General features: G+C 45.4%; 1 protein-coding gene across 1 annotated transcript; it reads right to left on the bottom strand.

Annotated features, from left to right (window-relative positions):
• Positions 1 to 13,837: 13,837 nt before the first annotated feature.
• LOC149449520 (sphingomyelin phosphodiesterase 5-like) lies at positions 13,838 to 52,701 on the bottom strand. Its single transcript, XM_089693144.1, has 9 exons — positions 52,674 to 52,701; positions 47,050 to 47,079; positions 33,632 to 34,506; positions 31,743 to 31,818; positions 30,166 to 30,306; positions 23,048 to 23,137; positions 20,465 to 20,528; positions 20,246 to 20,384; positions 13,838 to 14,134 (listed from the first exon to the last, which is right to left on the bottom strand). Exons 3-9 carry the CDS (start codon positions 34,484 to 34,486, stop codon positions 14,030 to 14,032), a joined length of 1,470 nt encoding a protein of 489 aa, XP_089549270.1. The 5' UTR covers positions 34,487 to 34,506; positions 47,050 to 47,079; positions 52,674 to 52,701; the 3' UTR covers positions 13,838 to 14,029.
• Positions 52,702 to 55,613: the final 2,912 nt, after the last annotated feature.

Raw genomic sequence — 55,613 nt, 5'->3', positions numbered from 1 at the left:
TGAAATCGATTCATTCAGCTTTTTTTTTTTTTTTTGTGCTTAGCTGTGATTTGGTCACAGCTAATCACATGACATGTGCATGTGATTAGCTGTGACCATTCACAGCTAGGCACTAGTATACAATGGATGGCATCATGAATGAAGCCATCCATTGTATACAACTGTCATGTGACCTGCTGTGATTGGTCACAGCAGGTCACATGGTACCAGCAACGGGAGCCGGTACTCGGATCTGTCATCGGCCGTGTCCGAGGTGCACGGCCGGTGACAGATCGCACTGCTGCGCCGCTCTGCATTAGCGCAAACTGCGCATGTGCGGGAGCACGCCAAATGGCGTGCACCCGGAGTGCAGAGGCACATTTGAAGCCGCCAAACGGCCATTGGCTGGGCGGCTAATGGTTAAACAAATCTGTTTTCATTACATATTATATTTTTAATCCAGTGGCATCATCACTGAGTTCTCTATGCAATGCAAGCAGATTATGGCTGATGGGAGGGATGGGGCTGGCAGAGTACATCATTTCCTGAAAACATCACAGCACTCTGCTTCAGTACTCCTCTCAAGAGCTCTCAGCCCCAATGCAAGCAATGGGTGGGGTTTTGGGAGTGGTTTAGCAAATATCAAATTGCCTTGATGGAAAGATGTTAGTGTTGAAGATTTTGGGTTCCTAGGCAAACGTCTTTACATGCAGACCCCAGATAATGACCATATGTGTTGTTGAGTCTGTATAATTGAAAAAACTTAAAACCAATGAATGGAAGGGGAGGGCCGGGGACAGGGGCGGACTGACAACTTATGGGGCCCCCGGGCAATAGGGCAACACTCAAAGCACACCCAAAAAAGCCTATAAAAAGGTACCAGGGGCATTTCATGGGGCCCCCTACTGACCCTGGGCCCTCGGGCAGTGCCCGAGTGCTCGAATGGTCAGTCCGCCCCTGGCTGGGGATCATCAGGCTGGGGAGGAGAAAGCTAGATGATGCTGGATGTTCTGTAGCCAGAAAATGAGGTGAGCGCTAAGTGTACAGCAGAGGAGCTTGTGCAGGACTCCAAGGAAGGCTGGAGTTCAACTTTAACAATCAGCTTAGTGGCACCGCTCAGTGCAATGCCACGAGGCAATAGCCAAAGCAAACAATATCTTGGGGTGTATAAAAAGGGAGGTAAAAACATGCGATGTCAAGATAGTATTCCATTTGTATCAATCACCAGTAAGGACATATGATTTCTGATGAAGGTTGACCATCAGGTAAATTAGAGCCCAATTCCTGCTCTATGTTCCCCCCAAATCAATCCCCTAACCTGTTCTGATGCATGAATTGGTGACATCATGATGATGTCAGCACTGTTCTCTGCACTATTACAGTGTGAATAAAGGATTGCCTCTGCAGGGGGCGGGACCATGACACCTTGTGTTCACAGTCCATGTTCTGTCTCTCCAATCTAAGCATTGATAGTGTGATCTCTGTAACTTACAGTTGTGATGAGATAGTGATAACTCCAATCTTAGTTAAATAACATAAGCAGTGACTCAATCAGATGACCCCTTGTAGATCTTGTGAAGTTTATTCCATAAACTGAGAGAATCTTACAACAATGAACATCAGATTGGTCAAAAGATCATAATGTGATCTGCTTCATGACATGAGGCTAGAAGCTGAAATGCATTACTGGGAAAGGGTGGAGCTATCTATACAGCATGAACTAAACCAGAGGAAAGGGAGGAGCAGAGACAAAATACAAAGAACACTTAAAGGCATATGACAGTCATGTGAAACATGACAGTCCTTTAGCCAGACTTCCATGTTAGATGACGATAGTCTTCATTCAACCTGGAAGACTCAGGGCATCTTGTGCCATAGAAGAGGTACTGTGGGGGGTTGCAGATCCAGACTGATGATGAGTAGACCAGCACGAGTTGCTGTTTTATTATTTCACTTGCTTAACTTTGCGAAAAATTGGAAAACTCTGTTCCAAACATTTTTTAACCCCTTGACACCGACGTCACAAGAATATGTGGCTTCACAGAACTGGGCTTTTTTTCGTGGGGCTGCATATTTGTGTACCTGTCTTTTTGCTAGGAGCACGCAACACAGCGTGCTCCCAGCACAAAGACCGGGGTGTCACTGAGAGCCCCAGGTCCCGTTCTAATGATTGGCACCCGGGACTCCCGATTCTGGGTCTTGTGATTGCTGTGATAGCCTCTGATTGGCTATCACAGTGACCAGTCACTGTACAGCCTGGCCCCCTTGTTTTTTTCTCTCGCTATGAATGGAGGACATAGATACATTGTATCTCTCTAACTCCTGGCATAGAGGGAAGGGTACAGGACAGGGGCATGACTGGGATGAATGGCAACAGGATCTGGCAGCAGCGAAGCAAAACACTGCAGCAAAAAGACATTAAAAAGGAGGACCTAAATACCCTCCCAGCAGCCAGTATCAAGCAGAAACGGTTTACTGGGACCTGCTGACTACTGGGAGACACCAGTTGATGGACACTGGAATTAAAACCCTCTGCCCAGGGAACCACAGTGCCCCCAGCAGGTAATCCAGGTTCTGACAGATTTGTTGTCGGAATGGTGAGTTGGTGTTATAATGGACCAGTGAAATAGTGGTTTAGTAAGATAGTGGATGTTGGGTTGGCGTTTTGGAAGATTGGCGGGGTAGTTGATTGATGTGCTGCTACCTTGATAGGATGGAGATTTGGTGAAATAAAATATTGATGGGTTGGTTGAATAATCATTCAGTAAGATGGTGGGTTGGTTGGGTGCTAGGTTGGTGAGTTAAGCTGGCCATACACAGTATGATTTCTTTGCTTCAGCCTTGCAAAGTGGATGGATTAATTAATCCTGCTGGTTATTGTATTCTGACAGCTGGCGCCTATGGTTGCTAGAATATCTTAACAGTGGCTGCATCTGATTGAATGAAGCTGCTGTTCAGTTGACAATTTTCAATCTGGCTCCATAGATTCTCAGATCAAAAGGATGTTGGGCAAGTAGGTGCTGACAGAGACACCCACAGGTTTACTTTAGTATGGTCAGCTGAATGTTGGGTTGTGACATGATGAATCAGTAGCTTGGTTGTTGGTGGATTGACAGGTTTCTTGTTTCGTGGGATGAAATGTTGATGGTTCTCTGAGTTGCTGGGATGATGAGTTGGTGGATGGATGTGTTACTGGGATGGTAAGATGGTGGGTTGGTGGGATGGCGAGATGGTGGGTTGGTGGGATGGTGCTTTAGTAAGGTGGTGGGATGAAAGTTAGGGGGATGGTTATCCAGTGGGATAGCAAGTTTCTAGGTTGCTAGGATGATGGATTGATAGATGGGTGTGTTGGTAGGATGGTGAGATGATGGGTTGGTGGGATGGAGGTTTAGTAAAGTGGTGGGATGGAAGTTTGGGTCGATGGTGGATTAGTGGGATAACAGGTTGTTAGGCTGGTGGGATGATGATCTGGTAGGTTGGTACATTGTTGGGTTGGTGAAACAGAGATTTGGTAGATTGGTGGGTTGGTATGTTGGTGAATTGGCATGTGGGATGGTGAGATGATGGGTTGGTGGACACTTATTGAGCTATAAATTGCAGAAAAAGCAAAGCTCCATTCATGCATTTTTTTTCCCTCCTACTCATAAACCATACCTTGAAAAGCACAAAGCCACCTCTGTACCCCTTCACAACAATACATTTCTAATGTGTTGCTCTTCTCTAACACCACTCAATGAAAAAACCAATATATACTGTACCACTACCCCCTTAGGAGTTACTGATGAATTGGGTCCCCCTATAGTCCTGCACAGCCAGGCATCACACATCTTCACACAGACTTACATACAGAGTCGGAGATCAGTCCTTGAGCTTTGGTTTTGTTGTTTTTTGAGGGGGTTTTGAACTGGGATAGGGCTAGAGGTGTACAGGATGCCCACGGGTACCAATGAACTGAGGACAAGAACTATTTACAAGTCTTCCCTGCAATGTAGTCTTTGCTGGAGAGCTTAGCCAGCATCTCCTTAGTGTACCACCCCAGACCCCAGAAGAACTTCTCCTCTTCACTCAGCAATCTGGAGGTAATCCTGAGCAGGAGATCCGGTTCCCATCCCTTTAAAGACAGTGAAGGAAATAAGTATTTGATCCCCTGCTGATTTAGAATGTTTGCCCACTCACAAATAAGTGATCAGTCTAAAAATCGAATGTTCGGTGTATTGTAACACAGAGACAGAATAGCAATAACAAATTCAGCAGAAATGCATGTCTAACCAGTGATGACTGATTTGCATGTTCATGAGGGAATTAAGTATTTGATCCCCTATCATTCAGCAGGATTTCTGGCTACCAGGTGTCTTTCATACAGGTAACAAGCTGAGATTAGAAGCAGTCTCTTAAAGGGAGTGCTGCTAATCTCATTTTGTTACCTGTATAAAAGACACCTGTCCATAGGAGCAATCAAACAATTAGATTCCAAACTCTCCACCATGACAAAGACCAAAGAGCTGTCCAAGGATGTCAGGGACAAGACTGTAGACCTACACAAGGCTGGACTGGGCTACCAAACTATCGCCAAGCAGTTTGGTGAGAAGGTGACAACAGTTGGTGCAATCATGCGCAAATGGAAGAAACACAAAACAAGTGTCAGTCTCCCTAGGTATGGTTCACCATGCAAGATCTCACCTCGTGGAGTGTCAATGATCATGAGAACAGTGAGGAATCATCCCAGAACTACACGTGAGGATCTTGTCAATGATCTCCAGGCAGCTGGGACCACAGTCACCAAGAAAACAATTGGTAACACACTACGCCGACAAGGACTGAAATCCTGCAGATTCCTTCACTGTATATACCACCATCTGTAGACGCTATAACTTTCACGTAAACCAATTGATTCACATGTGCTGGGATTTTTTGTAGCAAAGACATGGAGCAGAATACATTTTGTCCTAAATTTATGATGAAATTTGCTTTTTAAATTTTTTTTACTGGACATGTTTAATGGCAAAAATAAAAAATATTGTTTTTTTCTCAAAATTGTCAGTCTTATTTTTATTTATAGCACAAAAAATTAAAAACGCACAGGCGATCAAATACCACCAAAAGAAAGCTCTCTAATTTTACAGAAGGGATGGTGATCCTGGGAGGTGATTTTAACCTCACACTTGACCCGTGTTTGGACGCCACTGATCCTTGTTCACCTCTATCCACGGCGGCTAGGAAGTGTATTAAGTGCTGCCTCCATTTGCATCAGCTTGCAGATATCTGGAGAATTCACCATTCCACGAATAAGGGTTTTTCCTTTTTCTCTCCAGAACGGACTTTTCACTTCCTTTTATTTATTTATTTTAGGTATTTATATAGCGCCGTCAATTTACGCAGTGCTTTACACTTATATTGTACATTCACATCAGTCCCTAACCCTCAAGGGGTGTTCAATCTAAGGTCTCTAACTCACATTCATACATATACTAGGGCCAATTTGGACAGGAGCCAATTAACCTCCCAGCATGTCTTTGGAGTGTGGTAGGAAACCCATGCAGGCACAGGGAGAACATGCAAACTCCAGACAGGTGGTGCTGTGGTTGGAATTCAAACTAATGATCCCTAGTACTGCCAGGTGGAAGTGCTAACCATTTAGCCACTGTGCTGCCCCAGGTCTTGTTGTGTAAAATAAAGTTTACTTTATTTTTATTGCTGTGTGTAATACTAGTACTACTATACTGAAGCTATGTGTAATATGTTACTGGTAACCCCAATGTTTTTATGTGAATGTCTATTTCACTGTGCTCTGTACAGTAATGTGCTAGTGGGGTGGAAAGCTACCCAGGGGTTACGTCTGCTAACTCCCAAATGTTCTTCCCACTTGTGGTGGGCTAAAAATTCCAGGAGAGGCAGCCTATTGGAGAGTTGGGCCTTCACATGGGAACAGACAGGAAGGAATTCAGTAGGGTGTAGCCCGATTCTGTGCACATAGCTTTGCTATTGGGGTACCAGAAGTCGGAGCATGGACCTTATTGAAGGGAATCTTCCAGTTTGAAAGGTATGAAATGGGCAGCCTGAGTTTGGAGGACTCTTTGGGGTTTATTTACTAAAGCTGGAGAGTCCAAAATCAGACTCCCTTCTGCATAGAAACCAATCAGCTTCCAGGTTTCATTGCCAAAGCTTCATTGAACAAGCTGATTGGTTTCTATGCAGAAGGGAGTCTGATTTTGGACTCTCCAGCTTTAGTAAATAAACCCCTTTGAGTCCATATTAACCATTTTCAGTCCAGGCCAACTTTGACATCTTCTACATCATTCAAAATCAGCATATTTTTTTTAGTTAAAAAACTACTTAGACCCCCAAACATTACATATTATATATATATATATATATATATATATATATATATATATATATATATATATATATATTTTTTTTTTTTTTTTTAAAGCAAAGGTCCTAAAGAAAAAAATGGTGGGTGTTGTATATTTGTCATACAATATTTGCACTGCACTTTTTCCAATGCAAATTTTTTTTGGGAAAACAATACACTAAATTTTATACTGCAAAAACACAATATAATAACCCAGTGTTTGGTAAAATATAAAAGATGATGTTACCCCCGAATAAAGAGGTACTGTACCCATCACACTTAAAATTGGAACAGTGTCAAACTACAACACCTAAAAATCTTCATAGGCGATGCTTTAAAAGGCTTTACAGGCTACCAATTTAGAGTTACACAGGAGATCTGGCACTAGAATTATTGTTCTTGCACCGGCATTTGCGGCGATACTTCACATGTGTGGTGCGATCGCTGTTTACATATGCATGCAAGACCTATGCATGAGCACGGGAGGGAAATATGGCACTTTAAAATCTTTATTTTTTTAAAAATACTGTACCTTAAAATTTTTGTATCAACTTTATTGAACAACATCCCATATGATATCATTGGCCGTGACAAGTCCTCTTTATGGAGAGATCTGGGGTCTCCTCTGGCTTCCAAAGCATGTAATCAAGCCAAGATCGGTAAAGGCAGCGGGAGGAGGGAGACCCCCTTTCGCCACCTGTAAAAATAATGTGTGAGGCTGTAAAGCCGCTTGGATCACTTTAACTAAAAAGAGAATCGCTTGCTGAAAAAAAATGATACCAAGATCATGCCTGTAGCTGCAGTCATGATCCCAGTATAACCACTTCAACCTTAGGCCATTTATATACGGCCTAAGGGACAGAAAATTATTATTATTATACAGGATTTATGGCACCAACAGTTTGCTCAGCACTTTACAACATAACGGGAGACAATACAGCAACAATACAGTTCAATACAAGAGGGACAGGAGGGCCCTGATCCTTGGAGCTTACAATCTAGGAGATCTGTAATGGCAAGACGTTCAAGCAAATGTGGCAAGAGGTTACAAAATGCCTGATCTGAAGTTCCTACAAAGAGGCACATGTAATGCATATAAAAGAACAGGGCTTACATCAGGGGATGAGCACTATCAAGAGTTAACGAGTGGAGAAATCTGCAAATGAAAGATCAGATTGCCATGGATATCCAGTGGAGTGTTGGCTGCTATAGCTGCCTGCGAGTGTAGGTTGTGGCTTGGCAGGGATGACGAAGTGCTCTGGTAGTGATGGAGTTTCAAAACACAACCCCCTACCAAACAATTGGTGCCCCATACCTGGTACCGGCATCGTGGCATGGTGCCCCCATCTATCAAGCCTGTATGTAATGGGGAAAAGTGAAAGAGAGAGGATCCTTAGAAGTACATCATTTCAGAAATTTTGTGTTTAATACTAATAAAAAGTCTCAAATAAGTCAATGGGAGTGAGGCGACATCAAATTGAAAGCAAGATACAGGCTCTGTGGTATCCCTTTAAAAGTACTGTACCATGTAAGGAAGGCCGAGTATAGTTACATCAGTGTGAAGTGAATGGAACACAAAGAGTTAATTGTGTCACAAAGTTGTGCTCTCTTCTAAGTTTGAGTGGTGTGTTAAAGTGGTAGTAAACTGCAGCAAAAAAAAAAAAATTGGGTCTCGTGCAGTTTAAGCCATAATGTGCTAGTATGCACCGCATAGGAGAACATTATAACAGACTTACCTGAAGTCAAATCTCTCCAGCAGCACGCTGTCACCGCTGTAGGTGCTTCCATCTTCATTGTCTTCCTTCCAGGTTTGCAGGCTTCAGCGGTATGAATAGCCAAGCCGCAATGACGTCACTCCCGCATATGTGCGTGGGAGTCCCTGCTTGCGGCACAGGGCTCTGAAGGAATGGCACGTGTATGCTTCAGAGTGCATGGCGACATCACCGGCTGCTTCTAAAGTAAATATCTCCAAAATGATGTACGCTTAGGAGATATTTACTGTACCTATAGGTTAGGCTTGCCTATAGGTAAAAATTAACCAAAGGAGTTTACTCCCACTTTAATGCACGTTTCTCATGACCTCCGCCTACTTAGTTGGACATTAGCGAGTTAAGTTTCTGGAGTTCCTCTGGTTAACCGCATGCAGCCCAGCCACTGTAGAAATACGGCGGCAGGGCGGCACGGGCAGGCAAAACCACGTTTTAAAACGTGTGTTTTGTAAACAGGTAGGGGGCGCGCGCGAGGCGCGCCGCCGCCCTACCTGTCCCGCCGATTACAGCGGATGTCAGTCGCTGGGTCACAGCCGGTCCTTACCGGCTATCTCCCGGCGTTTGGCGGCAATCAGTGACAGAGAGTACAGCTGCAGTAGCTGTGCTTCTGTCACTTCCCTGACAGCTCAAGAACAAGCTGATCGGGACAGAAGAGTTTCTCTCTCCCAATCAGCGGTGTCCCGTGCAGCACACGCCCCCTAGTAAAACACTCCCCCTCACACAGATAACCCTTCCCTGCAAAATAAAGTTAACCCCTTCCTCCCCAGTGCCATTAGTACAGTGTGTTTTTTTTTTTGCACTGATCACTATATTGGTGTCACTGGGGATGTCAGTGACCCCAAGTCAGTACCCCCCAATGTCAGAATGTCCTCCGCAGTCCCGCCATAAGTCACTGATCGCCGCCATAAGTCGCTGATTGACGCCATTATTAGTATGTTAAAAAAAAATTAAATCCCAGTATCTTTCCCGCCATTTGTAAACGCTATAACTTTCACGTAAACCAATTAATTTACACGTATTTTTTTTTTTTTTTTAGCAAAGACATGTCGCAGAATGCATTTTGGCAAAAATTTATGACTAAATTTGATTTTTAATTTTTTTTTTACTGGACATGTTTTATAATAAAAAGTCCAAAATATTGTTTTTTTTCCTCAAAATTGTCAGCCTTTTTTTTTATAGCGCAAAAAATAAAAACTGCACAGGCGATCAAATACCACCGAAAGAAAGCTCAATTTGTGGGAAAAAAAGGGATGTAAATTTCAAATTTTATTGCATGACCGCACAATTGTCCGTTAAACTAGTGCAGCGCTGTATACCAAAAAAATGGCGTAAATTGCAGTATCTATACCATAGTTTGTAGACGCTATAACTTTCACACAAAGCAATCAATATACACTTATTGGGATTTTTTTTACCAAAAACATGGAGCAGAATACATTTTGGCCTAAAGTTATAACCAACTTTGTGTTTACTATATATTTTTTATAGCTGAAAGTAAAAAATATTGTTTTTCTTCAAAATTTTTGGCCTTTCTTTGTTTATAGCGTGAAAAATAAAAAGCGCACAGGTGATCAAATACCACCAAAAGAAAGCTCTATTTGTGTGAAAAAAAGGACGTAAATTTTGTTTGGATGCAGCATTGCATGACCGCGCAATTATCAGTTGAATTAGTGCAGTGTCGAGTAGCAAAAAGAGGCCTGGTCATTAAGGGGGGTAAATCCTCTGGAGGTCAAGTGGTTTAAAGCACCTTAAGCTCCCCCCCCCCCCCCCCATGTTCATTGATGGACACAGCCTTTCTTGAGACAGATGGATTTGATATTGCCACCTACAGGAGCCAGATTCTAGGTGCAATTAAACTAAAAGCACATCCTGGGGGCTGTCCCTCTCGGGGGGTGATCAAACCCTGCATCTGCAGCAAGGAGATCACTTTTTTTTCTAGCATCCTTTCAGGAGCAGGACACACTATTTTTTCTCTTGTTTTTCTATTTCTCCTTTGGAATTTTTTATTCCAGTCAGCAAAGACTTTTCTTCAATCAACTATTGGGCGACAGACTGGGTATCATAGATTCAGGTAGTCTCCCCAGCAGTGCCATTGAGCGCATGCAGACCCCAATATAATGGGATTGGCTGCAACATCTCTGCCTTGCACAGAGTGGGCAAAAAGAGTATGACCCCCTGTGGCAGATGCATACGAGGCTTGGACTGGGCTCTTTCATTGCAACACCACATATTGGCCGACAAGACCCAGATCAATAAAGAGTCAGAGACATTTTGTCTCACCACCTGGATACACTTAACTGGAGCACTACAAGTCCCAGGTTTGACTCCCTTTGGACTCCATTATCATGTTGGGATTGGATGCATCTCTTCTCCTCACGAGGACTAGTTGCACAGAGGATCACTCCCTCCATTCTAGGCAGATCCCTACTCAGCCCAAGAGTGGCAGCAGTCTTCAAGTCTCCTTGCCTGTCTCCACCTGCAGTGTGCTAGACAGCTCCCTCTGCAATCAGGTGCCCATACTAGGTATGGTGAGTGTATCCCTAAGGTAGGAAAGGGCCCATTCCCTATCTGCAGCTCCCACTATGGCTGAGACATTGTGGGCTGTAAGAAAAAGGCACCCAAGGTCCCCAAAGCCAGGGATCCTCCTACTACTTATACCTCCTGTGGTGCAGAGTGTACTTTTTCCTCAGATTAAGCACACTGCCTAACCTGCCAGACTCCCCCAGTCTTAGAGGCCTCTGCTCCCTCTTCAGATAAATGTCAGGTGATATCGGGGTCCTCGGGGGGGCCCTTAACCCTTGACTCCTTTTCCTCCATAATGGAAGAATTTGTTTTGCATATGGAGCAGGCTCTGCTATGCAAATCTGCCACCAAGTATCCACTTCCTTCATCATCTGCATCCAGTGATTCGGATGCTGATCAGTCTCCTTCCCAGAATCCGGGAACTCTTGAGGTGGACACCTTCCCTCTTCCTTCTGATGAGGAAGAACTGCCAGCAGCATAACTGGCATGTGAGAAGGAGTTGGTCTCATATCTTATTATGGCGGTCAGAGAAACTTTAAAGATTTCTTTTTCCAGGCATCAGATTCTCGGGTTTCCTATGGGACTCACAGATGCAAAAAGTCTTCCAAAGTTTTTCCACAGGACCCCTTTTTTGACAATTTTATCTCCAAGTCTTGGCCAGGTCCGACTAAGTCATTCATGCTACCTACCTGTTATTCTGCACAATAAGCCCTTCATCTCCATCCTTCAATGGTGTGTGACCTGCACATCAGCCCCTTTTGCTCCATCCTCCAACCGTATGAGACCAGTACATTAACCCCTTTGTCTCCATCCTCCCTCTGTATGTGTCTTGTACATTAGCCAAGATCCAGGTTTTACCCCCTTCCCCCAATGCTAGCATTTCCAAAAAATTGTGGTAAAATATGAGGTCACCCTGTGATGGGAGTTACACTGTCCTGGTATTTTTACTTTAATGAAAGTTAGGGAAGTTTTTTTCCCAAAAAATGTGCAGTCTTTTTTCTTTGATATACCGTATTTGCCGGCGTATAAGACGACTTTTTACCCCTTGAAAATCTTCTCAAAAGTCGGGGGTCGTCTTATACGCCGGTATACGGCATACTGACACTTTTTAGGGGGGCGGCGGGTTGCCGCCGCCGCCCCCCCCCTTCCCCCAATGGAAGGGACACTAAGTACAGGGGTGGGCAGCGGCTGTTTCTTACCTGGTTCCGGTCCCACGACGATCCGGTCCAGGAAGCACGGCTGCGCCTTCAGTTCGGCCACTGGATGTTCGTGCGGCTGCTCGGCTCCGCCTCCTCACCAGTGATTGGCCGCCAGAACTGTAGCTCAGGAAAGGCACACAGGCGGCCAATCACCGGCGAGGGGGTGGAGCCGAGCGGCCCCGCGAAAATCGAGTGCAGGACCAGCAGGTAAGTGGTCAGTGTAGAGGTGCTGCTGCAACCACATATGCTGGCTGCAGCAGCACCATACGAGAACAGGGTCAGCAAGTGTCAGTGGGAGGAATAGTGCCCCATCATTGGTGTCACTGATACCAATGATGGAGCACTATTCCTCCCACTGATACCAATGATGGGGCACTATTCCTCCCACTGACACCAACGATGGGGCACTATTCCTCCCACTGACACCAATGATGGGGCACTATTCCTCCCCCCCACTGACACCAATGATGGGGCACTATTCCTCCCCCCCACTGACATCAACGATGGGGCACTATTCCCCCCCCCACTGACACCAACGATGGGGCACTATTCCACCCCCCACTGACACCAACGATGGGGCACTATTCCACCCCCCACTGACACCAATGTTGGGACACCATTCCTCCCACTGACACCAATGATGGGGCACTATTCCCCCCACTGATACCAATGATGGGGCACTATTCCCCCCACTGATACTAATGATGGGGCACTATTCCCCCCACTGACACCAATGATGGGGCACTATTCCCCCCACTGATACTAATGATGGGGCACTATTCCTCCCACTGACACCAATAATGGGGCACTATTCCTGCCACTGATACCAATGATGGGGCACTATTCCCCCCACTGATACTAATGATGGGGCACTATTCCTCCCACTGACACCAATGATGGGGCACTATTCCTCCCACTGATACTAATGATGGGGCACTATTCCTGCCACTAATGCCAATGATGGGGCACTATTCCTGTCACTGATACCAATGATGGGGCACTATTCCTGCCACTGATACCAATGATGGGGCACTATTCCCCCCACTGATACCAATGATGGGGCACTATTCCTGCCACTGATACCAATGATGGGGCACTATTCCTGCCACTGGTGTGCATTGGAAGAGGGGTAGTCTTATACGGCGAGTATAGCCCAAACACTAAATTTTAGCAGGAAAAGTAGGGGGGTCGTCTTATACGCCCAGTCGTCTTATACGCTGGCAAATACGGTAGTAAAAAACAAAAGCCAAGAGGTTATTAAAGTGATTCTAAAGGCTTTTTAAAAATTAAAATAAAAGCAGATGTTATACTTACCTGCTGTTTGGTTTTCCAAATAGCAGTCCCTTACCTCCTCTTCAGGAGTATCTACCAGCAATGGCTGTTTCTGATTTCCTGTGGTTACCCCCCTCAGCAAGCCGTGTGCTGAAGGTGCACCTGTACGGGCACACTCCCAAGGTAGTCTGTGTATGTCCATAGACACACACAGCATGGCTCAGTCATGCTCTCTGCTCCCTCTTCACATGATTTGACTGGCAGAGGCAGAAACCAATAGCTCCTGCTGCTATCAGAGTCTCCTGTGAGACTAGGAAGAGGGAGCAACAGTGCTGTAGATAGGACAGTACTGGATCGAGAGAGGAGACAGGTAAGTGTTTAGGGATGGAGGGGAACCAGTACTGGAGAGTTTTTTTTTACCTTAATGGGAAAATGCATTAAGATAAAAAACTATTTGACTTTAGAACCACTTTAAATAATACTAACAGAAAGCTATCTGTCTCAAAAATGAATTTGGTTACATTGTTGAATGACAGAGTCACTGTCAAAGAATCAAAGCACAGAAAACTGCAAAATATCTACTGCTGGATGCTTGTGAGCTGCAGTGTCTGATATGTGAGACACGAAGGAGGATTTGGCTCAGCCAAGGGCGTAAATGAAGTTTTTGTTTACTTTATGAGGTTTGTGTATGGGATAGTACCTGGATTTGGTCCTATAGATGTATTCATTCCACAGACAACTTGCAAACAAAATATTTAATTGTGCTGTGTCTGAACATGGCTCAATAAAATGACAAAATTAATATTTTACATCCCGGTAAGAAAATAGCAATCTTTCCATAAACAAGATATTTACAAAATTTAGGATTAGTAAACCCATCACATGTAGTACATTAGATCGGACGTGTCAGTGAGGTATAGTTGTGTCATTCTTCATAGGGAGGAGCCCTCTGGCAGTGAGACGGAGAAGTGCATCGAGACCGGAACGTGATCTGACAGTCCGGCCAATTGTGTGATAAACTGGAACTTGTTCACAGCCTTGAAAAGGAAAGTAAAACAATGAGGAATGGTGAGGAGTGTGGAGACAGGGAAACAGATCTTACAAAATAATTATCAACTCCCCACTGTTCATAACAAAAACAGGGTAAAGTACGGATATACTGTATATATGAAAATAAAGATGCTGTTTCTCATGTTAAAGCTCTGTGAATTGAGCCCTCTATGCACTACTTTGGTATCTTATTAATAACAAAGTGACTACAATGGGTTAGATTGGACAGCCCTGTACAATCTTCATAGAACAGAACAGCTCTATAGGGTATACATAGGATAGGACTGCCCTAAGCAACCCCCAAAAGTCAGGACAGTCCTATACAACCCCCATAGGTCAGGACAGTCCTATACAACCTCCATAGGTCAGGACAGCCCTATAAAACCTTCATAGGTCAGGACAGCCCTATAAAACCTCCATAGGTCAGGACAGTCCTATACAACCTCCATAGGTCAGGACAGCCCTATAAAACCTCCATAGGTCAGGACAGCCCTATAAAACCTCCATAGGTCAGGACAGTCCTATACAACCTCCATAGGTCAGGACAGCCCTATAAAATCTCCATAGGTCAGAAGAGCCCAATCTCCATATGATAGGACAGCCTTATGTAATCTCCATAGGATTGGACATCCATTTACAATCTCTATGGGATAGAACAGCTCTATACAGTGTTCATACAACCTCCATAGGTCAGGACAGCTCTATACAATCCCCAGAAGTGAGACCATCCCTATACAATCTCCATAAGATATGACAGCCCTATACAAACTCCATAGGATTGGACAGCCCTAAAAAATCTACTTAGGTCAGAACAGCCCAACAAAACCTGCATAAGATAGGACAGCCTTATACAATCTCCATAGGACAGGATAGACCTATACAATCTCCATAGGTCAGGACAGCCCTATACAATCTGCATAGGTCAGGACAGCCCTATACAATTTCCACAGATTAGAACAGTCCTATACAATCTCCACAGGTCAGTACAGCCCTAAACAATCTCCATAGGTCAGGACAGCCCTATACAATCTCCATAGGTCAGGACAGCCTTATACAATCTCCACAGGTCAGGACAGCCCTATACAATCTCCATAGGTCAGGGCAGCCCTGTACAATCCCCATCGGTCAGGACAGCCCTATACAATCCCCACAGGTCAGGACAGCCCTATACAATCTCCACAGGTCAGTACAGCCCTATACAATCTCCATAGGTCAGGATAGCCTTATACAATCTCCACAGGTCAGGACAGCCCTAAACAATCCCCACAGGTCAGGACAGCCGTAAACAATCTCCACAGATCAGAACGGTCCTATACAATCTCCATAGGATAGGATGGACCTATACAATCTCCATAGGATAGGATAGACCTATACAATCTCCATAGGATATTCATCGCACCCTACGACCCCTCCGCTAGACGAACCACCGTACCCACTGAAGACATGCCACAGCACCCACAGTCGCCAGCTTACTGCACCCACAGACTGCTGCCAACCAGCTGCCGCCCTCCACCCTCACTCTACCCCTACAGAAGGACTCAAATGACTCTCCCACGGTGATACAGATTCCCCACACCACCTTGCCCTGACCTGTATCCCTTCACCTCCCCTGACCCAACCGTCACTCCACCCACCCCAACATGCCACCTGCACTCCTCCTCCTCGTTTTCCTCTCCACCATCCCAAAAATCACCTCCCTCTACCCGCCTATCCCCCCAAAACAGCTCTACATTGCCCCTTCACTTCTCCCCTCTCCCCACTAAGGCACTCACCACCTCCTCCTGCTACTCCACTCCCCCATCGACCCACGTGCCACCACTATCAGACCCACACGCTCCTGCACTTCCCATCCCCATGCCACCTTCCTCACCCTTCTCCTTCTCCTATCCGCTGGGGACATCTCCCCGAACCCTGGCCCCTCACCACCTCACCCCTCCTCTAGGGACCCCCCTGCTCCCGCCAGCTGCCGTAACCCCCTCAACCTCATACCTGTGCCCCTTCTTCCCGCATCCATCCCCCCTCTCTCGGTTGCACTCCTGAACGCCCGCTCGGTCTGCAACAAGCTTACCGCCATCCATGACCTCTTTATCTCCCACTCCCTTAACCTCCTAGCCATCACCGAAACCTGGGTACAGGCCACTGACTCCACCTCCCCTGCGGCACTCTCCTATGGAGGTCTAGTCTGGTCCCATTCATCAAGACTGAGCGGTCACAAAGGTGGTGGTGTCGGCCTGCTCCTATCACCGCTGAGCACCTTCCAGGTCCTCCCTAACCCTCCCTCCCTAACCTTCTCCTCCTTCGAGGCTCACTGTATCCGGCTCTTCACCCCCACCCCCCTAAGGATCACAGTGATCTACAGGCCTCCCGGATCCATACCCCGCTTCCTGGATGACTTCGCCGCCTGGCTTCCCTTCTTCCTCTCCTCTGAGCTACCGACCATCATCCTTGGGGACTTCAATATCCCCATCAACTACAACAGCCCGGCTACTTCCCAACTCCTCCACGTAACCTCCTCCTTCGCGCTCACACAGCACACTCAATCCTCCACCCACATCATTGGGAACACCCTGGACTTCGTCTTCTCCCACCTCTGTACCCTCAACCATTTCACTAATACCCCCTTCCCTCTCTCCGACCACCACCTCCTCACGTTCTCCATCTCCCCTTCCCCTAACTCCCCCCCCCCCCAGAGCGCCAAATCATTACCAGCCGCAACCTCCGCAACCTGAACCCGGCCCCCCTCCACTCAGCTGCCGACCGCCTACACGACAGCATCCTTCCACTGTCATGTCCTGACCTAGCCACTACCACGTACAACGACTCACTATCAGCTACCCTAGACTCTCTGGCACCCCTAACCACACGCTACATCAAACCCAGACCGCTCCAACCATGGCAGAACGACCACACTAAATGCCTCAAACGCCGCAGTCACGCGCTAGAGAGACTATGGCGCAAAACCTGGTCCCCCCGTTCATTCTCCCTCTACAAATCTTCCTTCCTCACTTACACCTCCTCCCTCCACGCCGCCAAGCAGGCTTACTTCGTAAACCTGATCAACACCCTCTCCTCCTGCCCTCGCCGACTCTTTTCCACCTTCAACTCCCTACTCTCTCCCCCCCCTCCTCCACTCAGTACCTCACTCACCGCCCGCAAAATTGCCACTCATTTCCACAACAAGATTGATGCAATCCGTCAGGACATAGTCAACTCGCAATCTACCTCCCCACCTAGCCTCCCCCCCCCCATATCCCCCTCATCTCTTCCTTCCTCTGACCTCGCAACTGAACTGCCCCCCTCCACACCCAAGACCCCGCTTACCGTAACCCCCCCAGCTCTGCACTCCTTCAGCCCAGCTACCACTGAGGAAGTCACCAGGGTCTTCTCAGAAGCCCGCCTCACTACCTGCCCCCTGGACCCTTTCCCCTCTCGACTCCTCCGGTCACCCCCCTCTTCCCTCATCTGCTCCCTCACCCACATCTTCAATCTCTCCCTCTCTACCGGCGTATTCCCCTCCCTCCTAAAGCATGTGCACATCACCCCCATACTCAAAAAGCCCTCCTTGGACCCCTCTGACCCAAACAACCTCAGACCCATCTCCCTGCTGCCACTCACTTCCAAACTCCTGGAGCGCTTAGTCTACGACCGCCTAAGCGCCCACCTAACTGACAACAACCTCCTTGATCCACTACAGTCCGGCTTCCGTCCCCTACACTCCACCGAAACCGCCCTCCTCAAAATCACCAACGACCTACTAACCGCCAAAGCCAAAGGCGATTACTCTGTCCTCCTCCTCCTGGACCTCTCCGCGGCCTTCGACACAGTTGACCACCCCCTCCTCCTTAATAAACTCTCTCCCTTGGCATCAGAGACACCGCTCTCTCCTGGTTCTCCTCTTACCTATCCCGACGCTCCTTAAGCGTTTCCTACAATGGTGCCACCTCCCCTTCCCTCCCCCTCTCTGTTGGGGTCCCCCAGGGCTCTGTCCTTGGACCCCTTCTCTTCTCCATCTACACCTCCTCCCTTGGCAAACTCATACACTCCCACGGCTTCAACTACCACCTCTACGCTGATGACACTCAAATTTACCTCTCCACCCCCCACCTCAACCCCACTTTCTCCGCCCGCTTCACTCACCTTCTAAACGACATCTCTGACTGGATGTCGCTCCATTTCCTCAAGCTTAACCTCTCCAAAACCGAGCTTCTCGTCTTCCCCCCTGCCCGCGCCCCCCCCCCATCCTATCCATCACTACTAACATCACCACCATCAATCCCGCCCCGCAAGCCAAAGTCCTTGGAGTCATTCTGGACTCTAACCTCTCCTTCCAACCTCATGTCAAATCACTTACAAACACATGCAGGCTCCACCTCTGCAATATTGCCAAAATACGCTCCTTCCTTACCCCAGACACCACTAAACTACTCGTACACTCCCTCATCATCTCACGTCTGGACTACTGCAACTCCCTCCTCACAGGCCTACCCCAGTGCAGGCTCTCCCCGCTTCAGACCATCCTGAACTCAGCGGCTAGACTCATCCACCTCACCAACCGCTCCACCTCTGCCACTCCCCTCTGCCTATCCCTCCACTGGCTCCCTATCGCCCAACGCATCAAATTCAAACTACTCACTCTGACCTACAAAGCCGTTCACAACACTGCCCCTAACTACCTAACCAACCTGATTCCCAAGTACCACCCTACCCGTACCCTTCGCTCTTCACAGGACCTCCTTATATCTTGCTCCCTGGTCTCCTCCTCACACGCACGTCTGCAAGACTTCTCCAGGTCCTCCCCCATCCTCTGGAACTCACTACCCCAATCCATCAGACTGTCACCTTCCCTCCTCACCTTCAGGCACTCCCTGAAAACCCACCTCTTCAGGGAAGCCTATCCCACCCTCACCTAACTGCTGCTCTCCTTCATTACTCCTACCACTCCATCCCCCACAGCCACTTCCTCCTGTACCACTACCCCCTCCCTCCTAGATTGTAAGCTCGAAAGAGTAGGGCCCTATAACCCCTCGTATGCTGTTTGTAGTTGCTGTAATGTTTCATGTATTGTCCCCCCCTATATTGTACAGCGCTGAGCAAACCCTTTGGCGCTATATAAACTCAATGTAATGTAATGTAATGGATAGGATAGACCTATACAATCTCCACAGGATAGGATAGACCTATACAATCTCCATAGGATAGGATAGACCTATACAATCTCCATAGGATAGGTTAGACCTATACAATCTCCATAGAATATGACAGCCCTATACAATCTCCATAGGTCAGGACAGCCCTATACAACCTCCATAGGTCAGATCAGCCCTATACAATCTCCATAGGTCAGGACAGCCATATACAATCTCCATAGGTCAGGACAGCCCTATACAATCTCCATAAATCAGGACAGCTCTATAGAATATCCATAGGTCAGGACAGCCCTATACAATCTCCATAGGTCAGGACAGCCCTATACAATCTCCATAGGTCAGGACAGCCCTATACAATCTCCATAGGTCAGGACAGCTCTATACAATATCCATAGGTCAGAACAACCCTATAAAACCTCCATAAAATAGGACAGCCTTATACAGTCTCCATAGGATAGGAAAGAACTATACAATTATTATAGGGTAGAATAGACATAGACGATCTCCGCAGGATAGACTTAAGCAATTTCATAGGAATAGGAGAGCCTTTTGCAGTCGCCATACGTTTTCCCCATGCATTCTCTACATGACAGAACAACTCCATGCATTCTCCATATGATAGAGCAACCCCATACAACCCCCCTTGTATATATCAGCTATACAGTTGCTATAGCATTGGACATTCTTATAGATTCTCCATAGGATAGGCTGCACCTCTACAAATTCTGTAGGATAGGACAACCTCATACAATCTCCATAGGATAGCCTAATGAAATCAATACAGACCTATGAAAAGGGTCGTCCCATACATTTTGTAACTGATTGGAGAGCCCCAAACATTCTCCATAGGTTAGGATAAGCCTATATAATCCCCAAAGGATTGGACAGCCCTATACAATCTCCATAGAGTAGCCCCATACATTCTTAGAACATATCATATATGCTTCTCACCAGTGAAAGTAACAAATCCGACTCTCTGTACAGGATATAATCTATTCTCCGCCCCGTCCAATGCGCACCACTCCCATCAATTGCTTCAGGAAGAGGTGGAGCAATGTATAATTTTCGCTCAGCCTCTGAATCCAGAGTCCTGCAACAGAACACAGTGAGATTCTATGATGAATACAACTAGTAAAATATTTCACAGATTTCCAATGAGACCCATCTCACCTCTTTAGAGTGGCTGGAGTGTTGATAGCCTCGTGGTAGAGACAGTCCCATCTGAGGAGGGTGCCTGGGACAAACAAGAAGCCATTGTTATAGGTCTCCAGAAGACCCAACATAAACTTCCAAACACCAATCTGCGTCACTGCAATTCACCCGTATGCAATCATCAAACTCCAAATGCAGCTATTTTCAATGCATCCAAACCATCTGTCTTTTGTATGATCATCTAGAAGAAGTCAGGAACTCAACTGTGGGTATAGGATTACAACTTTTTTTTTTTTCTATGGTTGAACTGGGTGGACTTTTGTCTTTTTTCAGCCAGACTAACCCTTTCTAAATGTGAACATGTGGATTGAAGAGATGGCAGGCAGATAATGCCCTCCTCAGAAAGAGTACCTGATGCAATTCCAGATACGCTCCCATTCCCCTTCTCCCCCTTTATAGTCTTTATACGATAGGATAGCCCAATTCATTCTTTATAAGATAGGATAGCACTGTACAATCTTCACTGGACAGAATAGCCCTATACCAACTGTTATAGGATAGCACTATACATCCGAAATAGGATAGGATAACAGAATACATCCACTATAGGATAGGACAGCCCAATACAATCTCCATAGGATAGGATAGTACTATATAATCTTTACAGGACAGAATAGACCTATATAACCCCCTATACAATTGTCATAGGATAGCACTGTACATCCGCAATAGGATAGGATAGCCCAATACAATCTCTATAAGATAGGATAGCCCAATACAATCTCTACAAGATAGGATAGCCCAATACAATCTCTATAAGATAGGATAGCCCAATACAATCTCTACAAGATAGGATAGCCCAATACAATCTCTACAAGATAGGATAGCCCAATACAATCTCTGTAAGATAGGATAGCCCAATACAATCTCTATAAGATAGGATAGCCCAAAGCAATTTTTATAAGATAGGATAGCCTAATACAATCTCTACAAGATAGGATAGCCCAATACAATCTCTATAAGATAGGATAGCCCTATACCAACTGTTAAAGGATAGGGTAGCACTATATATCTGAAATAGGATAGGATAGCCCTATACAATCTTAATAGGATAGCCCAATACAATCTTCATAGGATAGGATAGCCCTATACAATCTTAATAGGATAGCCCAATACAATCTTCATAGGATAGGATAGCCCAATACAATCTTCATAGGATAGGATAACCCAATACAATCTCCATAGGATAGCACTATACAATCTTCACAGGACAGAATAGCCATATATAACCCCCTATACAACCGTCATAGGATAGGATAGCACTGTACATCTGCAATAGAATAGGATAGCCCAATACAATCTCTATAAGATAGGATAGCACTATGCAATCTTCACAGGACAGAATAGCCCTATACCAACATATATACCAATAGGGTAGCACTGTACATCCAATATAGGATAGGATAGCACTGTACATCCACAATAGGATAAACAAGTACAACAGGCATAGGACAGGATAGCCCAATACAATCTCCATGGAATAGGACAGAAGGAAGTTTGCTCAGGGCTCTCCTATCCTACGAAGATTGCATAGTCCTACAAAGATTTCATAGTGCTTTCCTATCCTATGGGGATTTTGATGAGCTATCCTATCTTAAAAATACTATATAGGGGAAGAGGGAGAATAACACCATTCAGGCCCATTGTACCTGGAACTGGATTACATAAATAATCTGAAGCCCAGTGATGTAATCTCTGGGCCTGTGAGCTTCTCTATGCACTACAGACCCATTTGGGGAGATTTACTAAAATTGGTTCACTCAGAATCTGGTGTAGCTGTACATGGTAGCTAAAGAGCTTCTAACTTCAGCTTGTTCAATTAAGCTTTGACAAAAAAAAAAAAAAAAAGGAAGCTTGTTGGTTTCTATGCAGAGCTACACCAGATTTTGCACTCTCCAGTTTTAGTAAATAGTAAAAGGTTAAAACATTTTTTTTTACCATTTTGTTTTTTTTTCTTTTCATTTTGTTGTTTTCTTTGACAATAAAAAAAAAAGATACCATTGACATTTACCATCAATTTGTTCAGTAAAAAAAAAAGGTTAAAGAGATATCATTCACCTAGGATGCATCTAGAACTCGCATACCTTGAGGTTCTGTTCACAGCAATGCATTTTTTTAGTGCTTTTTGCAGAAACGCACTACAGTCCATTTAACATGGTTTCCTATGGAACATGTTCACATCTATGCCTTTTTGAGCTGCTGTATTTTTTGGAAAGGGTCAGGGTCTTTTTTAAAAGAAAAAATCAGCGTTTTTGCTTCATTGGAGTTCAATGGAGAAGCTGCTGAAATGCATGGTAGTGCATTTTTGCCACGTTTTGCATTCCAAAATTCCACTTTAACAAAAAAAAGAGCTGAACAAAACGCAAAATGCGGTAAAAATGCGTCAAAAACGCTTGTAGAAAAATGCAAAATGAACTGCGAAAAGCACTGCAATGGACAAAAAGCAAACTGCATAGCTGTAAACAGAGCCTTAAAATGTGCTGTGACAAAAAAAGGTTGGGAGACCCTGGTGAAGACCATCAGGCTTGTCTCTATACTCACCCACTGCACCTCTTCTGTCCTGGCCAGCACAGTCTCTACACGGATCCTTATATACAGAGAATAGCTGATGTTTCTGCTCCATGCAGTCATCTGAAATGAGAGAAGGAGACAAATGGGCTGTGAATTCCCACACGATCCATGGGGGTTTATTTACTAAAGCTGGAGAGTGCAAAATCAGACTCACTTCTGCATAGAAACCAATCAGCTTCCAGGTTTCATTGCCAAAGCTTCATTGAACAAGCTGAGGTTAGAAGCTGATTGGTTTCTATGCAGAAGGGAGTCTGATTTTGGACTCTCCAGCTTTAGTAAATAAACCCCATGGTGTCAACATTTAGCACATTAAAAAAAGAAAAAAAAAGCTGCAAATGTAAATGGGAATTAGTTGTTTAGTAAGTCACTGATTCCTATAAGCGTAGATATATCAGTTAATTGACAACATACTCTACATGTAATTTTCTTACCTACAAAATGTTTACATTTTTTTCTTAAAGAAAAAAAAGGCTTTTTTTGTTAATCGTTTTAATAAATGGCCTGCCTATTTTTTTTATTTTTATAAGGTAACAAATGGACATACACTATGTTGCCAAAAGTATTGGTCGGCCTGCCTTTACACGCACATGCACTTTAATGGCCCCCCAATCTTAGTCCGTAGGGTAAAATAATGAGCTGGCCCCGCCCTGTGCAGCTATAACAGCTTCAACTCTTCTGGGAAGGCTGTCCACAAGGTTTAGGAGGGTGTCTATGGGAAGGTTTGACCATTCTTTAAGAAGCGCATTTGTGAGGTCAGGCACTGATGTCGGAGAAGGCCTGGTTCATAGTCTCCACTCTAATTCATCCCAAAGGTGTTCTATGGGGTTGAGGTCAGGACTTTGTGCAGGTCAGTCAAGTTCCTCCACCCTAAACTCACTCATTCATGTCTTTATGGACCTTGCTTTGTGCACTAGTGCATAGTCATGTTGGAACAGGAAGGGGCCATCCTCAAACTGTTTCCACAAAGTTGGGAGCATAAATTTGTCTAAAATGTCTTGGTATGCTGATGCGTTAAGAATTCCCTTCATTAGAACAAAGGGGCCAAGCCCAATACCTGAAAAACAACCCCACACCATAATCCTCCCCTCCACCAAACTTTACACTTGGCAAAAATGCAGTCAGGCAAGTACCGTTCTCTTGGCAACTGCCAAATCCAGACACATCCATCGGATTGCCAGATAGAGATGCGTGATTCCTCACTCAAGAGAACACATCTCCATTGTTCTAGAGTCCAATGGTGGCGTGCTTTACAGCACTGCATCCGACGCTTTGCATTGCACTTGGTGGTGTACGGCTTGGATGCAGCTGATCGGCCATGGAAACCTATTCCATGAAGCTCTCTATGCATGTTGTTGTGCTAATCTGAAGGTCACACCAAGTTTGGAGGTCTTTAGCTATTGACTCTGCAGACAGTTGGTGACTGACCCTGCTGTCATTTTATGTTATAATACCACTAACAGTTGCTTGTGGAATATTTAGTAGTAAGGAAATTTCATGGATGGACTTATTGCACAGGTGACAACCTATCACGGGACCACGCTTGAATTCACTGAGAGCGACCCATTCTTTCACAAATGTTTGTAGCAGTCTACATGCATAGGTGCTTTGATTTTATATACCTGTGACCATGGAGGTGATTGGAACACCTGAATCCAATGATTTGAGGGGGTGTCCCAATACTTTTGGTAATATAGTGTATGTGAAAAAGTAGTATTTTTTGTACTCAAATCCTTTTCTCTGAGTTCATTGAAGGACAGTGAAGATCTTGATCTCTGGCCACTGAGTTATGATGCCACGTTCAGGAGTAGGACACTAGGTACAAAAACAGAAACACAGCCTAGGGACAGCCCCTGATGGTGGCCAAAGCTCCCAACCATAAGAGGCAGCTCAGTGAAACACAAAGCACTGCATACAGCCACAATTGGTCGCAGACAAAGAACAACTATCTCCTAAAAAATGACAGCAAACGAATATGGAAACTCCCTAACCAAGCAATTGTCAGCTCTACAGGAAAATGACCCAGAAGGTCCATAGGCCTCCTGCTAACTAGCACGAGAGAGGTTAGAGAAAAACCTGAAGCAAGACAGTGAGATAAACAAGGCACAACCTGACCCACCAGAAAAATAAAGTTCTCTTCCGAGAAACTAGACAGAAAGCGAAGGAACCAGTCCCGATTGAGGTAGAAGACCAAAAACATGTAGGGAAGAAATGAGGCATAGGTCTCCACATCACTCTATTCCCACATAGGCCCAGGAGAAAGCAGGCAGTACAAAATTGCCAGCCAAGAAGACACACCCCACAAAAGCAATGGAAACAAGGAATCAGTATGAAAGGAAGGTAAAAACTGCTGTCTGCATACTAGGGGCAACATGATGTCCATATGCTTGGTGGTTCCTCCTAATCAGATGACCCAGCCATCAAGAGCATGAAACTCACCAAGGCCCAGAGACTTCAGACTAAAAAGCTAGATCTGACCCCCTGCAAGCAAGTCAGTGATTCTGAGTACAAATATACATCAAACATGGGCCTGGAGAGCTAGATGGTTAGGAAGAGCTTATGAACATCTGTCAGGAGCCTTAACAGGACAGAAACCACAACTGTCCAAGCCATCTGGAAATGGAGATATGAATGAGAAGGCCCTATGTCATGACCCACAGAGCAGGTGAGGTGGAAGACGAGGGTGGAAGGATGTAGACCAAGCAGAATCAATCCTGCAGAGCAACCATTGATATCACTCAAAGATACCCATACCAAAAACAACTTGTCAAGTAAGTTTTGAACCAGGGGGCCCTACCGGCGGCCCCCACCATGACAAAGATATAGGAAAGAACCCCCAGGATCCAGGCACAGCCAGCTCAGAAAGGCAGCCAGACAAAACCAAAGCCCAAGCTTGGAAATTAAAACAGCAATAGGGCTGGAGCATGCAATTCAGGTCAGAACAAGAAAGAGAAGCCTGCCACTGCCGGGATACAGTCAGAGAGAATCTAAGGCAGAGGACCATCAATAGTTCAAAGTTGTAGGAACAACCATTCCCGATACCTAGAGATAGTACACAGGCAAGGAGTGTCCTCTCACAGCTAAGTATCCTATCTGATAAGATAACCAGGCTGGTATTCATTATGAAGATTGTCAAGACACAGGAAGAAGGACCCCTGAATGGAACTCCAGAGTCACTAGGCCAATGGAAATCTGACCTAAGAGAAACAAGGAGGTCCACAAGAGAACTGGAAGACTCTTCTAAGCAAGACCAAAGGCAAAAAAAAAAAGTATTTGGGTGGACTGTGTACAGAGAACCTCCATGAATGAAGGCTACCACAGCCAAAAAAAGACCCAAGCCAAAATAAATGGTGGATGACTTCAGTAGTGGAGAGTCGAAAAACTTTTCTGGAAATAAAGGATCTCCATCTACAGCAGTATCTGGGAAGATCCAGAAAAGAAAAAAAACAAAGAAAATGAACCAAATACGGATGTAAGAAACTGTAGGTATAGCCAAACCTCAGCTAGATGGAATATATCCCCAGCTGCAGCTAGTACCAGCACTAACTGCCCTGACCACTGAAGGTTGTCAAAGACCACACAAAGGATTGTCTCAAGATTTCAGTAGGGCTTGGAGGGAAAAGCACTTATGAACACCCAGGACAAATGAAATAGGCCAACTGGAAGAATACTAACAGAAATCAGCAAGCCCAAGGCTTTCCTGATGGAAAAAAGGCTAATAAAGATCCAGGGAATTCAACAAGGAACCAGGGCCTTAATACGAAGAATAGGTTGGACCCCTAAATGTTAAGTGAGAATGGTTTGGGAACAAACAACTGATCCACCACAAGAATTGGGGTGAAAGAAAAACCCCAATATTCAAAGGCTCATGAGGGCCAGAGGCAGCCCTGCTATACAGGAAAAAGTGGGGTAGGACTGTAGGCTGACAAAAAGATGGACAAAATGGGGATTCCAGCTCATAGCCACACAGAACTACCTTCTCAGGCCAGAAGACACTATGGTAGCTGCTCAAGGTCTGCAAGGGCAACAGATGCCACCCTCAAAGAAGCACACAGTGTTACCCATGATGGATATCCAGCAAAAATTACAGTACGGAGCCACTTATATAGGGGTAAAGTGGGCACAACCCGCAATAAGCAGTCTCTCACCACATCACTTCCATTCCCAGGAAATACACAGAAAATGGGCGAAATGACAATGGGAAAAAAGGCCTGTCATCTGGCACTGCTCCAGTAGGCCACAAAGCCGAGGCCTACATTATTGGATAGGCTAACTGTGTGGTGCGTGCACGTGTGGGAGAGCTCTACGGAACACCAGCCAGGTGAGGTAGGCATTTTGCAAGGTGTGACATAAATTGCACAACCCGCAATAAGCAGTCTCTCACCACATCACTTCCATTCCCAGGAAATACACAGAAAATGGGCGAAATGACAATGGGAAAAAAGGCCTGTCATCTGGCACTGCTCCAGTAGGCCACAAAGCCGAGGCCTACATTATTGGATAGGCTAACTGTGTGGTGCGTGCACGTGTGGGAGAGCTCTACGGAACACCAGCCAGGTGAGGTAGGCATTTTGCAAGGTGTGACATCATCATCCAGCGCCGGCCCAATGACAGCACTGCCCATTTAGAACATGGGTGTTAACCCTTGATGCAGCACTTAACAGTATATCATAAGTGTGCGCAGCCTATTGCATTAGGGTGTGCACCCCAAAGCTCATACACACGTGCGTGTGTTTGTGTGTGTGTATATATATATATATATATATATACACACACATATGCACACACTATATTGCCAAAAGTATTGGGCCAGTCCTCCAAATCATTGGATTCAGGTGTTCCAATCACCTCCATGGCTACAGGTGAATAAAATCAAGCACCTAAGCATGGAGACCGCTTCTACAAACATTTGTGAAAGAATGGGTCGCTCTCAGGAGCTCAGTGACTCCAAGCGTGGTCCCGTGATAGGTTGCCACCTGTGCAATAAGTCCATCCGTGACATTTCCTGGCTACTAAATATTCCATGGTCAACTGTTAGTGGGATTATAACAAAGTGGAAGCAACTGGGAACAACAGCAACTCAGCCACGAGGTGGTAGGCCATGTAAAATGACAGATCGGGGTCAACGCATGCTGAATTGCACAGTGCGCAGAAGTCGCCAACCGTCTGCAGAGTCAATAGCTAAATACCTCCAAACATGGTGTGGCCTTCAGATTAGCACAACAACAGTGCGTAGAGAGCTTCATGGAATGGGTTTCCATGGCCGAGCAGCTGCATCCCAGCCTTATATCACCACGTGCAATGCAAAGTGGTGTAAAGCACGCCGCCACTGGACTCTAGAGCAGTGGAGACATGTTCTCTGGAGTGACCAGTCACGTTTCTCTGTATGGCAATCCAATGGACAAGTCTGGATTTGACAGATGCCAGTACTTGCCGGACTGCATTGTGCCAAGTGTAAAGTTTGGAGGAAGGGGGAATATGGTGTGGGGTTGTTTTTCAGGAGTTGGGCTTGGGCCCTTAGTTCCAGCGAAGGGAACTCTTAAGGTGTCAGCATAACAAGACATTTTGGACAATTTCATGCTCTCGTCAGACTTCAGTGCCTGACCTCACAAATGCGCTTCTGGAAGAATGGTCAAACCTTCCCATAGACACCCTCCTAAACCTTGTGGACGGCCTTCCCAGAAGAGCTGAAGCTGTTCTATCTGCAACTCAATAATGCACGGCGGCCCAATACTTTTGGCAATATAGTGTGTGTGTATATATACAATATATATATATATATATATATATATATATATATGCATATACATATATACACATGGTCAGTGGGAGATTTTGCTAATGTGCACAAGGTGATTAGGGTGTGCCCAGATGCATCTGGCACACCCCCTGCGCATGCCTTTGCAGTATATGTATATGAAGTTTGACTGTTTTACATTGTGTTCCTAGAGGAAAAGAGAACCCAAGGAAAGTATAAAGACCACAGTGGTAAGAACTTCTGCATTGCAGCACTGGGGTCTTTGGTTTGAATCCTCATCAGAATACTATCTGCATTAAGTTTGCAAGTTTTTCCTGTGCATGTGTGGGTTTCCTCCAGATATTCTAGTTTCCTCCCTCCAAGACATGCTGGTAGGTTCATAGGCTCCTGTTTAAGTTTCCCCTAGTATGTGTATGCCTGTGAAACCTTAGACTGCAAGCTCCTTGAGGGCAGTGACCGTTTTAAATGTTCAGCATGTAAAGCATTGCATAAATTAATGGAGCTATATAAATGCCCCTAATAAAAATACTATAATGATGAGATTAAAGAGGACCTTCATTTTCCCTCTCTATTTTCCCCTCTTATCTCTATAGCTAAGATCTGCATAAAAAATGTACTCAAGCCACAACAATCCAGTGGTGTTCTCTAGGGATCCACCACTCTGCACCTGGTCCCGCCACCCCCCCAGATGATGTGCAAGTGGTACCTTGGCATGGGGCCGGTTGCAAAACTCAGGAAGAGACAGCTATCTCCCTGATGATGTGCTGTGTTGCACGCCAGTAGAACACCCTGCAGCTTTCTGGGATGCATGACATGGTTTTTCCAGGAGGCTGCTTCCTGATTTCTTTCTGAGCATGATGTATTCATTGTCCGCAGACTCCTGGGATACCTGCGTCTCCATATTCCAGGAGGCTTTGGGCAACTGATACATCATTCTTGCCTGTGGCAAAAACAATCAAGTACTGTCTGTGATACTTACTTTTTTTGCATTAATGTCCAAATTTTCAGGACAGATTTTTGGGGCATTTTCCCTTTTTCAAGGTCAGAACAGTACTCATTGGGACCATGAAGAAGTGGGTATTTAATGATTTCATTGATTATGTGAGAGGAGAGGGGTAGGAAGGGATTGAAAGAACTTGGGTGAGGAAGGTGAAGTTCATCTTTAATCCTCTGAATAAAAACATTTTGACAAAACCATTTTATACCATCATAATAATGATGAAGATACGTACAAACAGACGCTCTTATCTATGTAGAAACCACTTATATAGCAATGTATACAAATAGGCACAAGTTCAGAGATCAGCGCTACTAAATTTCAGTTGTCATTTACCCGTGGAACAATTGTCAAAGTTCAAGTCTCCACAAAGGACGTCAAATGCAACCAGATCTCCATCTTCACCGTATTGTGACTGGAAGTCCAAAACCCATCGCAGGAGCAGAGACATCTGATCACAGCGGATGACTGCATCACCTAAATACAGAGAAGTTTGATTGGTGTGGGTTATTTGTGCACACATGGACACCTGATCACAACAGACACTGGAACCCTTACAGCTGAAGATTATTCTGCCTATATTTTACTTTGCCTGGTTCCAGGGATCCATCCAGCAGCCTGATTGACACATGGCTGAGAACCAGCTGTGCCCACCCCCTCCCCAGCCTGTCACTCCAGTGCATAGCAGGGAGAAGAAACAAAGAGATTGTCACCTCTGTACAAAGCTATGTGTTGCTTGTCAACACAGGACTCTTGGCTGTGATTGGTCGCAGCCAATCAGCAGGTCCTGCCCATGAATAGACACGGGGGCGTGTGCCCTGAACCCAGAAGAAGGCAGCAAGGTACCGAATAAAGTATATATTCTGAACTTCCCAAACAAAAATCAATCCACCAGTCCAGAAACACCTATATCATGGGTCGGAAACACACACCAAAGAAGTTATTTCACAACACCTCCAATAAATCTAAATAATGTCAATCAGTTCAGCACTACTCGAAAATAAGAAATATCTCACTCTCTTATAACTTTACAATATTAATGAGTGAGCAATAAATATTCTCAGTAAACATGTGATCTTAAAACAAACAAATATAATAAATAAGTCTTTAGAGAAGTAGGATGCAACAGATAGAAGGATTGGCATTGTGTACAATTCTTGGTTTAAGATCACATGTATATTGCTAATATTTATCGTTCACTTGTGAATATTGGAAAGACTTTGGCACTGGTGACAAGACTGGTGTGGATCTCCTATCTGTTGGATTCTATTTCATGAAGGACTTGTTTATTATATTCCCTTTTCACTGATTGTTAATGTGTTTAATTCTTTGCTTGAAGATCACGTTTATTGCTAATATGTATTGCTTACTCGTTAATATTGGAAAGTTATAGGGAAGAGTGATAGTTCTTTTTTTTGTTGCACTATTTGACATTATTTAGACATATTCTGAACTCAAATTTATTGCACTCATCCTCCTCCAAATTCCTTTTTTTTTGCTGCTGTAGTCTGACTTCCTTTTAGAGGGTGGTTTTGTTCATCCTCCGTGGTCCCATTGTATGCAGGAACATAGCCACCTCTCGCTTGCTCGCTCCTGAGTAGGATTATGGACTATAGGACTTGTAGTTTGTATAGAGCAGAGTACATGACCGCAACCAATGTGTTCCAAACAAATAGAAGTGAGGGGAAAAGGAGAGGTTCAAGAGGTCATGGAGAACATTACAAGAAGGCAAAAACAAAGTAAAAACACAGTAAGAGAAATAGATTACAGGGCCATTACATAGTGGATTTGTATGGATTATATTTGGAGAATACTGATATTATTTAGTGTCTTTTCCATTTGTGAATATCCCCCCAGCCTTGATTTTTCAGTGTATAATGAGCCACCAACTGGATTATCTCGAATCAACTTACTCTCTGGGGCATGTAAATGCGTACAATTTATATATCCCACAATTTTTTGCTTCTGCTTCGTCATTCCAATGTGGACCTGTATAGAAAAAGGATTCAAAAATTGGAGATTAGAAGTGAATATCCCCTCGGTGTACCTCAGAGAGAACTGGTGGTCAGTGCGGCATTTCCTTACAATGGTGGTTAGTTTGGTGTTCCCTAACATTCCCAGACAGTGTAGTACTCCCTGACATTGTAGTCAGTGTAGCTTCTCATTTTCCTGGTGGTCAGTGTGATCTCCTTTTGCTCTGGTGGTCAGTGTATTGCTTCCTTACATTGGTGGTCTGTTTGGTCCCCTTACATTGGTGTTCATTGTAGCAACCCCTTCCCCTGGTAGTCAGTTTGGTCCCCTTACATTGATGGTCAGCATAATGTCCTCTTACATTGTTAGCCAGCATAGTATCCTCTTACATTGATGGTCAGTGTGGTGGCTCCTTAGATTGGTGGTTGCTGTAGCGTTTCTTTAGATTGGCTGTCAGCATAGTGTCTCCTTACATTGGCTGTCAGTGTAATGTCTTCATACAATGGTGGTCAGAGTAGTGTCTACTTAAAATGGTGGTGGGTGTATTATCTCCTTACAGTGGTGGTTGGTGTACTGTCTCTTTACAATGGTGATCAGTGTAGTGTCTACTTACAATGGTGATCAGTGTAGTGTCTACTTACAATGGTGATCAGTGTAGTGTCTACTTACAATGGTGATCAGTGTAGTGTCTACTTACAATGGTGATCAGTGTAGTGTCTACTTACAATGGTGGTCAGTGTACTGTCAACTCACATTGTAAATTTTTATTTTATTTATTTCAGGTACTTATACATTGGGGGTCAAATAATTATCTTCATGTGTGGGTGGTCAGTGTAGTGTTTCATTACACTGGTGGTCTATGCTAGTGTTAAATCACATTGGTTGCTTGTGTAGTGCTCCCTACATTGGTGGTCATTTTGGTGACCCCTTACATTTCTTTACAATGGTGGTCAGTTTGGTGTCCCCTAACATTTCCAGTCAGTGTAGTACTCTCTTACATTGGTGGTCAGTGTACCTTCTCAATTCACTGATGGTCAGTGTAGTGTCTCTGTATATTAGTGGTCATTGTGATGTACCATTTTGCTGGTGGCCAGTGTGGTACCAATGTATTGGTGGTCAGATCAGCTCCCTTACATTAGTGGTCACTGTAGTGCCCACTTACACTGGTTGTCATATTGGTCCCCTTACATTTATGGTCAGCGTAGTCCCTCCTTAACATTGGTTATCAGTGTAATATCCCCTTACATTGGTGGTCAGTGTTGGGCCCTCTTACAGTGGTGGTTGGGCACTGTAGTGACGCCTTACAATGGTGATCAGTGTAGCGTCCCCTTATACTGGTGGTCAGTGTAGCGATCCCTCATACTGGTTCTCAGTGTAGCGATCCCTTATATTGGTAGTCAGTGTAGTGGCCTCTAAATTGATGGCTATGTAGCAGATGATTATTCTGCTCTCTGCTTAAGAAACCCCAAACTCAGGGAGAACCCTAAGGTTTCACAGAACCCTTGCTGAGACAGGTTGTTCTGGAATATAGAGTGTAAGAGGTTGACAAACTGAGTACTTACAAATTATAAATAAATGAGGATAATTTGGGAAAATGTGTTTATCTTGCATTGAAGTACACACTACGATGAAAATATCCCAAGTTAAATAGAAAAAATACCAAAAGAGCAAAAGCAAGTTACCTCACCAAGCTATATATCTCTGATTATAGAGCTATTATATGTGGACTGTAGGAGGCCTCAAAACTCTAAGAACACATTATCTGTTCAAACAATATTTCACTTGACTTGAAACACTTCATTCCATTTTAGGTTCTATGATATCAGTTTACCTTGACACAGAGAAGACCTTTGGAAGCCAAGGCGTCCTCCCCACGTGCATTCGGGTAGAAATAATACTTGGCTGCCATGAACGGGTGCCGACTAGCCAGGAATAATCCACTATTGAAAAACCTAAAACCACAGCCATGAGGTCCTGAGGGCCCAACATCATACAAAATGTGAGGAAAGGTTGGCCCAAGGCAGCGGCGTAGTTTGCGTGAAGCTCGTCCATCGAACACTTCCTGCAGGCACACAAAGTCAGCATTTTGAGGGAAGACGAGGGACACTTCGAATGGCACATCTCCTTCTGTGCTGGAGTCTCTCTCTGTTTTGTAAGGTATCTCGATCATCGGCAGGACATCTTCTGTGCTACACATTGGCACCGTGTCTTCACAGTTATTCTTGGCAGGCTCCGATGAGCTACACAGGAGTTGGGAAATGGCAGCACTGCGACGTTGTGTGTGGTGCAGGTTACTGAAGCGTGCCAAGCCATCGGGCAGAAGGCAGAGGTTGGCACTGATAAAGATGAAGGAACATTCACCACTCAGTATCCTCTCTGGGAGATCTGGAGTCTTTACAGAGTTCTGATAAGAGAAGGGACGGCGAAGCCTCTGCAAGGGAGCCCAAATTAGGAAACCAAAAAAACCTAGTGGCAGAGAAAGAATGAAGAGAAGCAAGAACAACGGGACCCCAAGGAGCAAGCAGAGGAACCTCAAGCCAGGGCGGTGGTAGCGCTCTATAGTGGTGAAAACCGCACAGGACAAAAGACGATCAATAAACCAGTAAGAAGGGAAAAGCAGAGCTGAACTCAGAGAGAAAAGGAAATGAAGACAAAGGCAACTGAACGGGGACTCAGGCAGAGACATCTAGACTACATGAAGCTTTCCTAGAAAAGTAAGACACAGAGAAGGGGGGAAAAACACATAGGAAACCATTAACATTGGTCAGCATCTCCACATTAATTAAAGTTATGATTAAAGCAGAACTAAAGGCAAAACTTTTTTTTCCATTTTGGGTTGAGTAAGGGAAGGTTATAATGCCTGTCAGTTCTTCCATTTAACATCTGTTTTCCATGGGGAAATTTCCCTTTAATCCCATACAGATGCCAACAGGAAGTGAGAAAAATGTGTAGAAAATCCCTGGTTGTCACGAGAACTAATGTCCCCATTGAAAGATTTGCCTTCTATTACAGTTCTGGTGACAATTCAAATTTTGGGATTTTCTTTCACGTTCACTCTCAGTGATAACAGTAACAAGGACAAAATAGATGGTGATATGGACAACCATAAAAACCTGGTTTTCTTAGCTAAATATACCCCTAACTATTCTTCAGCATGCCGCAGAGGTTGCGTAGACCCGGGCACTTTCTTCCATACATGGTGGGAGTGCCCAACCGTCAGGATCTTCTGGACGGAAATATTCAAAATGCTCTCCTTATTAAGTACGAAAAACCTCCATCCTAACCCGCTAACAGCGTTACTTAACCTACGACCACCCGAAGTCACAAAACTACAATTTAAGCTTCTATTACAGGTTACTACAGCTGCCAAACAGGTCATTGCCAAATCATGGAAGTCTACGTCGCTTAACATTACTGCGGTCCGAAACAAAGTAACCCAGGCGATGATCCATGCTAAAGTAGAAGCCACAATCTTGAATACTATCCCCAAATTTAGGATGATTTAGGACCCATGGGTAGAACACTTTCTACCTTCTAACTTTGATGAAACTCTTCTCACCCCATAACCAACACTCCTAACTATTCTGGTACCCTCCCCTTTACTCTTACAGCTCCCCTCTCTTTCCTTTTTCTCTTCACTTGTGGAGTCGCATACCTTTCCCCCGTCTTCTCCCCCCTTCACATTCCCCGCCTAATATTGTTCATCAGTTCTTACCTGTTACCGTTCTGAGGTTTACGGGTAATACTGCATTCCCAAGAAAATTCACTGTATAAGTATTGTATACTTTATTTGTTTTATCTATGTTACCCCTCCCTATGAACAAAATAAAAAAAATTTAACAAAAAAACCTGGTTTTCTAACTCTTTTCCTCTCTATCCACCACACTTGTGGTAGTTTTCACCATCCTAAAAGTAATCTAGGGTGGAATGCTTTTCGGAGGAAAGTATACAGGCAACTGGGAGGTGATAGGTTGCCTCTTTTAATCCTCAAAAGACCAGAGCAGCTCTCCGCAACCATGTGCACTACACACGGTTGCAATGTGGTCTCACTTTAATGGGTGACATTTAGCGATGATATTCAACATGGGTATACATTTTGAGGCAGTCTCCTCCAACTGTAATGCGATGTTAAGGTGGGCAAGTGGGGGTGTGTGTGATAAAATGATGGTTTAACTCGCAAGTTTTACCACCTCCCAACTGCAAGCACAAATAAGCCCATGGTTCCTTTAAAGTGCAAGTTTACTTTTTCAGAAAAAAAATATGAATATGAACTAACACCTTACACCCTCCCCACCCCCTTCAAGGTCCCCTCTGTACTTATCTCCGTGGGTGAAGAGCTGTCAGTGCACACGCAGCCTATGTTGAAGTCTGGGGTTTGAAATCCACGCTCTTCTCTCTCTTCCTTCTGCATCACTTTTGGGATGGATCAGAGCAATTCTGATTGGTCAGTGGCAGCATACAGCACCGCTCTAATTGGTCCTAGAAGCACTGCAGAGAGAAGAGGAAGAACAACAGCCCAGTTTTCCAATCTTTGGACCACTGGACAGCTGTGTGGGCACTGACTGTCACCCACGGAGATAAGTACAGCAGGGAGGGGAGGTGTTGAGGGCTTACAGTGTTAATTTACCTTTTAATTTTTTTCTGAAATGATGAACTTACACTTCAATGACTTGTTCACACCATATTAGTTGTGCTACAATGATCTGCGTAGATCATCTACTTCATCTTGTTCATACCATAATGCTGCAGTGAGGTGCACTGCATAAAAACATCTGCAACTCACCACATTGCATGTCATCGCGCCACACAGCAATAGTCTGCAGTGCCTAGAGTTAAATTAAGTGTCATTTTTTTTTGATACTTCAGTAAAGAGGACAGAAAAAAAAAATGTACAATGCATTGTAACAAAGCATAGAACTTCCCTTACACATCACATTCCAATGTGCATGTGTTTTAGTGTGTGTGCTGGTGTGAACGAGCCCTAAGGCTTGGCCTGGATATGGGCAATGGCTTTTCAAGCTGAAACCATGCTGAAAATGACAAATGGTTTTCACAATTTATTGCAAACAATCATGTGAAAAGTGTTATATAATTAGTCTGGTTGAAAAAAGACAAAGGTCCATCCAGTTCAACCATTAAAAAAAAAAAAAAAGTTATAATCCTATACCCTTATGTATTATACATGGTGATCATATCCCCCCTTATGTATTATACATGGAGATCATATCCCCCCTTATGTATTATACATGGAGATCATATCCCCCTTATGTATTATACATGGTGATCATGTCCCCCCTTATGTATTATACATGGTGATCATATCCCCCCTTATGTATTATACATGGAGATCATATCCCCCCTTATGTATTATACATGGTGATCATATCCCCCCTTATGTATTATACATGGAGATCATATCCCCCCTTATGTATTATACATGGAGATCATATCCCCCCTTATGTATTATACATGGAGATCATATCCCCCTTATGTATTATACATGGTGATCATATCCCCCTTATGTATTATACATGGAGATCATATCCCCCCTTATGTATTATACATGGTGATCATATCCCCCCTTATGTATTATACATGGAGATCATATCCCCCCTTATGTATTATACATGGAGATCATATCCCCCCTTATGTATTATACATGGAGATCATATCCCCCCTTATGTATTATACATGGAGATCATATCCCCCTTATGTATTATACATGGTGATCATATCCCCCTTATGTATTATACATGGAGATCATATCCCCCCTTATGTATTATACATGGAGATCATATCCCCCTTATGTATTATACATGGAGATCATATCCCCCTTACGTATTATACATGGAGATCATATCCCCCTTATGTATTATACATGGAAATCATATCCCCCCTTATGTATTATACATGGAGATCATATCCCCCCTTATGTATTATACATGAAGATCATATCCCCCCTTATGTATTATACATGGAGATCATATCCCCCTTATGTATTATACATGGTGATCATATCCCCCCTTATGTATTATACATGGTGATTATACCCCCCCCCCCTTATGTGTTATACATGGAGATCATATCCCCCCTTATGTATTATACATGGAGATCATATGCCCCCCTTATGTATTATACATGGAGATCATATCCCCCCTTAATCTCCTCTTCTCAAGAGAGAATACATTCAGTTCCTCTAATCTTTTCCTCATAGATGATCTCCTCCATGCCTCTTATCAGTTTGTTTGCCCTTCTCTGTACTTTCTCCAGTTCCCCAATGTTCTTTTTGTGAATTGGTGCCCAAAACTAACCTGCATATTCCAGATGAGGTCTTACTAATGATTTGTACTGGGGTAATATGATATCTCTCTCTGGAGTCTATACCTTTTTTAATACAAGAGAGGATGTTAATCGCTTTAGTATCCGCAGCTTGGCATTGCTGCCATTATTAAGCTTGTGATCTACCAGAACCCCCAGATCCTTCTCCACCATTGATTCCCCCAGGTGTACCCCCCTAGTATGTATGATGCATATTCTTAGCCCCCAAGTGCAGAACCTTACATTTATCAACATTAAACCTCATTGGCCCCATAGTCCCCCAATTAAACAGAGCATTGAGGATGGCCTGTAAATTGGAGACATCCTGTAAGGACGTTAGTCCATGGCACAGCTTGGTGTCATCTGCAAAGACTGAAATGGGATTTATAATCTCAGACCCTATATTGTTTATAAATATATTAAAAAGTAAGGGTCCCAACACTGAACCCTGGGGTACCCCACTGATGACCCCAGACCAGAGTATGAATCATTAACCACTTCTCTTTGAATACGATCTTTTAGCCAGTTTTCTATCCATTTACATACAGATTTTTCCAGCCTGTAGACTTTACCTTATACATTAGCCGTGTGTGGGGAACTGTGCCAAACACTTTTGCAAAATCCAAGTGTGGTGTATATTTGTATTCAGCCCCCCCCCCCCCCGAGTCAATACTTTGTAGGACCACCTTTTGCTACAGTTCCAGCTGCAAGTCTTTTTGGGACGTCTCTCCCAGCTTTGCACATCTAGAGAGAAATGTTTGCCCATTATTCTTTGCAGAAAAGCTCTGTCAGATTGGATGGAAAGCGTCTGGGAACAGCAATTTTCAAGCCTTGCCACAGATTCTCAGTTGGATTTCAGTCTGGACCAGGGGCGGACTGACCATTTGGAAACTCGGGCACTGCCCGAGGGCCCGGGGTCAGTATGGGGCCCCATGAGATGCCCCTGGTACCTTTTTCATAGGTTTTTTTGAGTTTGGGCAAAGACACAGGGGCCCCATGATCCCCTATTGCCCGGGGGCCCCATAGGTTGTCAGTCCGCCCCTGGTCTGGACTGTGACTGGGGTATTCTAACACATGAATATGCTTCGATCTAAACCATTCCATTGTAGCTCTGGCGGGATGTTTCGGGTCGTTGTCTTGCTGGAAGGTGAACCTCCGCCCCATTCTCAAGTCATTTGCAGACTAACAGGTTTTCTTCTAAGATTGCCCTGTATTTGGCTCCAACATTTATGTTTTTGGTTGTAACATGACAAAATGTGGAACATTTCAAGGGGTATAAATACTTTTTCAAGGCACTGCTCATACCTAATTCCCTGCGCCTCCACTGGAGGGTGCTGAGGGAGAGACTACTGCCGGAGCATAGGGGGAAACTGTCTGCCATGGGAGCAAAGGATCAGGTAAGTAAAAGTGCTTTTACTCTACCCTAGAATAAACAAGGCTACCTTTGCAGTGCAGGTGCATCAGAAGAACTTTCGTTTTTTACTGGATTCAAATATGTCCTAATAGCCACAATTAATAAAAAACCACATTGTGTGCATGAAATGTCTTCCCAAACCAAGGTCTGACCTTGTAAAAGTAGCACAGATTAAGAGATATGTCGCCAGCACATCAAGGATCGTCAAAATAGCATCCAAACGGTTTATTAAAAAAAAAAAAAATCACATCACAATGTAAAGCAGGCTACTTTGATCTGTGATATGATCATTTTAACCACTTGAGCTCCAGAAGGTTTTACACCTTCATAACCAGGCCATCTTACTATTTAGCACTGCGCTACTTTAACTGATAATTGTGAGGTCATGCAGCGCTGTAACCAAATTAAATGTATATCATTATTTTTTGAAAAAATACAGCTTTCTTTTGGTGGTATTTGATCACCACTGGGTTATTTTTTATTATATAAATGAAAAAAAGACTGAAAAGTTTGAAAAAAAAACCCCAAACCTTTTTTTTTTATTTTCTGTTATACAACATGGCCAAAAAAATTTTTTTAAAAAAGCAAACTTCTTAATAAAAAATGAATGGCCAAAACGTATTTTGTAAAAAAAAAAATCCCAATAAGTAAATATTAAATTGGTTTGTGCAAAAGTTATAACGTCTTTAACCCCTCGCCTACCGGGCAGTTATACCCCCTTCCTGCCCGGGCTAATTTTCAGCTTTCAGCGCTGTCACACTTTAAATGACAATTGCGCGGTCATGCAACACTGTACCCATATGACATTTTTATCATTTTTTTGAGACAGATAGAGCTTTCTTTTAGTGGTATTTAATCACCTCTGGGTTTTTTATTTTTTGCTAAATAAGCCAAAAACAACAGAAAATTTTGAAAAAAAAGTTTTTTTTTAGTTTCTGTTATAAAATTTTGTAAATAAGTGATTTTTCTCCTTCACTGATGTGCGCTAATGAGGCTGCAGTGATGGGCACTGATGAGGAGACACTGATAGGCAGCACTGATGAGGAGGCACTGATAGGCGGCACTGATGAGGAGGCACTGGTAGGTTGCACTGATGGGCATTGACAGACATCACTAATGGGCACTGAAAGGCAGCACTCATATATGGCACTGATAGGTGGCACTGACGGGCACTGATAGGCGGCACTGAAAGGCAGCTCAGATGGGCACTGATATGTGGCATTGATGTGCACTGGTAGGTACTGATATGTGGCATTGATGTGGCACTGATAGGTGGCACTGATAGGCGGCACTGACGGGCACTGATAGGCGGCACTGACGGGCACTGATAGGCGGCAGTGAAAGGCAGCTCAGATGGGCACTGATATGTGGCATTGATGTGCACTGGTAGGTACTGATATGTGGCATTGATGTGGCACTGATGGGCACTGACAGGTGGCATTGATGGGCACTGACAGGTGGAATTGATGGGCACTGACAGGTGGCACTGCTGGGACTACTCTGATCATCAGGGCACACTGATCATCATGCTATTTTGGAGATCCTTGGTGTTCTGGTGGTATATCTCTTAATCTGTGCTGGATTTTGGTCTCCAGCCGGTGGTTGCTGAAGCACCCATTTACCGTGTAGTCATTTCTAGCAACATGTGCATTGGTAATATTAGTCTGCACTTGTAAAGGTAGCTGTGACATCATCACTGTGCTGTACATAGCCTGTGCAGAGAGCAGAGCTATGGAAGGGGCCCAGCTGCTCCACCCACTAGAGAATCCCTCCAGAAAACTACAGGAGGGGGGGCGGAGACAAGACCAGTCACCCTGCACAAGGAGGGAGAGCAGTAGTGAGCGGTCTTTTTTACAGGAAGGTACATTGTCACACTGGATTACTGCACAGATCTGGAAGAAATACACAAAGCACACCGAGATTCAGGAAGAAAACACATGGATGGCTCTTGGATTTAGACAATATTTGATTCTCCTGGAGTGCAGCTTTATATTCTCCCAGTAAAGCTTTTCTATAAAGAGACCCTGTCATGTTTCCAAAAAGATTTAAAACCGTTACTTCCTTGCAATATGTCAGCTTTGCAGCTGATCTGTTACTTGTAGTTATATTAACTAGAAAGCTGTTCTGTTACTTGTAGTTCTACAAACATGATATAGCTATAATCTGGTCTCACCTGATGATTGATCTAATCAGCTGCACGTCCAGTCCAGTCCCTACCTAGCCTGGCCATTTACCTCTCTATATAAGCTGGGCTCATGCTCCTAGCCTGAGCAAAAGATTTCCTTCCTAGTTGCTGGCTCCTGTTTCAGTGAGAGTTCCTTGTCCCTGTGACCCCTGTGCAGAGCCGTGACTCCAGTGTTACCTGCATACCTGTTTCTCTAGTATACCTTGTGTCTCCAGTGACACCAGAACATTCCATGTCATGTGGTGACCCCCAAGGCATCCTGTGTTACCCGGAGTTCCTCTATTCTTGTCTCTCTTGACTGAGTACCTGATCACACTTGTTCGCAGCCTGCCATGCCATATGGTCTGTCCCCATTTACAAAACTACTAATATGCTTGAACCAGAGAAGGCCAACAAAGCCAATGTGGGGGCTGGAGGACCTCGGTTATGAGGAATGACTACAAACATTAAATGTATTCTCCTTGAAGAAGAGATGCTTAGGAGGGAATATGATCACAATATACAAATCTTTAAAATGGTGATTCTAGCATTGGGAGGAAACTGACCTAAGGTCTTTAAAGAAAACATGTGGTCACATAATAAAGTTGGATGAGAAGCAGTTCAATCTTAAGCTGCGTAAGGGGTTCTTTACTGTTAGAGCAGTAAGGATGTGGAACTCCCTTCCACAGCTGGTGGCATTAGTGGAGAGTGGAGATAAATTCAAAAAACTTTTAGATGTGTTTCTTAGTGAGTGCAATATACAGGGATAAAAAAAGTGGTAGAATCATACCTACAAACACTCAGGTTGAACTGGATGGACTGGCATCTTTTATTCAACCTTACCAACTATGTAATTATGATTCTGTACTGCATCCTGGCTCTTTTCTAGGACAGTTGCCATCTACATGGGTGTGTCCAAGGATGCGTCTGGGAGACATTCTGCAACCCATCACTGATTGCAGAGTGTGCTGGAGAATACCAGATGGCTCCTTAGACTCTACACCTTGGCTCAGATGCAACGTACAAGAGTGTATACTCTCCTGCAATTAGGTACTCGTATCTCCTCAACATTTCAGCACTGCAGAATCAGAAAACCTGTTCACTATCTGACATTCTGAGATTGTCAGATACTGGTGTTCCATAATGCACGTTGGTTCCTTCCTAGGACAAGGCCAGATAGGTTTACTGAAGCTGCAAAGCTTGAATGTAGTGAAGATACAACCCTCAAGTTACTGCGGAGTAATATTGAGACATAAGGGTCGTAGGAAGGAACCAGAGCACAGTGGGGAACACAGGTAACCAAAATCCTTAAAAGTGTCAAATGCCAAATAGGTTAGTGGGAGCTCCAAAGCTGGAATATCATGGCAGTAGGAGACCTTTCTGTAACTCTCAAGTTATTGTTTAGTCCTGTTGGAATGTAGGGGTTGGAAGAAGGAACCAAAGCAAAGTGGCGATTAGAGGTAACCAAAATCCCCAGAAGTGTCAAATGCCAATTAGGTTTTCCACAGCAAAGCTGGAATGAAGTGGAAGTAGACCTTTCTACAACCCTCAAACCACTGCTGAGTCATATTGGGACGTAGGGGTTGGAGAAAGTGAACAAGGCAAAGTGGGGAACATGGGAAAAAACATCCCCGAAAGTGCCAAATGCCAAATACATTTTCGGAAACTGCAAAGACATGGACAACTGGACCGGTGAGCATACACTCATTGTTTAGTCTCTTTTTTCTCAAATTCTCAAAGGAAAGGTGGGTATATAGGTTTATAACACAGCTGCACTGTCGATAAATGCTTAGTGGCCCCCGCTCAGGCTAACCAGGTCTGATGAATTGGATGCCACTGACTAGTGAGGGTGCAGGCTGGGGAAAGGTTTGTCCAGACCCAAAGCAGAAATAGGAAGCGATAACCGAACAACTGCACACCTTGCCTGACCCGAATGGTTAGCAGGTAAAAGCAGCTTCAGCTTGATTCATCCAAGCCATGACCCCAACATGGTGCATGACTTGGAAGAATTGAGCTGAGGCTGCTTTTACCTGCTAACCACTCGGGCCGAGTGAGGTGTGCGGTGATTGGGGTATCTCTGCCTATTTCTGTAGCTGTACTGTCATCCGTAATTGGATGTTTGTATGATTGGGGAAGTATGTCTGCAAAAGATATTTGAGAAAATGAATATATATATATATATATATATATATACACATACACACACATATATATATATATACACATACACACACACACACATATATATATATATATATATACACATACATGCGCGCACACAAACACACAATGTATATTTATCCATGCTGCTGGAACTATGAAGGCACCATCAGATTGGAAAGGCAATCACTCACAGCCCAAGGGCCCTCTAACAACCTCTGTAGGAACCCTAGGGCTCCATGAAACCCTGGTTGAGATAGAGGATGTACACAGGACCCCTGCTCTGTGACGACGGAGTTGTGGGCGGGGCTGTGCCTTGCTGTTTGTGTCTATGATTGCAGGCAGCGGGGCTCAGGAGCGAGCCTTCACAAGTGCCCCGATAGGAAGCGGATTCCTATGAGTGCACTGGATGAAGAAGAGGAGCCAGGAGCACTGGCAGGGAACCTGAGAAAAGGAGGATTGGAGGGGGTGCTCTGTGCAAAACCACTGCACATAGCAGGTAAGTATAACATGTTTGTTATCTTTAAAAACCTTTACCTTGTTTTTTTACTTTTAGAAACACTTGAAGGTTCCGGTATACATTCTTTTTCACTTATATTTCTAAACACATACAGTATAATTCATATGTGGGGAGGGGGTGGGGAGGGTAGGTACAGCTGCAGCTATTACCATTACATAGGACATCAAAACATGCACACTTTGACACAGGGGTGGACTGACGATTTGGAAACTCGGGCACTGATTGAGAGCCTGAGGTCAGTAGGGGGCCCCATGAGATGCCCCTGGTACCTTTTTTTTGTTGAGTTTGGGCAAGGACACAGGGGCCCCGTGATCCCCTATTGCCCGGGGGCCCCATGAGTTGTCAATCCGCCCCTGCTTTGACATCACATTGAGGTTATCATGGACCAAATACTTCCATTAGACTTCAGAACTATACCTAAGGTCAGATGATGCAGGGGTGACTCTGTGGGCGATGGTGATCTATAGAGTCAGATAGGTGTATCAGGAAGAGAACAGGTATCCTGCATATGTAGGAGAGCTTTTAAATTCCAGGCAGCAGGTCCAGGTATGATAAAATGTATTGTAGCCATCCCTTTGGTTATGTGCCAGTTTCTCCATTAAATGGATCTAATCTGTCCTTTCTGACTGCTCCTTGAGGGTTGGTTTATGATCTGCTCTCCAGTGCCTTGGAATTAAAGTAAAACCTTGATCCTCCATTAAAATAAAGTCTCACAAATACATATTGATCCTGCCAATGAAATTCACCTGATGTAGCTTCTTGTGACGGGGCGACAATACTGCACTGCTACTTAAAGCGGAGCTCCACCCAAAAGGGGAAGTACCGCTTTAAGGACTGCTCCCCATATTAAGGATTGGCACCTTTGGGGGGCGGGTACCCGGATCTGACAGGTACCCACTCCCACTTCCGGCCCCATTGCCTAGGCGATCGGAAGCGGAAGGTGTCCTCCTTGTAGTCTTTTGGGACACGACAGGTCCCAGAAGACTACAGGACCGTTCATGAAGCGCAGCGCTACTCGTGCATGCGCAGTGGGTACCCGGCTGTGAAGCCGCAAGCTGTCACAGCCGGGTGCCCACACTGAAGATGCTGGCCTCCTGGAATACAGGACAGCCGGTGAAATGGGCTGCGGGGGACACACCGCTGGACCGAGGGACAGGTAAGTGGCTGTTTTTTAAAAGTCAGCAGCTACAATTTTTGTAGCTGCAGACTTTTATTTTTTGACAGCGTGAGTGGAACTCCGCTTTAAAGTGGAGTTCCAGTTGAATAAAAAAATAAATAAATAAAAGTCAGCAGCTACAAAAACTGTAGCTGCTGACTTTTAAAATACAGACAGTTATCTGTCCCTCAGTCCAGCGGTGTCCTCACCACGGCTGGTTTCACCAGTCACCTTCTTCCCTGGTGCTGGCAACTTCAGTGTGTGCACCCGTCCATGACAGCATGTGGCTTCACAGATGGGTGTTCACCACGCATGCACCAGTAGCGCTGCACTTTGTGAATGGTCCTGTAGTTTTCTGGGACCTGTCACGTGTCCTAGAAGACTACGGGGAGGGGGGGACAACTTCCGCTCCTGATCGCTTTATGTGATCGCACCGGAAGTGGGAGCGGGTACCTCTCAAATTCGGATGTCCCCTCCCTCCTCACTCCCCAAAGGTGCCAATCCTCAACGGGGAACAGGGAACGAAGCCTTAAAGCGGAACTCCACCCGAATGGGGAAATTTCGAGTAGCATTGTCATCTAGTGGGAGGAGAACATGTAGGGGGTGTGGCCATCAGCCCTGTCACTGCTGATTCACACAAGTCTTCCTGCCGAAAGCCCCCTAACCTGAATGACGTGTTACTGCACAAATTCGGTGTGGTATTCTGGATACCTGCACAGGGGCGGACTGACAACTCAAGGGGCCCCCGGGCAATAGGGGATCATGGGGCCCCTGTGTCCTTGCTCAAACTCAAGAAAGCCTATGAAAAAGGTACCAGGGGCATCTCATGGGGCCCTCTACTGACCCCAGGCCCTCGGGCAGTGCCTGAGTTTCCAAATGGTCAGTCCGCCCTTGTACCTGCATTACGTGACCTATTAAAGATACCATTTCATCAGAACATTAATTTCAACATCATTCTTCCCAGAAGGCTATATATGCATTTACCGTATTTTATTCACAAGTAAAAGCCCCGATTCAAAAGCCCTGACGCGGTTTCTGTGTGCCACCATCTTGGATGTGATGCCAACAGCCCCAGCAGATTAAGAAATGTTGCACTCTATAGTATTCCACTTCACTTCTCCCCAGGCAGCTACATAAAAGGCTATGAAGGGAGGTAAAAGGCAGAGGAGCTGGGCCAGCACAGGCAGTACAAAAGACACTCCCTGAACAGGAGAGGGCTATGATGTGAAAGGAGGGAGGGGGCTGTGCTAGGGAATTGACCATTCCTGGAGTGGTCGTGTTTTCAGAAGCACCTTGTATCTCAATAAAACTAATTCATGGAAAAGAAAAAACATTTTAAAATACCTGTTTTCTTCTTTGCTTTCACCTTGGATTTTTTAAGTGGGTGACGGGGTCTATTTAAAGTGAACAAAAGCCCATTTCTTCTATTTCGTCTACAGCTTATGACACACAGTACAGTCTAGATGCTAAATGCGGTCTTATCTGCCATGTGTAGCTGCGTCCGTCTCGCTGTTTACCTTTCCACAGATGACTCTTCCTCAGGCATGCTGAAAAACATATCAGATCATATGATGAGATTCTGGGTGGAGGAGATCCTCAGATCAGCCATAGATATTCATACTCTGCCATTGTCATATCATCTTCTAACCACATTCCGCCTACCCAGCAATCTCCCTTCACAGCCTGACCAATCATAACAGAGAAGACATCCAGACATACAGTATAACTGAGAAAGACAACTAAAATACCCCAACTGCCATTTTCCATGGTCCACATTTTATTGAATCAACCTTGCAATCATTAAACTAGATTGAAACCCAATTTAAAAACATCTCATAGAAGCTTTAACATGTGAATGTCTTTTCAAAAGTCATTCTAAATCCATAGTTTTCACTAAAATAATTCCTGGAGATCCTGCCATGGAGGTCCTTGTTCAGGCACTTTCTGTTGTAGGGTGACAACGTACTGCCCGGTCTCCCAATTACGTTTCTGCGTTGTCATCCTGTCACACAGCTTCACATCGAAGACTACAAGTGGCCATACTGCAGCATACTGGCCTGGCATGGTCTCTTGTAGGTTCAGAAAATATGTAGCACTGAGATGTAACAAAGGGTGAAAATGAAGATTTAACTTTTAAAAAATGATTTTTGATAATATACAGTGGACACTAAGGGGTCTATTTATAAAACATTTATTGGATGAATGTCACACCCAGGCGTGCAGGCTGGATGACTTTTCCCATTTAGTGGCCAAAATGCAGTTTATTTTCTCATTGAGGGAATTCAGAAAACAATACTGCAATTTGGCCACTAGAAGAAGGTGACAATCATAGGAATGAATCTATTACAGACTATATGGGGAATATTTGCCCAGTCTGCACAAATGTGTGTGACATTCATCTAACACATGTGTTTTAAATAGAGCCTTAAATGTCATCCATTAGAGGTTTTAACTAGGTTTATTTTCCTAGTGAATGTAGTGTAGATATTGTGTGGGATGTCAGTGCACAACATGGTGCTGATAATTTACAGGACACCCAACAGTAAGTTTTAAAACATACACTATATTGCCCAAAGTATTGGTTGGCCGGCCTTTCCACGCACATGAACTCTAATGGCATCCCAGTCTTAGACCGTAGGGTTCAATATTGGGTTGGCCCCGCCCTTTGCAGCTATAACAGCTTCAACTCTTCTGGGAAGGCCGTCCACAAGGTTTAGGAGGGTGTCTATGGGAAGGTTGGACCATTCTTCCAGGTACCACGCCTGAATTCATGGAGCTCCTGAGAGCATCCCATTCTTTCACAAATGTTTGTAGAAGCAGTCTGCATGCCTAGGGGCTTGATTTTATATACCTGTGGCCATGGAGGGGATTCAATATGGAGTTGGCCAGCCCTTAACAGCTTCAACTCTTCTGGGAAGGCCGTCCACAAGGTTTAGGAGGGTGTCTATGGGAAGGTTGGACCATTCTTCCAGAAGCACATTTGTCAGGTCAGGCACTGATGTTGGGGGAGGAGGCCTGGCTCACAGTCTCCTCTCTAATTCATCACAAGGTGTTCTATGGGGTTGAGGTCAGGACTCTGTGCAGGCCAGTCAAGCCAGTCAAGTTCCACCCCAAATTGGCTCCTCCATGTCTTTATGGACCTTGCTTTGTGCACTGGTGCGAAGTCATGTTGGAACAGGAAGGGGCCATCCCCAAACTCTTCCCACAAAGATGGGGGCATGAAATTGTCCAAAACGTCTTGGTATGCTGACGTCTTAAGAGTTCTCTTCACTGAAACTAGGGGGCCAAGCCCAACCCCTGAAAAACAATCCGACACCATAATCCCCCCTCCACCAAACTTTACATTTGGCACAATGCAGTCAGAAAAGTACTGTTCTCCTGGCGACCACCAAACCCAGACAGAGAAGCGTGATTGGTCACTCCAGAGAACACATCTCCACTGCTCTATAGTCCAGTGGCGGCGTGCTTTACACCACAACATCCGACACTTTGCATGGCACTTGGTGATGTAAGGCTTGGATGCGGCTGCTCGGCCATGGAAACCCATTCCATGAAGCTCTCTACACACTGTTGTTGTGCTCATCTGAAGGCCACACCAAGTTTGGAGGTCTTTAGCCATTGACTCTGAATCCAATGATTTGGAGGGGTGTCCCAATACGTTTGGCAATCAAGTGCACATTGGATTACTTTCTTCAGTCTCAACATTATACCTTACCTCCAACCAAAATCTTATAACTTATATCTTATAACTGCAACCTTATACCTTAATAGAATTTGTGCTTCCTTAGGCATCCCCCCCAGCATCCACCACCTACCAGCCCCCCCCCCACCTGTGATTCATGAGATTGTCGCAATCAGGGGTTAGATGGTTTGGACTCCCCGCATCTGCATGAGGATCACATGTACACATTAATACAGGAACAGTGCAGACACTATTAGCTGTGTACATGAACGGAATATGAAGTCTCCTCCTATGTGATCAGGGCATTCCCCTAAAGCATTGCAGGTCCCCTCCTGAAAATGCCAACTGCCTGGCTGTCTGTACTCAGACTGCAGCAAGAATGGAAATCCGAGTTCCTGATTGGTGCTCTTGTTGTACAGTGATGAAGCTGTCGGATTGCCATGACAGCCAGGGGAGCAGCATTTCCAGAGGAAGAGGCCAGATACAGAATACCTTTTCATGAGGCCCCATGTACACGGGACGATTCTGAACGATGGAAACTGACTGCTGGAAAACGTAGGTTAAAAAAAGTCTGTTTAGCCGTGTTTAGAAGAGTTTTTTTAAAGATAAGCACAAGAGAACCTCCCAAATGCCCAGAATGCACTGAAAAGTGGTAAATTATTAACTATTTCAGACTGTTTCAGAGAAATGCAGAGAGTAGAAGCAGAGACAGCAGTATGTGCTGAGATCAGCTTAGGTGTGAGTTGCTCATTACATTTATTTTGTTTCCAAGGATGGGAAAGGTGTCTGGTGGAGGGAGTCATTAAGGTCACCTGGCAGGGGGTCTTCATGAGGAATATGAAGTGTGAATGGTCATTAACATATCTTTTGTTTTCAAGGGTGGGAGAGGTCTGAGGTGTGAATTGGTCATTACAATGTGTGACAAGCTTGGTAGGAACATCCTGTGTTCAGTGTTTTGTCCATCTGAGCACCTTGAAAACTCTTTGCATGCATTTTTCATGATGAAAAAAGGTTCTGGACAGCATTGGGAACTGGAAGAGTTAAAAACATATTTCAAACGTAAACGCTTATAAATGCAATTTGCTGCGTTTAGATGCGTTTACAAGCGTTTTGTGTTTGAACCGCTGATAAAATCGCCGTCTGAACGCAAGTTTGTTGCGTTCAAAAAAAATCGACTGTAAACTCAACTGCCTGTAAACAACGATATGTATATGGACACATAGGAAAACATTAGGGAGAGTTCAGGGGCTGCTGAAAAAAAAGCTGAACACCTCCTAAACATGAGTTTATCAGCTGCAGTGTACATGGAGCCTTACAGAGCAGAATGCTATGGTGATGGGAAACTGACCAAGAGCACCATCCGTGACACACGCGGAGAGCCGTCCACCCGCGTCACACACGCGGAGAGCCGTCCACCCCCGTCACACACGCGGAGAGCCGTCCACCCCCGTCACACACATTGAACGCCATCCAACCACAACGCACACGGCGCGCAGTCCACCCACGTCACACACACTGAGTGCCGTCCACTCACGTCACACACACGGAGCGTCGTCCACCCACGTCACACACACTGAGCGTCGTCTACCCACGTCACACACACTGAGCGCCGTACACCCACAGTGAGCGCTGTCACACTAGGAGCTCCGTCCACCTGCGTCACACACACGGAGCTCCATCCACCCACGTCACACACACTGAGCGCCGTACACCCACAGTGAGCGCTGTCACACACGGAGCTCCGTCCAACTGCGTCACACACACTGAGCTGCGTACACCCACAGTGAGGTCTGTCAGACACACGGAGCTCCGTCCACCCGCGTCACACACACTGAGCGGCGTACACCCACAGTGATGTCTGTCACACACACGGAGCTCCGTCCACCCGCGTCACACACACTGAGCGGCGTACACCCACAGTGAGCGTTGTCACACACACGGAGCTCCGTCCACCCGCGTCACACACACTGAGCGGCGTACACCCACAGTGAGGTCTGTCACACACATGGAGCTCCGTCCACCCGCGTCACACACACTGAGCGGCGTACACCCACAGTGAGCGTTGTCACACACACGGAGCTCCGTCCACCCGCGTCACACACACTGAGCGGCATACACCCACAGTGAGCGTTGTCACACACACGGAGCTCCGTCCACCCGCGTCACACACACTGAGCGTCGTCCACCCACGTCACACACACTGAGCGCCGTACACCCACAGTGAGCGCTGTCACACTAGGAGCTCCGTCCACCTGCGTCACACACACGGAGCTCCATCCACCCACGTCACACACACTGAGCGCCGTACACCCACAGTGAGCGCTGTCACACACGGAGCTCCGTCCAACTGCGTCACACACACTGAGCTGCGTACACCCACAGTGAGGTCTGTCAGACACACGGAGCTCCGTCCACCCGCGTCACACACACTGAGCGGCGTACACCCACAGTGAGGTCTGTCACACACACGGAGCTCCGTCCACCCGCGTCACACACACTGAGCGGCGTACACCCACAGTGAGCGTTGTCACACACACGGAGCTCCGTCCACCCGCGTCACACACACTGAGCGGCGTACACCCACAGTGAGGTCTGTCACACACACGGAGCTCCGTCCACCCGCGTCACACACACTGAGCGGCGTACACCCACAGTGAGCGTTGTCACACACACGGAGCTCCGTCCACCCGCGTCACACACACTGAGCGGCATACACCCACAGTGAGCGTTGTCACACACACGGAGCTCCGTCCACCCGCGTCACACACACGGAGCTCCGTCCACCCGCGTCACACACACTGAGCGGCATACACCCACAGTGAGCGTTGTCACACACACGGAGCTCCGTCCACCCGCGTCACACACACGGAGCTCCGTCCACCCGCGTCACACACACTGAGCGGCATACACCCACAGTGAGCGTTGTCACACACACGGAGCTCCGTCCACCCGCGTCACACACACGGAGCTCCGTCCACCCGCGTCACACACACCACCATCCTATACCTCCCATCTTTTTGAGATGGGATGGCGGGACACCTATTAGCAATGTATGTAGACATAGGACACACCTCCTTAAAGGAGTATTATACAGAAATAAAGATCAGTTAAACCCTCAAGTGCTTTTGTTCTTACAACTACTATTCCCTTATACTGGATTTTGAAGTTTACAAATGCAACCATTTAGGAACTGGATGAAAGGTTTAGCACTGGGGAACACTTTTGGAAAGATAAATAGTACATGTTATATACAGCCATATAGATCAGACCAACATGAGGAGGGAAGAGGGACTTTGTTCCAAATCAAGGACAATCCCTCGAAATCAGGGGAGCTATGCCATCCACCCCTATCACACACAGGAATACACAGCCTCCATTAGAATGACACAATACAATCTATAGACACACGGGATACAATGTATACTATGATAGAACAATGTATCTATACACTGCACTCACCTCCCAGCTCAGCAATGCAGGAAATGCTGCTGTGGAAGTCACATGACTGGTTGGGCGGGGCTACAACCGATGACAACTCATTGATTTTCTCTTCCTAGACTCCGCTGTCATCACAACTCTGTACAGCGCTGCGGTATATGTCAGAGCTATATAAATGACTGTAGGGGGACATTAGAGTGTAAGCTCCTCTGGTACAGAGACTGATGTGACTGTGGGGGGGACATTAGAGTGTAAGCTCCTCTGGTACAGAGACTGATGTGACTGTGGGGGAGGGGACATTAGAGTGTAAGCTCCTCTGGTACAGAGACTGATGTGACTGTGGGGGGGACATTAGAGTGTAAGCTCCTCTGGTACAGAGACTAATGTGACTGTGGGGGAGGGGACATTAGAGTGTAAGCTCCTCTGGTACAGAGACTGATGTGACTGTGGGGGAGGGGACATTAGAGTGTAAGCTCCTCTGGTACATAGACTGATGTGACTGTGGGGAGGGGACATTAGAGTGTAAGCTCCTCTGGTACAGAGACTGATGTGACTGTGGGGGAGGGTCATTAGAGTGTAAGCTCCTCTGTACAGAGACTGATGTGACTGTGGGGGGACATTAGAGTGTAAGCTCTTCTGGTACAGAGACTGATGTGACTGTGGGGGAGGGGACATTAGAGTGTAAGCTCCTCTGGTACAGAGACTGATGTGACTGGGGGGGGGGGGGGGGACATTAGAGTGTAAGCTCCTCTGTACAGAGACTGATGTGACTGGCTCAGTGTTCTCTGTACAGCACTGCGGTATATGTCAGAGCTATATAAATGTATAATAATAATAGTGTGTGACTGTGGGGGAGGGGACATTAGAGTGTAAGCTCCTCTGGTACAGAGACTGATGTGACTGTGGGGGAGGGGACATTAGAGTGTAAGCTCCTCTGGTACAGAGACTGATGTGACTGTGGAGGAGGGGACATTAGAGTGTAAGCTCCTCTGGTACATAGACTGATGTGACTGTGGGGAGGGGACATTAGAGTGTAAGCTCCTCTGGTACAGAGACTGATGTGACTGTGGGGGAGGGTCATTAGAGTGTAAGCTCCTCTGTACAGAGACTGATGTGACTGTGGGGGGACATTAGAGTGTAAGCTCTTCTGGTACAGAGACTGATGTGACTGTGGGGGAGGGGACATTAGAGTGTAAGCTCCTCTGGTACAGAGACTGATGTGACTGGGGGGGGGGGGGACATTAGAGTGTAAGCTCCTCTGTACAGAGACTGATGTGACTGGCTCAGTGTTCTCTGTACAGCACTGCGGTATATGTCAGAGCTATATAAATGTATAATAATAATAGTGTGTGACTGTGGGGGAGGGGACATTAGAGTGTAAGCTCCTCTGGTACAGAGACTGATGTGACTGTGGGGGAGGGGACATTAGAGTGTAAGCTCCTCTGGTACAGAGACTGATGTGACTGTGGAGGAGGGGACATTAGAGTGTAAGCTCCTCTGGTACATAGACTGATGTGACTGTGGGGAGGGGACATTAGAGTGTAAGCTCCTCTGGTACAGAGACTGATGTGACTGTGGGGGAGGGTCATTAGAGTGTAAGCTCCTCTGTACAGAGACTGATGTGACTGTGGGGGGACATTAGAGTGTAAGCTCCTCTGGTACAGAGACTGATGTGACTGTGGGGGAGGGGACATTAGAGTGTAAGCTCCTCTGGTACAGAGACTGATGTGACTGTGGGGGAGGGGACATTAGAGTGTAAGCTCCTCTGGTACAGAGACTGATGTGACTGTGGAGGAGGGGACATTAGAGTGTAAGCTCCTCTGGTACATAGACTGATGTGACTGTGGGGAGGGGACATTAGAGTGTAAGCTCCTCTGGTACAGAGACTGATGTGACTGTGGGGGAGGGTCATTAGAGTGTAAGCTCCTCTGTACAGAGACTGATGTGACTGTGGGGGGACATTAGAGTGTAAGCTCCTCTGGTACAGAGACTGATGTGACTGTGGGGGAGGGGACATTAGAGTGTAAGCTCCTCTGGTACAGAGACTGATGTGACTGGGGGGGGGGGACATTAGAGTGTAAGCTCCTCTGTACAGAGACTGATGTGACTGGCTCAGTGTTCTCTGTACAGCACTGCGGTATATGTCAGAGCTATATAAATGTATAATAATAATAGTGTGTGACTGTGGGGGAGGGGACATTAGAGTGTAAGCTCCTCTGGTACAGAGACTGATGTGACTGGCTCAGTGTTCCCTGTACAGCACTGCGGTATATGTCAGAGCTATATATATGTATATACATCACACTTCCCAAGGAGGCTGCAGGTTCAGTCTTCGTGAAGCAGCTGTGATTCATCCGGAAGTCACATATTGCACCCAAATCCAAGATAGGTCCACAGGAGTGACATATGTCGTCTGTGGGAAGACAGTGCTAAATTCCATAGACTGGTCAGTACCTGATCAGTAAGAGCCCCTTTACACCAGATGCAGTCAGGTGCGTTTTTAAATGCAGTGCAAACATATATGAAAGAAACATATATGCACGAGAACGCACCACAAAAGCATGTAAACGAGCGCAAACATGCAACAAATGCACATGAGTGTGCACAAATGCACAGCAAACGTGTGCAAATGGAACTTAGTAACAAAAGCTAAAAAAAATATATTTTTGATCCGTGTTCCAGTACAGTCTTGTGCAGGATAAATGCAGCATGTCCTACTTTTTTTTCTGGAACCAAGATGCACTGGAACTGCAAGCACTGGTGTGAACTATGCCATTGAAAACCATGTAACCTACTTTGTAAGCATATTGGATGCAGAAACAAAATTGGAACGCATGTGCATTCCAGTGCATTTTTTATGCATTCTACCTCATTCCAGTATCTCCTGTACCACGCCTATAGGCTCCGATCGTCTCCTGTACCATGCCTATAGGCTCCGATCGTCTCCTGTACCATGCCTAT

This window comes from Staurois parvus, unplaced genomic scaffold (genome assembly GCF_062004578.1).
Source record: "Staurois parvus isolate SC_StPar_1 unplaced genomic scaffold, SC_StPar_1.0 ptg000615l, whole genome shotgun sequence".
Taxonomy (NCBI): Eukaryota; Metazoa; Chordata; class Amphibia; order Anura; family Ranidae; genus Staurois; species Staurois parvus.
This window is presented reverse-complemented; position numbering and strand designations above follow the sequence as displayed.

Coding starts and splice junctions, on each gene's coding strand:
- LOC149449520 (XM_089693144.1), bottom strand. CDS start 34,486: ATGTCTCTGCCTGAGTCCCCGTTCAGTTGCCTTTGTCTTCATTTCCTT. Junction 31,819..33,631: donor AAGGTCTTCTCTGTGTCAAG/GTAAACTGATAT, acceptor TTTTCTATACAG/GTCCACATTGGAATGACGAA. Junction 20,529..23,047: donor GGACAGAAGAGGTGCAGTGG/GTGAGTATAGAG, acceptor TGTTTGTCCCAG/GCACCCTCCTCAGATGGGAC.